Source organism: Chenopodium quinoa, unplaced genomic scaffold (genome assembly GCF_001683475.1).
Source record: "Chenopodium quinoa cultivar QQ74 unplaced genomic scaffold, ASM168347v1, whole genome shotgun sequence".
In the NCBI taxonomy this organism is placed as follows: Eukaryota; Viridiplantae; Streptophyta; class Magnoliopsida; order Caryophyllales; family Amaranthaceae; genus Chenopodium; species Chenopodium quinoa.
Genome location: NW_018744996.1, coordinates 3,445,378 through 3,517,466, shown reverse-complemented (window position 1 = coordinate 3,517,466; position 72,089 = coordinate 3,445,378). Strand labels below are relative to the sequence as shown.

The 72,089-nt window shown below is 37.6% G+C and overlaps 2 protein-coding genes and 1 long non-coding RNA gene across 4 annotated transcripts; 2 read left to right on the top strand and 1 right to left on the bottom strand.

Moving 5' to 3' along the window:
* Window positions 1-4,621: 4,621 nt before the first annotated feature.
* Window positions 4,622-10,198, top strand: LOC110707376. 2 transcript variants are annotated; one of them, XR_002508475.1, is made up of 6 exons: window positions 4,622-5,860; window positions 6,054-6,108; window positions 7,784-7,905; window positions 8,642-9,001; window positions 9,162-9,827; window positions 9,953-10,198. It is a non-coding gene; the product is annotated as an uncharacterized LOC110707376 (long non-coding RNA). The 2 variants fall into 2 exon arrangements; XR_002508476.1 differs by lacking the exon at window positions 7,784-7,905.
* A 30,298-nt stretch (window positions 10,199-40,496) lies between these two features.
* Window positions 40,497-43,857, bottom strand: LOC110707402. The gene is made up of 5 exons (XM_021885435.1): window positions 43,452-43,857; window positions 42,306-43,139; window positions 41,953-42,188; window positions 41,777-41,874; window positions 40,497-41,679 (listed from the first exon to the last, which is right to left on the bottom strand). The coding sequence occupies exons 1-5, from the start codon at window positions 43,855-43,857 to the stop codon at window positions 40,497-40,499; spliced, it is 2,757 nt and encodes a 918-aa protein (XP_021741127.1).
* Window positions 43,858-49,833: 5,976 nt separating this feature from the next.
* On the top strand, window positions 49,834-50,532 carry LOC110707401. The gene has a single exon (XM_021885434.1). The coding sequence runs from the start codon at window positions 49,834-49,836 to the stop codon at window positions 50,530-50,532; it is 699 nt and encodes a 232-aa protein (XP_021741126.1).
* Window positions 50,533-72,089: the final 21,557 nt, after the last annotated feature.

Here is a 72,089-nt window from a genome sequence, read left to right as displayed (position 1 = left end):
ATCCTATTTTTGCTAGGTTTAAAAGGTTTCGATTTAAAATAGGTCGTGTTACTATCGAGTTCGGACGTAATCAGTTTGGGGTGTTTTCGGTTTTGGGTTGTAGTGGTTCGGCTTGATAATGGGTCGGGTCATTAACAGTTTGTACATATTCGGATCAGTTCAGTTTCGGGTTGGAAAAAATTGGGTCGGGTCGGGTCGGTTTTCCGTTTTCAAAAAGCGGATTTTTAACGATTTAGTTCCTTTTCGGATTGATTCGAAACATTCGGGTTTAACAGTTCGGGTTAGAAACTAACAACTCTACTTGAAATTAACACCTCGAATTTGGTATAACAAACTATTATAGGATACTCAGTAACGTACCTTTAGCCAATTTGGATAAACTTTTAGCCTTGAAAATTTCTTTCTATTTCTTACGGACTTGGTCGATGAACAACTAAGGTTGCCTCGATTCTTCCCGCCGCATAGTATATACTAAGCTCTTCGAACCTTTTTGCGCCTAATCAAGATAATTCCAATCCACTGACTCTTTAGAGTAAGGTAATTGGAATTTGCTTACTTGTTCCAAGTAAGGAAGGGAAGCTTATCTTGGGCCTTCTATGATCCATTCAACCAGCCTAAAAGATGAGAGATAGGCCTGACGCAAGGAGATTTCGCACTAAAAAGCGGATTAGGTCTGATAATCGGTTTTCGGAGCCAACTTCATTCGTCAGCAACGAATGTTCCAGCTTCTATTCGTCAATACTTCGTAAAATGGCCATAAATTTCTCGTTTCTTATCTAAATTGGGCATATGACCCGTAGTCGAGAAACTCTTGAAACAAGTTATCCCCTCTAACTTGAATCACCTCAAGATCACTAATACATTGAGAGGTATATGCATTCAAAATTAACAATTTAAAGACTGTATCTTTGGGATTTTCAATATTCTGTGTTATGTATTCAAATTGAGAGTTTACAGAAATTTATATACAAGGACTTGCCATATTACTACCCTAAAATTAAGCCTGTAAAGAAGGACTAATTTGATATGATAAGCTAACTATAGCAAGTGAATAAATCATATACAAAAATAATACAAATATTTTAACACTCCCCCTCAAGTTGGGTCGTAGGATCTCTAACGCCCAACTTGGACAATGCTCCTTCAAAGGTTTGAGATGTGACAGCCTTTGTTAAGATATCTGCTAACTGATCTTCTAATTTGACAAACGGAAGACTTATCACCTTTGCCTCTAAGTGATCCTTAATGAAGTGTCTGTCAATCTCAATGTGCTTAGTACGATCATGCTCTACTGGATTTTCAGAAATACGGATTGCTGCTTTATTATCACAATACAGTTTGCAGCTTTTCTTAGGAGCCATTCCATGTTCCGAAAAAAGTTTTCGAAGCCACAGAACCTCGGTAATTCCTTTTGCAATTCCCCTAAACTCAGCTTATGCACTTGACATAGCCACTACTTTTTGCCGTTTGCTTTTCCACGTGACTAAATTTCCTCCAACCAATGTAAAATAGCCAGACGTGGATTTCCTGTTATCTCGGTCACCTCCCCAGTCTGCATCTGTAAAGGTATAAAGATCCAGATGGTCATGTTTTTCATAGACAACTCTACGCTCAGGTGTTCCTTTTAAATACCTCATAATACGGTATACCGCCTCAAGATGTTGTTTTTACGGTTTATGCATGAATCTTCTGACTACACCTGCTGCATAAGCTAGATCTGGACGAGTATGAGATAAGTAGATCAATTTTCCAACTAATCTCTGATATAATGTCTGATCAACTAACTCTGCTCCTTTAATTATCTGAAGTCCATGATTCATCATCAGTGGAGTTTCAATAGGTTTGCAGTCTATCATCCATGTTTCTGTCAAAATATCAAGAATATACTTCCTTTGGGAAATAAAGATACCCCTTTTTGATCTGAGTACCTCTATTCCCAGGAAATATTTGAGATTTCCAAGATCTTTCATTTCAAACTCCTGGAATAGCCTTTTCTTCAGCTGGGCTATTTCTTCTTTATCATCACCTGTAATAATCATATCATCAACATAGATAATCAGGCATGTGATCAGTTTCCCTCTTTTCTTGATGAACAGGGTATGATCTGAGTTGCTCTGTTTATATCCAAATCTCCTCATTGTTGTAGTAAATCGCCCAAACCATGCTCTAGGAGATTGTTTCAGACCATATAGAGCCTTTCGCAACCTGCAACCTTCTCCAGATGAAAAATTCTGAGAAAAACCTGGTGGTGCTTGCATATAGACCTCCTCAGCTAGATCTCCATGTAAGAAGGCATTTTTGACATTGAACTGGTGCAGTGGCCACTCTTTGTTTGCAGCAATCGAGAATAACACTCTAATGGTGCTAAAATTCGCCACTGGTGAGAAAGTTTCGTTATAATCAATTCCATATGTCTGAGTGTACCCTTTTGCAACCAATCTTGCTTTGTACCTTTCAATACTGCCATCTGCTTTGTACTTGATTGTGAAAACCCATCTACATCCCACTGGTTTCTTCTTTTTTTGGTAAGACACACTTTTCCCAGGTTTTATTTTGGATAAGTGCGTTGATCTCATCTTCCATCGCTTTCTTCCAGTGCTTACTTCTGAGAGCTTCTTCAGTTGTAGTGGGAATAGTTTCAGAGTAGATGGCTACATTACATGCCTTGGCTGTCTGAGATAGATTTCCTTCACTAATTCTGTCAACAGGATATTTGGATCGTTGTGCTTCAAATTCAGGATCATATCTCCTAGGTGGAATACCGCTTGTGCTTCGGGGAGGAAAGCTATACTTCCCAGTCTGCTCTTCATTTGACTGTTCAACAATGTTTTCAGGAGAAATTCCTGATATCATACTTCTTTCAGGAGAATTAGCAGACTCAGGAGAATTATCAGACTAAGGAGAAATATCAAAAGTGTTATGAGAGGAAATACTAGATGGAGTACATACCTCTCTTTCAGGATTCTCAGACAGGGTGACAGAATCACTAGGCATAGTTTCTGAATCGTTGTTATTGTTGAATTGTATTATGTTATCAGTCGTTTCTGTGGTTTTGCCTACTTGTTCTTTTGGATCAGGATCAGTCAACTCGGGATAAACTAACCAACTTTGATCATCACTCAAACTCTCCCCCTGAGATCTAAGGTGGGAGTAACAGTATTCAGTTTCAACAAAGTCACAATCCATGGTTACGTATAGCCGGTTTTTGACTGGATCGAAACATCGATATCCCTTTTGGTTTACTCCATATCCCACAAACACACATTTGACTGCTCGAGGTTCTAACTTATTTCTGCTACGCTTAGGTAAATGAACATAGACAACACATCCAAAGACCATGGGAGGCAGAGAATAGGAAATGGACACACTTGTATGGTTTTTAAGGGTGTCTAGTGGAGTAGCAAAGTTCAGGCTTTTTGTGGGAAGGCGGTTGGTTAGGTAATTTGCTGTAGCAATTGCTTCTGGCCAAAAATGAGCGGGAACGCATGAGTCAAACATCATGGCTCGAGTCATTTCCAAGAGAGTTCGGTTTTTTCGTTCCGCTACTCCATTTTGTTGTGGAGTATCGGGACAGGTAGTTTGGTGTATGAGACCATGGGTTTTTATGAAAGAGGCTAAGTCCTGATCTTTGTATTCTCCCCCATTATCAGATCTAAGGATGCGTATTTGTGTTTGGAATTGTGTTTGGGTCATATTATAAACGGACACAAATACATCATGCACATCAGATTTATTTTTCAGAAAATACACCCAACTCATTCTAGTGCAATCATCAATAAAAGTGACATAATACTAGAAACCATGATTATTAAATTCAGGGGCTGGTCCCCAAACATCAGAATGAATCAACACAAATGGAGTTTCAGTCTTACTACTACTTCTAGGATAAACATGTTTATGACTCTTGGCTAGAATACAAGACTTACAATCAAAAGAAATATTTGAACTAGCAAGGGAAGGGAAAAGTTTCTTTAAGTACCCTAAAGATGGATGACCTAATCGCCGATGCCACATCCAGAGTTGATGTTCAACCGTTCCTCGAACAAGCGCTGCGCTACCCTGTTGAGACATCTAATCAACATAATACAATCCATGTTCTTTAGTACCATGCCCAATGATCTTCCCCGTTTGAGAGTCCTGTATAACACAACCACTAGAATCCATTAGAACAGTACAATTTAACTCCTTGGTTAGTTGACTGATAGATAAGAGTTTATGAGCCAATTGAGGTACAAGAAGACAGTTGGATAATTTAATGTTATCCAAAACAGCAATTGAGCCCGAGCCTTTTGTTTCAATTTTTTCTCCATTAGCAGTCTGAATGTGACTTTTAATGGGGATATTTATTTTGTCAAGATCAGAATCATCAAAAGTCATAGTATCAGTGGCCCCGCAATCGAGTACCCAGTTTGTGTTTTTACACCTACTAAACAGTCCAATAGAAATGTTTTTCGGTTTATTAGATATTGAATCTGGTGTTTCAGTGGATTTATTTGGTCTAGTGGACTGATTTGTGGTATTGGGCTCAAACAACTTTTGTTGATTATTATCAATTGTGGGCTCAACAGTCATAGGCTCAAGACAAAGTGACTCAGTATATAAAGAAAAGGAAGAGTTTAAGGGTTTCATTCCTTCCTTTTTCACACCACTACTTTCCAAACCTGTCATGGAGGCAGCGGTGGCCACCATTGCTTCACCCTCTCCGTTGGTTGTCGTTTCTCCTGCTCCAAACGCCACCTTGCTTGTTCGGTTTTGACCCTCTCCCGTTTTCTTTTTTCGATCTGCCCACCAATCTGGGTATCCAATTAGCTTAAAACACCCTTCCTTGGTGTGTCGCGAACCGCCACAGTGGGTGCACCAGAGATGGGTCTTCTCATCTTCACGCCTAAATTTAGGCTTCTCCGTTCTACTCTTTGCAGCTAGATCTGTTCCGATTCCCGGTGATTCATTTGATGAGGGAATTTCGTTTTTCATTATTCCCCGGCGGGATATTTCTCTCCAGACGGTTGCGTAAGCCTCTTCGACAGTCGGTAGAGGCTCCCTTTGAAGGAGGTCTCTCCGATCTTTGTCCAACGTTTCATTTAATTCAGCAAGAATTGCACTACTACATTTTTAACCAAATGCAACGGCATAATAAAGGCTAATACAACGGTATTTTAACTGCCGTTGCAATAGAGTAGGCTATTGCCACGGATTTAAAACTAATGTTCATAGAGGTAGAGCTATTGCCACGGCTCTAAAGAACCGTTGCAATAACCTAGCTATTTTAACAAAAATGAGAGCTATTGCAACGGTATGTGTTGTATCATTAAAATTTTAGAAGCGCGCATTTCTTCCCTCCAATTTTTTCACCAAATATTTTGAACAAAACGTGTTTATTCACAACTCATTCTCACGGATTCTCACAGTACCCAATCTACCCATTCTCCATTTTCCCCATTTTCTCCATTTACCCCTATTCTCAATTTTCCCCATCTTCTCACATTTACATATTTGCTTCAACTCCAGAATTACTTCGAAATTCTGAGGTGAAAATCACTCAAAAAATCACTCAAAAAATAATGAGAATAAGCAAATAAATCTGAGGAAGTAGACGAAGGCGGCAGTCAGGAGGTGGTGGCTGATAGCGGCAGTCAGGCGGTGGTGGCTGACAGCGGCAGTTAGGCGGTGGTGGCTGATAGCGGTACATAGTATGTCACTTCTTCCAATCTTTCGTTCTTCGCTGCCTCACACCTCAGTCCTCACTAGCCTCCTGTAGTCCAGTAGATCGACCGTCGCCATGATCCGTCGTGCCTCAGTGCCTCACAGGAACTCGTCCGTCGTTGTTGCCACACCGTCGGCCGTCTTCGATGCATCAATGGTATGTCTTAATGTCTTATACTCTTAATTGATTAATTTAGTATATCTTGCTCTTATAATCGAAATCCCCAATTTGAAATTTTGATTGTTAACCCTATTTTTCAGATTTTAATGTTTCAATTGTAATAATAAACAAGCTCAATTGCTTATTATTCGATTTTAATCCCCAATTTGAATCTTCGTTTTTTTTGTAGTCTTCTTCTCCTTTCAACCTTTTATCTCTTTCCTCCTAATCTTCACAAAAATCAGGTACCTAATTCTTCCTTATTATTCTCTATTTTGATTTTTTCATGTAATTTTTTTTTTTAATTTTGATTGCTATATTATACCCTATTATAGGTGTCGTGAAATTCTATAGGCGTGAGAGCAACCATTAGTGGAGTTTATGTTGACTATGTTTTTCAATTTCTGTATCTGTGCTGCATAGAGGGATTTTGTTTGCTTTGTGTTCTCTGTGGCAATCTTGTTCCCTTGCCATGACATATAATTTTATACTTGTAAATTACATCTCTTCGTTACCTCTTGTTCGGTATTGACTACATGGAAAGAAAAGTTTGTTACTTGTGGAGTTCTGCTAATCCATTTCACTTTTCATATTTCAGTTTATGCTTTGGGGCCGGGTTTGATTGAGACAATTTATTGCATTGAGTTTTAGTACTAAATTGTCATACAGTGAATGTGATGCAAGGGCAGGTTTACATTTGCAAATTATTGTGTTTTCACGATTAATTATCTGATAGTGTATTAATTGTGGTTGACAAGTTTCGTTGTTGGTGGACTTGCTAATATCTCAAAATACAGAGACTAGCATCAGGTTCTTGTTACCTTATTAATGAAATTGTAATGAATTCTTCCGTTCTTCTTCATTTCACTTATCTTTTTTAGAACCAAACTGCTGGGAATGCTTTAACATTCATGAAGAGTTTTTCTTTTCTTACTACCACATATCATATTATATCCTTTTGAGCATTTAAACCAATACCTATTCATTTGGATAATATGCACTATTTCACTGTATTTATGTAAGCTGTGTTTTAGATATGTTTTCCCTGACTCTATAGTGGCCACCCAGTCATGGTTTATTCTTGCTCATGTAAGTCCTGATTCTTTCACCATCTTTTAGTTTAATCTTTTGAAGATGCAACATTGATATATACATATTTAACCTTTATCTCTTGACTGCCAGAAACCATTCTTCTCAAAATTTGGAGCCATTGTTACAATTTCTGTTCTTGGAACCTTTAAAGCCTCAATTTTTGTCTTGCCTTCTAGTGTAGGCATCTTTTGATCTCCTTTACCATCTGATAATGACTATATTGCTATTTGGATTTGCTTATGACTTGAACTGCCGTTGATTTCTGCTTTAGGTATCTTGATGGGGTCACATATCTTATATAAAAATTCCCATTTGTTGAATGTTATAATGTTTGGAGCACTGATAATATCAACTGATCATATCATTGTTTTGGCAATATTCTGGGTGACTCACTATTTTGTTTCTGTTTCCTGCTTGACGTGTTTCCATTATTTAATTTGTTTTCTTTACATTGTTAATAGATAATGTCATTCTTGTTGCTTGAAACTTATGCAACCTTTGTTTCCTACTATTTGCAACGAAATTTTTTATGCCTCATAAATAACACCCCTTTGTTGCATATAATAAGAAACAAAGGTAGTATGTGAATATAAATGGACAATTAGTTAACTAAACAAATTAAAAATTCTAATACAATCAAATAAATTTTAGACGTCAAATAGCCAAATTACTCTATCTTGTTAAATAAAAAATAAAATTGCAGCAGTCCATTTTACCAGGATGGGAGGGTTGGGAAGTTACTGAGTTAGAAACCTTAGTTTGCCTGTAAAATATATAGAGAATTTATAATAATTTTTACTAATCATATGGTACATTTTTAATTTCTAGACTTTCAGGACTGGTTTGAGAGTTGAGTGTTGTCATGGCCGTCTATTGGCTCAAGGCATATTATGCACTTTAGGGAGCTCAAATTAAATTTATGGGCCTCTTTACAAGGAGCCAATTTACAAGTGAGTTCATTTTCTTACTGCATACTTTTAATAGCCCTTTATTGTCTAGACTAAAATAAAAAATTGCCCCGGTTAAGGGTTCAAATGTCTGATTGTCAAAAAATTCTGGAGTTGGAAATGATTATTTTAGTAACTTCTCTGGTAAATTCTGAAATAGTTGCACCTGTAGCTTGTGTACTGGATTTGTTTGTAGTTCAGAAAAGTTGCATGTCCATTTATGAGGAAGCTCAATGTCCTGTAAAATGTAATGGCATAATGCTATAATCTTCTTAGAAACCAAATAGATCTTGCGTTTCACCTTTTAATAGAAGTTTGTATTATCATAACCTTTTAAAATACAAAATTGCCTCGGTTAAGGGTTCAAATGTCTGATTGTCAAAAAATTCTAAAGTTGTGAAATTATTATTTTAGTAACTTCTCTGGTAAATTCTGAAATAGTTGCACCTGTAGCTTGTGTACTGGATTTGTTTGTAGTTCAGAAAAGTTGCATGGCCATTTATGAGGAAGCTCAATGTCCTGTAAAATGTAATGGCATAATGCTATAGTTTGTATTATCATAACCTTTTAGAAGCCATAGTTTGTAAAATGTAATCTTAGAAACCAAATAGATCTTGTGTTTCACCTTTTAACAGAAGTTTGTATTATCATAACCTTTTAGAAGCCATAGTCTGTAATATTTAATAAAAGTTTTGATAGTCTTATAATATAACACTTACATTTTGCTTCCTGTTTTTAGTGACTCGTACGTGGTTCTATTCAAGGGTGTGGCCAAGCTGGGGACGAGCTTCAAACTAAGAAATCAGTTGATCAATCTAAGTACAGCAGCTCACAAGTCGTGATCCAAGTGGCAGTAGTAATCAGTGTAATGCTTTTTGTAAACAACAAAAGCTATGGAAGTGCATCTGAGATTACTGGTGTTAATGGCTTAATACCTCTGCTTCTGGCAAGAAGGAATTGAGCCTTGTTAAGGAGAGTGAAGGCTGTAAGCCCTTCGTACATGATCGGTTCAAGTTGAAAAGGAATTCATTCTGCAGAAAGAGAAGCAGCTCTACCTAAGTTCCTACAAAAACGGAAAAACCGAAGCTTTGCGAAAAAGGTGAGTAAACATCAGGGGACATATTTGTGGTATATGAACTTGACCTGAATTATTTGTGTGTATCTATAGATTATCATATGCCTAAATGTTTACATAGCTTGATTTTCAACGTCGAATGGTGGATTATCTCACAAGTATTAGTATTTGATTATAAATGCAGGTACGGTATCAAAGCAGGAAAAAAACTAGCATAGCAGCAGCCTATATGTGGCAATCTTGTTCCCTTGCCATGACATATAATTGTATACTTGTAAATTAGCTCTCTTCGTTACCTCTTGTTCGGTATTGACTACATGGAAAGAAAAGTTTGTTACTTGTGGAGTTCTGCTACCTCTTCCTTTCCTTGCTGCTTCTTGTGCATGGTGTTGGTCAGTCCCTGTTGTAGCTTGCTGCTGCAGTTCTTGCAGGCTTTGACTGTTTGTCTGCTGCCTTTCTAAGCTGTCTTGGTGCTGCTCTGCTTCTCCTATTCTGGAGGCTGCTGTCTATTGGCTGATGCTGCTGATGTGGTACTTGCCTCCCGCCTACTGTTGTTGATCTGATGTCTGCTATTGTTGCTGATTTGTTATCTGCTGCATGCTAATCTGCTGCTGCTGTTGATTGCTGTCTGGGGCTTGTGTGCTGCTGCTGCTATCTTCCTTTTTGCTGCTGCGTATTGCTGACGTCCTTGCTGCACTAATGACTAATGAGGTTGACTGCTTGCTGCACTAACGAGGCTGACTGCTTGCTGCACTAATGAGGCTGCTGCGTATATTAAGAGTTTTGAAGCAGCACTTTGTTGTAGTAATATGATTTGATCAACTGAGACGCAGCTGTTCAAATTGTCAAGGTATGTTGAACAATCATATGCTTTGTTAGTCACAAGTACCAATAAAGTAGTAATCTAATTTTATTCTGACTTGAACTACTTTTCCTATAAAAGCTTATGCCTTACCCTTTCTGTACCAATTGCAGGAGGTGGATAATAATGAAGTTGAAGAGGATGCTTCATGAATTGCTTTATGAGAAATTGGAGAAGCATGAGAAAAAAATGATAATGCGGTCCAAAGAATTGCCGAAAATATTGTTTGGCGGACAAAATGATTTAGTTTTAACTTTTAATTGTTTTTTTTCTTAGTTTAACTAGTGATAATTTAATTTTGTAATTTTCCTTATAGATAACAATGTAAAAACTTTGAATTCATATTAATAAAATTCTATTTTTTTTAAATTCTGATTTTAATTGTATTATTATTATTATTATTATTATTATTATTATTATTGGCATTAGGTATAGTGAACCGTGGCATTAGGGTATATGCATTGTGTGACATTAGGTATAGGGAACCGTGGCATTAGAGTATATGCACCGTGGCATTAGGTATAGGAAACCGTGGCATTAGGTATTATAGCTAATGCCACGACAATAATGTTGTCGTTGCATCAGGTATTGATCTAACGCCACGGATCATTGATGCCGTTGCATTAGGCCTAATACCATGGATTTTGACACCTAATGCAACGGATTTGAGGGTTGCAATAGATAAAAAATGTAGTAGTGTTGGTAAAGTCTATTTTGCTGAATTAATTTATTGTAAATTATTTTATCCTCCGAGCATGTCATTGGATTTGGTTGCCGCCGGTCAATTTCCTTCCAAATAGAGGAGAGCTTGCTATAATATGCCTCGATTTGGTCTCTATCTTGTTGGATTTTGTTGGCTTTGACGGTGAGATCGAGAACCTGTAATCCATCTCTCCCACTGTCGCACATAACCTCGATTCCCCTCCATAGTTCTCTGGCAGTAGGGAAGTCGAGAAACTGGTTCTGCAAATCTTGCTCTATGTTCTCAATTAACCACGAAATTACTATGGAATCACGTTGTGACCATTTGGTGTGATCTAGGTCATCGGGAGATGGCGGGGAGACAATGATGTGGTTGAGCCTACCTCTCCCACCGATCCCTAGATGCATCAATTTGGACCACTTTGTATAATTTTCATGGTTTAATTTTTCGGATTTTTGAAGGGTCTGATTTGTGGTTTCTACAGAGGATTTGTTGGTGTTTAACTGATTAAAAAGTTGCAACACATACATCCTCCATAGTCACCGATTTTGAGACTATTGATTGGTTTTGGTTTTCGGTTGTCATGGTATATGATAACGCCAAAGAACGTTTACCGGTCGCCGGAAAAACGAACCTGGCTCTGATACCAAATTAACAATTTAAAGATTGTATCTTTGGGATTTTCAATATTCTGTGTTAGGTATTCAATTGAGAGTTTACAGAAATTTATATACAAGGACTTGCCATATTACTACCCTAAAATTAAGCCTATAAAGAAGGAAAATTACTCAAAAATTACTAAGAGGAAAATAAGCAAAAAAATCTTGCATGTCCCTTCCTTGAGCTGATTGCTTGAATTTCTGTTCAAGGTATAAAACGAATTTTTGTTTTGAGATTGCGGTCTCATGAGGGCTTTGTTTATGAGGGTGAAACACCACGCATGGTGTTAGGGTTAGGGTTCCTCCACGGAACCACTCTAAAACCCACCTCCCTTGACAAATTAGGGTTTCAGCGAAGACAAGTGGGCGCAAATGAGGAATTAGGGTTTGGTTCTGGGTCTGGGTCATCACTTCCTGTCTTGAACAAGCCCAGATCTGTTGCCAAACCCCCTCCAGTGCGTAGGGTTTCTTATCTGTCTCAATTTCGAAGGATTCGAGGTCCTCCTAACAAAATCACTTGCGATGATGATGATGTAAATGTGGAGTCCCCCCTCTAAGCTCGTTAAACGGGCTTAATTTTGCCGTTGGTAACTGTTTTTATGAAACCCTAACTCAGTTCATTTTATGTTAATTGTTTTTTTTTAGAATCTTGTTTAGGTGGTGGAAGAATTAATCATGCTTATATACCAGTAACCTAGGTTACTGGCGGGATGGATAATTGTTGGTGAAATGTGTGTGGTTGTTGTTGTTGAAACAACATGTGTGTTATGCTGTTTTTAGGCTATAGTGTGGTTAGTTGTTGTTGTTGTTGATCCACCATGTTGTGGCTGTTGATACGTGTGGTTAGTTGTTGTTGTTGTTTATCTATTGTTGTTGTGTATGGCAGGTTGGGTTGGGATTTAATTGGGTTGAGGTGTTTTTTTGGGGCAGTAGATGGTCGGTTAGGGTCGTTTTATTGTGATTGTTAAGCTATTGTTGCTGTGATGTTTTGTGTGTTGTTATGTTATTGACGCTGCCTCTATAGTGGTTGTTGCCCTACTGTTAGTTATTGTTGTCTTTCCCCCTCCCCTGCCTGCTGCCCTGATGTCTTCCCCCTTAGCTTATTGGTTACTGCCCATGGTTTCCTTTGAAATCACCCCTAATGCATTGGCAGAGATAAAGACATGTACTAGCAACTTTTCTATGAGTCAATTATTCGAAAAAGGACCTATTGAATGTGTTTATAAAGCCAATTATCTAGATGGCAAGGTATCAGTAACTTGAATACTAACTCACTGTTGTTCTTAATACCGCTAATAATTATTCTCAATGATTACTCTCAATATAATTAAGATTTGAAAGTGGTACTGCTAAACGCTTGAACATGCTTCTGAGGTAAATTACTTGTGTTTTTTATTCATTAGATTTTTTCTAGATTATTGCAATTGGTCGATAATTAATTTACAATAGATGTTAAGTGGTGACTATAAACCTGTTTCTCTTTTTCTGCCCGGATTTCAAACCATTCCAGAGCTGTATGATTTTCTCTCAAGCCTCAACATAACTGACCTGATGCATACTAAATTAGGTATAAATTGTCATGTATTGGATACAAATGTATTAGCATATTTAATTGTGAGCATTATTTAAACCTGTAAATAATAAGTTTGATTCACTAATTCTTAAAAACAGCCTGTCCATCACCATTAATTTAGCTTAATGTTACATTAGAAGAATAACCTTCTCTCTCTCCTTTGGCTTAATGTCAGGTTTCCACTAATTGCTTTTGAAAGTTGTACATTGATTGATAGCTCATGGGGTGTGTTAGCCAGCGGTATGCTCACGTTATAGACAGCATCAAGGTCACCCTTATTGATGTATATATTTATCATTTACTTGTCATTTCTTCTCTAAGAATTAGTTATTTGCTTGTGATCTCAGTATCACCCTAATTACCTTCCTTCGAAACACGCCAATGAAATCTCAGTATGTTTGCTAAAATCCTATAATTTATTCTTATTACTCAAGGCTTTAGGCTGTACTAGTTCTGTGGCTTTCTTTTTGGTGAATGTTTTATTTCACTGCATGCATATTCTCTTATGATTACCGATCTTCCACTGCTCTCCTTCTTAACACTCCCTTCTTTCAAAAATAAAAAATAAAAAAATGAAATAGAGGGTCGTAATTGCTTGAAAACCAAACCCGATTTCCTCGGCTTTCTGTAATTCCTCTTTTTTTCACCCTTTGATTTGGATAATGAAGAGCCAATGATAGATTGATAGTAGTCTTAGTAGATTCTTAATTTTTCTCTTCAATGTGTATTAAGGCAACGACACTTGGGCGCTATCAATGTCTCATGTTTTGGTGTGTCAACTGGATTTGTGGAAGTTGTTCACTAGGACATTGATGTATCATACTATAGCATTTCTGCTTAACTTACTTTGCCTATTGAAAATGTAGAATAACAAGCTCAGAAATACAACAAGGTTCAGTAGATTTAATCAGTTTAACAAACTTAAACCTTTGTCTTTAACCTTTTATTTACTCTAGACTCTATAAGCTCTAAGTTTTTCAGTGTCAAAGGCCAAGAACCCTGGTGAAGCAGTACAGAACATAGACAGCCAGCTTGATCCCGGTTTTTTCAGAATTATTTTTTCAATCAAACAGGTGTAAAGTTAGACAAGCCAGCTGAGGGTACCATGGCAGAGGGTGAGACCCTAAGACCACAGAAGTTACTGGTGTCTAAAACAAAAATTTCTTTGTTACGGTTCATGTTCTAGTTAAAAAGATGTTGTTTAGCAAACTTTTATGATGAGATTGAGTTGTTGCAGTTTTGTAGTGGTTAATCTGGTCATCTTCTTTTTATTAAAAAGAGTTGTAATGGGGATTTTGCTGAATAACTGTGTTGGATTTCCTGTGTTTCATACTGATGATTATTGGTGTCTCACAATCTTCAAAATTAACATTTTTGCTTTTTTTTTTCCTATGTCTATTTTTATTGATATCTCCTGCAGACATTTGCATCAGGAATGGTGTTAGTATCCAAAATAAGCAAATTCTTCTTTCCCTGCTCCGTTGCTCTCTATGCGTTCTGGGCAGCTGCTGTTGCTATTCTTCTTCGGCTTTAACTTTAACCTGTAGCAACATTTGAATTATTTTCCCCCTATTTTTCCACCATCCCATTATTGAGTCTCAAAGGTTTATTCTTTCTCCCTTAAAACTGACTGTATAAGAAAGAAAATGTTATAGAAATTGTATTGGACTGTCTAATTATATTGGAATTGTGACTTGTTTTCATTCTCGGTAATCCTTTTGAATTTTCACTTGTATAAATCAGTTTACAATTTACTATAAATCATTCAATTCATCAAAGAAATTCATATTGTATGAGACTAATCATAATTAGTTTATATTATTTATACTCTATGTTAGTTTAGTCTGTACTAAGTATAGTATGTCAAGGCTCACCTTTGGTTAGATACACAACTTTTTTTTATCTTAAATAAGGAATCAAATGCTACGGTTGTTTAGTCTTTTATCAGGCTGTTTCTGGTCTTATTTGGCGTCGATGTATAAGTATGTGTCTAATCTGTTGATATCGTTTATATATTGAGTTATTGAAGATTGAAGATGGACTTATTCCTTTTCTATGAGCTTACTACTATGTCATTAGTATTGAGTGCAATATCTTGTAAATACTATGCATGTTTAACTGAGAACTTTCATTCTTTCCTTTTTGTTTAAATTTGACATTCTCTTAGATTCTTTACTCATACTTTGTGATAGTGAAGGATTCTTGTACACGAATAAACTTTCGGAACTTCGAGTTTATTTTCATTAACCTTGATACAACTGCTTACTTGTATGTTATGAACTTTTGAACAATGTCCCTATGTATTACACACCTCTCATGCACAGACTGCAGTGTAGTTCTTAAAGAATAGTGAAAATGCTTAAAGTTGCTTGTTATTACATTTGCGCATGTAATTTTAAGGTCTAAGGCACATGAAAGGTTTTTGATCTAGACTTTATTGTTTGTTGTAGCCACTACATCCTCCGGGTATTTTTTACTTCTTTTTTTCTGCTTGAATTATATATGAGAAAAGAGGAATGATGGATGTTTATCTTCGTTTTTTATTCTGAATTCTTGAAATTGGATTGTGTTTTTATAAGGTTTTTGGGTTTTATTTGATATATGTAGGTTCTAGGGAATTGACTACATTGATTTTTGACTTTGTTTTTTTTTTACTTATATAGCTTGCAATTATTATTCATGACCTAATTAGTTTTCGACGATAAGAATGAATTGACCTATATTTAGGATGATGTAGGTGTAAACAATTGCTTGAGCACATCAACGATTGCTATGACAGGAGTTGGACTCGATTAAAGAAACTTTGAACACTGAGTTGCAAAGAGCTCCAGCAGCATCCAACATCATCAAGTACTAGTAAAATAGGTGGATACTGAAGCTGAAGAAGGTGCTTCCCGAATTGCTTTACTTGAGAAATTGGAGAAGCGGGAGAAAGAAATGATAATCCGGTCCAAACAATTGCTGAAAATATGGTTTGGGGGACAAAATGATTTAGTTTTAACTTTTTAATTTGTTTTTTCTTAGTTTAACTAGTGATAATTTAATTTTGTAATTTTTCTTATAGATAACAATGTACAAACTTTTAATTTATATTAATAAATTCTGATTTTTTTTAAAAATTTTTGATTATAATTGTATTATTATTATTATTATTATTATTATTATTATTATTATTATTATTATTATTATTATTATTATTATTATTATTATTATTATTATTATTATTATTATTATTATTATTAGGGTATAGGGAACCGTGGCATTAGGTATAGGAAACCGTGGCATTAGGTATTATAGCTAATGCCATGGCAATAATGTTGCTGTTGCATCAGGTGTTGATCTAATGCAACGGATCATTGATGCCATGGCATTAGGTGTCATATGCCGTTGCATTAGACCTACTGCAACGCCATCAAATGCCACGGTACATGGCCGTTGCATTAGGCCTAATGCCACGGATTTTGACGCCTAATGCAACGGATTTGAGGGTTGCAATAGGTCAAAAATGTAGCAGTGAAAACAACTTTTTTGTGAAATACCTCCTTATAATTTTTTTTTTTCCGTAAGATCATACCTTTATGCTGAAAAATGAGTTTTGACCCTATTTTCAGACGTTAACTGCCCAGACCCACCCACGAAACCGCCCCCTTCCCCCACCCCACGAAATCGACCTCCACCCTCAAAGCCAACAACCCTCACTTCCCACCACCTCTTCCCTTTCCTTCATTAGGGTTTAGGGTGGTTCGGGTGTGGATTTAGGGTTTGGGGGGTGCGGTTGGGGTTGGAAGAAGGGGTGGGGCTCATTTCAAGGTTGGGGGATAGGGAGGGGGCATTTAGGGGTGGCGGAAAACGGATGGTATGGGTAATTAGGCTGGAGGAAAGGGAGTGCAGCGGGAAAGAGGAGAAGATGGATCTCGGGATAGAGTCGCGGACATGAGAGACCTGGGTGTCAACGGCGACAGTGGAGGGAAAAGGGATGTTTGAGGCTGTTTGGGAGGCTGCCGTGAAAGGGGTGGGGTTAGGGTGGTCAACGCCGGAAGAAAGAATCAAACCCCGTTTTCCGGCATAAGGTATGTGTAGGCGTCTTTCGAAGCGTGCCTACTTTAAGCATGTGGTGAATATGATTGGCACTCATATATAGGAAGTGGGAATTGACATACGATTAGGGACAAAGCAAAGTAGGGAACCGCGAACAATTTTTTAAGGAACTTGTAAACCGTTCACGGATCATTAATGGCAACCACGATTAAGGGACAACGATAGACAACAACGATTGACCCGTGAAGGTTACACCCTATTCATAATCCATGAGATTACTAACTCCATATGGTTTGGAACCACGAAAGGAGGATCGGGGATGATGGTACGAAGTGAGTCATGGAGTCACATTTCCCGTATTGGCCTCTACTCGATTCTTTTTGTGAAAAGTATTCCTTCAATCTCAAATGCATACAAATAAAGATTCAATTTGTTTCAAACTAATATTAGGCTAAATTGGTTGAATATTAATGCAACACATAATTATAAAAAATTGTGATCACTTTAATTAAACAACAAGATTAAAAAGGAACCTAAACCGACCATCCAAATTATCTTATAAGCGTTATGTTCAATTACATATTCCCTTTAACATGCAATATGGTGATCAATAAATATAACATCAACATTGGAAGCAATTTAACCATAAAAACAACGATTAGTATATGAAAAACATAACAAAAACCGTTAGAAATATAACAGGAACAAAAGGAACGTGATTCCTTACTTTGATTGCGTTTTCTTGCAACTTTAAAATAATAAAACGCGTTAGTAACTTCAAGGAAAATAAATAATAAAATAGAAATTAATTCAAATGAAAGTAAAGCTGATTTGGGGCCAAACCCTCAAACAGTTCTACCTTTCACGCCTTGGTTTAAGTTTAGAAGTTCGGATAAAGTACGGACTCCGGGGAGTGCTTAAGGGATGTATTGTGGAAGAATAGGGAAGGCTAGTGTTTAGGCTAGAGCATAAGAGAGAAAGAGATAATGATTTTTTTGGTGCCCCGAAACTGGTGAAATCAGCTTCGTATTTATAGAGAAAATATGAGGGGTGAAGCACGGAACCCTAGAATTGAAGCGCCGCGAAGAAATTAAACCTAAAAATTTCGTGTCACGGCGCAAATTGCCTTGACACGGTACAGCTTGCCGTGACGCGGCATTTTTGCCGTGGCGCGGCAAATCAGTTTTTCTGAATTCGGTCTAAATTCATTTTATTTCTTTCTTAAGCATTAAGCATGTGATAATTAGGCGTCATTTCAGCTATTCCGGACTTATTTCAGGCTTAGGATTTTATTATTTACTAATCGGGCTTAATTAATAAATAAAACGAAATTAATTAAAATGGTTTGGGTTGAAATATGGGTTGGACTGAGTTTGAATAAATGTTTGGACTGATTTTTAGATTGAATACATTTGACTAAATATGGATTTTAAGCACTCCAAAGATTAAATACTCAACCCGACCAACAATGGCGGTGAAAGGTTGTTCATCATCGGGTTTGGTTTTGGGGAGACATTTTTAGGTGTATACCGTATGACTTCGCAAAAAAAAAAAAAATTTAATTAAGATATGGTCTCACAAAAAAATAATATATATTGTAAGGAGGTTTCTCACAAAAAATTGCTTTTATAAGGAGGTTTCTGACAAAATTTCCAATGTTTTATAACTATTGAGGTAGATGCTCGAGCTTAACTATCAAAATACGGAAGTAATACAAAAGTGATTTCAGAACAAAGATTAAAAAAAAAAACTTTTAAAGGCAAAGGTAGTACTTTATAAAAACTTTATTGTGAACGGTAAGAGTTTAACAGATACATGATTTCTAGTCATGCTTGATACCTAATCTTGGCATTTCCATGAGTCATGCCACAGATTTGAATGGAGAAGTTATGAATTTACCTAGTTACCCTGTACCAAAAATCTAACTCTAACTCGCAGCCAAGTATAGTGATCATCCATTCATTTGAGGCAATACCGCAACATGACTAGTAAAATTTAACAAATACATTTCACTCAGTTTTCACATTACTACTACCACATTTTTAAACTAGATTTGCTGGGAGCTCTTCAGATGAACTCCCTCTAAAAATAAACGTATGCCACTAAATGCAGCGAGCACACGGTATTCTTTAGTAAAAGGCGAAAGAATAGTTTGCTCTGTGCTCACTGCATAGCTGCGTGAAGAATACAAAAATGAGGCGGTTTTATTTGTAGCTTCAATAATAATCTATTCCATGTGGGACTAATCTACTTTGTATATTTTTTTTTTTCATTTTTTTTTCTATTTTTAAATATATTTATTCAGTACCTAGGGACATTTGACTACCTAAATAGCAGCTCACGCTACTGCTTTTCAATCAATTACCGAAAATTGCCGATCATTTTATTTGAATCCTAATTGCTCCAAGTCTTTTGATGAATGTTGACCCTCTTAGTATTTTGATGATTAACAGAACAAAACAAATTCTGACTAATAATGTTTGCTAAGTCTTGGTAGAACAAAAAGATTCAGGCATAAACAAAATGTTCCGGAGTAGGAGCAAAGGATTGGAAGTCTTGATGATTAATATGCAAGCTTTCAAGAAGAAGAGCAAACTCCAGTACTTAGATTCTCTGTGAGCACTAGAGTATTAATGAGTAGAGAGGAACTCAGTTAGGAATAAAATGTTTTAACGTAAATACAAAATCAGTTTATTCCTTTAAAGATAAAGTAAAATCAGTTTTTAGTAAGATATATTTTTGTAAGTAAATAATAAATAATTGTTTAATTAAAAGATAAGTTTGTTATTTTTAATTAAATAATTATTTAATGATTTTATCTTTTAAAAACAATAAAATCTTTTTACTGGTTTTAGTCTTGACCAAGTAAAGTTGGTTATCTATTTTTAAGGAATCACGTTGATGGCTTGAGAGGAAAGTCAGGGAGATCTTACTGCCCAATCCCTACCCAACGTTCTCTAACTTTCATAGTTAAGGGTGAACGTCGATCATGGGATGAGTGGGAAACAAGATTAAGACTTTCCCTCTCTCTATAAAAGGCTAGCAACGATTCTGATTCAGCAGTGGAAAAATATTCAGTTTTCAGAGCTTTAAGTTTCCAAAGTATTTACTGTCTTAGAGCTGAGTTCCTTCCTACCTTAATCCTCTCTAGTGCATTAGGAAAGTCTGTAATTACTTTTGTAATTGGGATTGGGGTTTGTGAGAGTTATAATTGAGAGACTTGAGTGAGTCTATCACAAAGTTGTAAGTGATTCAGAGTCGAATCACTGAGAGAGATAAACTACGGTTGGGGGACCGTAGCTGGGGTACTTGAGTTCCTAGAGGAACTTAAGTGTAGGCTGAATATTCACAGTTGTAAATGAGTTTTTGCATAGTGAAATATTTCGAAAAGTCTATCTCGTGTGTTCTCTCTTTTCATACTTTGTTTAATTCCGCATAAAGTTTACTATTTTCTATAGTCTATAATTCACCCCCCTCTTGTAGTAGACATCGTTCCGACAATTGGTATCAGAGCAAGGAACTCCGTATAGCAGGAAACCCTATCGAGTCAAGTTCCTGGAGGAAAGATGTCAAAATATGAGAGATTAGCTGAAGGATACTCAACTCAACGTCCTCCACTCTTTAATGGAAAGTATTATGCTTATTGGAAGACCAGAATGGAGATGTTCATACAGTCCGAGAATTATCAAGTTTGGAGAGCTATTGAAGTAGGAGACTATGAGGTAATAAAAACTGATGCGTGCAAATAACAAGGTAATACCTAAACCAATCTCTGAATTCGATAGAAGTGATTTTGAAAAGAAAGATATAAATGCTACAACCCGAAAACTCCTTGTTTGGGGATTAGGGCCTGATGAGCATACTCGTGTAATAGGATGTAAGACTGCCAAAGAAATCTGGGATTTATTAGAAATCACTCACGAAGGAACAACAGAAGTAAAACGTTCAAAAATTGATATTCTTCTATCTAAATATGAACGCTTTGAAATGGGATCAAAAGAAACTATTCAAGATATGTTTACACGTTTTAAAAATATTACTAACGAATTAGTTTCTCTTGGTAGAGTTATTCTTATGGATGAACATGTACGCAAAATACTAAGGAGCCTTCCTGAAGACGAATGCTGGAGATCCAAGGTGGCGACTTTACAAGAATCAAAGGACTTCACTAAATTTAATCTTGAACAACTTGCAGGTTCCTTAATAACTCATGAACTCCACTTGTCTAACAAAATTCAAGAGAGTTCCAAAAGTCGAGGCCTTGCACTAAAAGCTGCTTAAGTAAGCGAAGAGGATTCTGAATCCGAAGAAGAAGAAGAAGTTGCCATCCGGAGACCAAAGGAAAAAGAACTTCAAGAAGAACCAGTATTCCAAGGACACAGGAGGATGCCATAAATATGGGAATACTGATCATTTTATCAAAGAATGTCCCCTTTGGGAGTCAGAAAAAGGAAAGGGAAAGATGAAGGAACAGAGTAAAACTTATACTCCTAACTTTTCTAAATCTGATTACAGGAAAGCAATGATTGCTGCGTGGGGAGATACGAGTTCCGAAGATGATGAGGAACCCACGGAAGAGGAAACAGAAAACCTATGCTTGATGGCAAAACACAATGATTCTGCAACCCAATCAGACGAGGTAAAAATCGACCCAAGATTTTTAAAGCCGCTTTCTAAGGACAAGTTAATTTCTTTGTTATTAGAAACACTAGATGATTACAAAGAAATATGTCATAAGCTCGGAAAAAATGAAAAAGCCTTGGATATCTATAAAGATCATGTTAAATACTTAAATAGCTCTAGAACTGATGTACAGGGAAGATTTTTTGATTTGCTTGATAAGAACACTATGATGAAAGATATCCTAGAGAGAGTCAAAATGAAAACATTCTGTTAAATGTCGAGTTGACTCAGTACAAGTTATTATGCACTAATATTGATTCTTACAATGCTCTTCAATTACCTTTAGTAACCTTTAATACCGATCTTGAAAATCTGTAAGAAGAATTAAGGGTTACTAAAGATAAGAATGAAAACCATGAAAAGGAACTCGAGAGAGCAAGAAACAATAGGAGTGTCAACCAAATGGGAGTTCCTAAGTGGATACTTAAAGCTAAGACCAAAAGGAAAGAAGGTTTGGGTTTCAACCACAAAAAGAAAAGCAATGCTAAAAAGAAAAAATATGTGGGCCTCCCTAGTGAGACGTTATGTTCCTTCTGTGGTAAATCAAGACACAATCATACTGAATGTAAAAGGAAGGAACATAAGTCTGCTAAAAACTTGAATTATGTTTGGCAAAAGAAAAATGAGTCTGTTGTGTCAACTCAGCAACCCATGAAAGATGGGTTCCTGAAACTAACCCTTAATTTCTTTTACAGGCCAATGTGAGGGGGAACAACACGTGGTACCTCGATAGCGGTTGTTCTAAGCATATGACATGAGACAAATCTAAATTTCTCTCACTGACGGCCTACTATGGAGGAACTGTGACTTTCAGAGATAATAAGAAAGGTGATATTGTTGCAATTGGCAAAGTAGGAAAGTCAAGTTCCCATGCAATAGATAACGTATTCTTAGTCGAGGGACTAAAACACAGTTTGTTAAGCATTTCACAATTCTATGATAAAGGTAACTCATTAAGCTTTAATTCTGAAAAATGTAGCATCATCCAAAATGATACAGGGAAGGTTTTATTGGAAGGAACTTGGAAAGGGAACACATACACTGTGGATCTTAATACAGTTCCAAGGAACAATTTAACCTGCCTTAGTGTCATCGAGGATGATCCTCTGCTTTGGCATAAACTTTTTGGACATGCAAGCTTTTCCCTAATTGATAAGTTAAGGTCAAGGAACTTGGTAAAGGGACTTCCTTCAATCAAGTTCCTATGTGACAAAATATGTGATGCTTGTGTAAAAGGAAAGCAGGTACATTCATCTTTCAAATCCAAGAAGATGGTAAGTTTCACTAAACCCTTAGAATTAATTCATATGGATTTGTGTAGTCCAATGAAAATTCAAAGTAGAAGTGGCAAGAAGTATGTCTTAGTAATTGTTGATGATTATTCTAGATTTACATGGGTTATTTTTCTATCAAGTAAAGATGAGACTTTTCATGAATTTGTTACATTTTCTAAGAGAATTCAAAAGTCTACAGGTCATCAATTAATACATCTGAGGTTTGACCATGGTACCGAATTTGAAAATTATAATTTTGATGAATTGTGTAGGGAACAAGGCATGAGTCACAATTTTTCCGCACCTAGAACTCCACAACAAAATGGAGTCGTTGAAAGAAAAAATAGAACCTTGGAAGATATGGCCAGAACCATGTTAATTGCTAGTGATCTTCCTAGGAACTTTTGGGCGGAAGCTGTGAACACAGCATGCTACATAATTAATCGAGTCATGTTAAGGCCTCTGTTAAATAAGACACCCTATGAGTTACTGAAAGGAAGAAAACCAAACATATCTCACTTGAGAGCTTTTGGTTGTAAATGTTTTGTCCATAACAATGGAAAGAGGAACATAGGGAAGTTCGATGAAAGAAGTGATGAAGCTGTCTTTCTTGGTTATGCTGCAAATAGTAAAGCTTATAGAGTTTATAATAAGAGAACAATGTGTGTTGAGGAAAGTGTACATATTATTTTTTATGAAACTAATCCTTTTCAATGTACTCAAGAACATGATGACTATGATTTTGAGATTGGTCTAGTCCGTTCAACAGACCAAGAAGAAGATACAATTTCACCCAACAAGCAGTCAACAAGAGTAATTGAAAATCAGGAGGAGGAACACACTGTACAAAATGAAGTTCCTATTCCTAATCCTCAAAATGAAGAGAACGCTGAGGAACAAGCCTAGGAAGAAAACGAAACAGAAGCAGTTGCTGACACAGAAAACAACACTGATCGTGTTTTTGCTCAATCCTTCCAGCCCAAACCATGGAAGCATCAAAAGTCACACCCCCTTGACAAAATCATAAGTGACTTGAGCAAAGGAGCTCAGACAAGATCTCAATTGAGGACTTCTGCGCCTTCAACGCTTTTCTGTCAACCCTTGAACCTCGGAACCACAAAGAAGCCTTAGAAGACCCTGATTGGATCATTTCCATGCAAGAGGAACTCAACGAATTTGAACGAAATCAGGTATGGCATCTTGAACCTAAACCACTAGATAAAACGGTCATAGGTCTAAAATGGGTCTTTAGAAATAAACTTGATGAATATGGAACTATTGTTAGGAACAAGGCTAGATTGGTTGTAAAGGGCTATAACCAACAAGAAGGCATAGATTTTGAGGAGACTTTTGCTCCTGTTTCTAGACTAGAAGCTATTTGAATTTTAATTTTATTTGCTGCATTTATGGGTTTCAAGTTGTATCAAATGGACGTAAAGTGTGCTTTCTTAAATGGTTTATTGAAAGAAACAGTTTACGTCGAGCAACCCCCTGGATTTGAAAATCCGAACTTTCTAAACCATGTTTTTAAGCTTGACAAGGCTCTCTATGGGTTAAAGCAGGCTCCAAGAGCATGGTACGAAAGACTATCCAAGTTCCTTCTTGAAAACGATTTTGAAAGAGGAAAAATTGATAAAACCTTGTTTTTAAAATCCAAAGGAACTCACCTATTAGTTGTACAAATTTACGTTGATGACATTATATTTGGTGCAACTAACGAATCTTTGTGTAAGTATTTTGCTGAGTTGATGTGCAGCGAGTTCCAAATGAGATATGATGGGGGAACTCAATTTCTTTCTCGGTCAGCAAATCAAACAAACTGAGACAAGCATATTTATCTATCAACAAAAATACGTCAAGGAACTTCTGAAAAAGTAAAACCTTGAAACAGCAAAGATAAACCACACACCCATGGGCACAAATACTAGACTAGATGAAGATCCCTTAGGAACTTGTGTGGATCAAACTAAGTACAGAGATATGATTGGTTCCTTATTATATTTAACTGCAAGTAGGCCTGACATTTCCTTTAGTGATGGTCTTTGTGCTAGGTTCCAATCCAATCCTAAAGAATCGCATCTCACATCCGTCAAAAGAATTTTGAGATATCTAAAAGGGACGGATGACGTGAGTTTATTCTACCCTCGAAGTGATACATTTGACCTTTATGGATTTGCTGATGCTGACTATGCTGGGGATTTGGTAAATCGCAAGAGCACATCAGGTATGGTCTAATTCTTAGGCTCTTGTCTAGTTTCTTGGAGTTCCAAGAAACAAAATACTATTGCTCTATCCACAGCCGAAGCAGAATATGTAGCTGCTGCTGCATGCTGCTCACAATTGCTGTGGATAAAACAACAGCTGCGTGACTTTGGCACAGTTCTAGAATGTGTTCCAATTTACTGTGATAATACTAGTGCAATTTGTATTTCAAAAGATCCAGTACATCACTCACGTGTAAAACACATTCATGTAAGGCATCACTTTCTAAAGGACAATGTAGAAAAAGGCTCAATAAGATCAGACTTTGTTCAAACTGAATATCAAATTGCTAACATTCTTACTAAGCCCCTGAGTAGAGACAAATTTGAGAAGATGCGATTGGAACTCGGAATGATAAGGCTTAATTGAATTGCTCTCCATCCAACCCCAAGGTATGTCATTTTAAAACGATTGAGCACAGCTATATATAACCTTGGTGTGAGAAACATAATCTTGAATCATGCAATGAGAGAGTGTGCAAATGTATTTTGTGTGTGATCATATGTGTATGTCAATGAGTGAGAAAAATTGAGCCATATTACTTTCAAGTTCCTTTGCAAATATTACAAGCCTCTGTATCTCCAGAAAGTTACCTCACGTAATTTCCTGGAAATTTTTTTTATTTTATTTTATAATTTTTTATTATTTTTATTTTTATATTTTTGCTCATTATCATTATTCTTTTATTCGAAAATACAAAAAAGATTTATCCTTATCTTTAATTCTAGATGTTATCTTAATTTGCATTGTTTAATTGAATTGCAAATTAACCACCCACAATTAAAATCCCACTTCTCCATGCCCAAACCATCACATCACTTCACTTCTACCACTCCACCCACACTCTTTTGCAATTCAATTCACCTCAATTACTCCACTCTCACCCGTCACTTCACCAAAAACCTCCCACCTTCAACTCCCCAATTACCATCCAACATCCATAAACACCCCCACCATCACAAACCCTCAACCGTAAAACTCCACCTTACCACATTCATCTTCTCCAAAAACCTTCACCATGAAAACCAATTTGAACTCAAATCCCCCAAACGCCGAACAGAACGGAACCCATCCCCGGAACCCACTCCGTAACATCCGTTCATCCACCATCGCAAACCTCAAAACGCAAAGCTCCACTGCCGAAGGAAAAGTCCGACAAACACAAAGTACAACGCACCTCTCCTTCAACGAAGAAGGTCCGATCAAATCGCCGGGACAAATTTCTGTTGGGCTATGTAATAGATCATGCTTGGTGTACGGCTAGTAAGTATACTGAGATTTTGAATTTGTTAGAATACAAAAATTGGTTGTTTTTATTGGAATCATGTGCCAAATTTCCTATACATCCAAAATTAATGGATGAGTTTTGTGCTTCGTTTAATTGCATTGATGGGGAGTGTACTGCTAGAGTAGGTGATACGGAACTAAGCTTTGATTCTCTCTATTTAGCCAAACTTTTCAAAGTTCCTAATGTAGGAAATCGAACCTACATAAAAAACAAACCTAGAATTCTGTCAATGGCCACAATGAAACGGAAATTATCTCCTTCATTGGCGGAAATCCAAAAGTCACCACCACAAATCATAACTTGCTTACCCCTCTCCACAAACTGCTATTTAACATCGTATGGCGAGGAGTTCTTCCTCGTTCACAAAAACGCAGCACAGTAACTCTTCTAGATGCCTCCCTTATCTTCTGTCTAGCAAACAAAATAAGCATAAACTTTCCCTCTTTAATGATTGCTCACCTTGACCACTGTATTCCAAACCTCCACATTCCATATGGTCCTCTACTTTATGTTGTTTTTCAAGTTTTGGGGTTCCGTTATCTAATGCTGAAAATTATACTCTGAAACCCGAAAATATACTTCATGAAAAATCCTTGTTAAAATTGAACTTGAAAGTAGTGAATGGGAAAACATGCATTGCTACTGATGTTCAATCGGATTCTGAGAATGAGGAAGAAGAAGAAGAAGGAACAGGGGAACATGAAGAGAACCCGTACTGAGTGAGGGGGAAAATGTTGAGGAAAAGAGTGAGAAAGAGGAGAAACAAGGTGAAGAAAAGGAGGAAAAGAGTGAGAAAGAGGAAGAACAGGGTGAGGAAAATGTTGAGGAAAAGAGTGAGAAAGAGGAGAAACAGGGTGAAGAAAAGGAGGAAAAGAGTGAGAAAGAGGAAGAACAGGGTGAGGAAAATGTTGAGGAAAAGAGTGAGAAAGAGGAGAAACAGGGTGAAGAAAAGGAGGAACAGAGTGAGAAAGGGGAAGAACAGAGTTCTCCTTTGAGTGATGAGGAGAAGAGGAGTCCACCTCGTTGGACAGCACCTATCACTACGGTTAGGAGGAATAGCAGCAGGATAGCAATCAAACAGAAAACTAAGCATACCTCCCCAATTCACATCGACTTGGATGCTAAGACTCCACAAGTTCCTGTTTCCGAAGGACCTCCTTCTCCTGTTCCTAAAGGAACTTCATCACCTTCAAAACCACAACCTGCATCTTTCCCTTCCACCTTCGGTTTTGCAACCTTCGCCCCACGACCTAGTCCCTGTGATGTTCAAACCTTTTACCAAGAATTCAGGGACACCACCACAGCTATGATGGGAAGTTTGGAGCAACTCACAGCCCAGGTTACTAATATGTTCGTTTTATATAGTGATTTACCCCCGTCCCTTGGTCATAGTTAAGAGTATTTTTGGCTCTTTAGAGCCACTTTTATTACTAATATGCGTTTTCTAGTGTTTTCGTAGTTTTGGTACTATTTTATAGGAAATTGCAGATTTTGAGCATTTTCCCGGACTATTGATAAGCCACTACGAGCATTGGAGAATTATAACAGTATTTCATAGCCCAAGACCGGTTGGAGTCATCAAATCGGTGATTAAGGGTTCGGAATAGAAGAGACTAAGGCAATGGACCAAGTATTCAAGACCCAAGGCGGAAAACTCGAAATTGGGCCAAGAGAAATAGCCCAAAAGTGAAGGTCTAGCTTTGCCCGGGAGCTCGCCCGACCGGGCAAGCCCTCGCCCTTAGGCGCGCCTGGCCGGGCTAGGCATATAGAGGAAAAGAAGTGTTCGCCCTGACAGGCGCCCGACCGGGCCCGAATGAAGCTAAAAGAGTAAAAAAGGCGGGCCCGGCCGGGCGAAGCTCCTCCCGACCGGGCGCGTGTTTCTGAAGAGTTTTAGGATTTAATTTGTTTATCTTTTTAGCCTAAGTATTAAATACGATTTATTTTAGGAAGTTTAGGACGATTTTTTTTACTCTCTTTACTTAATTTTCGGATTTAGTTAAAGCTTTTGTTAATACTCTTACTTTCTCTCTCTACACTCTTGAGATTTATACAATTCACCATTTCTGTTCATTTTGGTAACGATTTCTTCCCTTTTATTTTCAGTAATTTTATTGCTTAGATTAATTATGTCTTGCTTAATTGTTTTAATTATTTTAGATTTAATTATGTGTGAGTAGTTTTATTTCTAGGGTTATGGGGATCCAAAAATAATATGAAGGGGTAATTTATTATTGTTAATTGTTAATGCTTTGGTTGATTTCTTATTGATTGATTTAATGCTATGCAATTAGATTAGGCCTGGTTTAATTGTATGAGTTATGCAATATTGATTCGAGATTCGAGAGATGAGAATTGATGTTTAGGCTTAGTTTCAATAGACAAATTAATTTATAAATGGTTAAGTCAAGATTCGAGAGATGCGATTTAATACTGGTAGATTAATTCTGTGATTGTAATACGTAGCGAAAGCCCTTTATAATCTGATTAATTGATGCATTGGTAATTGATTGTTTTGTTTTACCCTGGAATATTATTTATTGGTGAACCTATACCCTAGGCCTTTTATTATTGATTTCCTCCCTTAGTTTAATTATTTTCCATTAGTTTAATTCTCATTAAAAACAATTTGGTTACTTGATAATTTAGATTATATTAATTGATTAGGAATAAAAAGACTTGTTTCCCTGTGGATTCGACCCTACTTCCTTATCTATTTTAGTTAGTGGTTTTAGGAATTACTTTTGATTAGGTGATACGACTTTAGCCTGCCAAAATTTGGCGTCGTTGCCGGGGAAACGGTTTTATTTTTTTATTTCTGATTATTTTTGTAGTCTAGATTATTTTCTTTAGTCTTAGAGAACTGAGTTCTTTGAGACAGTTTCTCATATTTGTCTGTTAGTTCTGTGTTTATGCCCAGGAGTTCTAGATTAGGTTACATTCCATTTGATCCTGAAATTGAACGTTCTTTTCATAGACAGAAGAACCTTTTTAGACAAGTACGAGCTACTTCCGAGGGTATTACACCTTTGGAACCCCCATCTGATTCTAGTGATACAGAAGTTTCTCCAGAACTAGAATCAGAGATGATGGCTCAACCACCTCGCAAGCTCAGCGATTATTCGCAGCCGTCCCTGGCAGATTTTCCACACCTTGCCCCTACGCCCGATCTCGAGGGAGTACAATTCGAGATCAAACCCCGGTTTATTACCATGATCGAAAGGAAGAAATTTAGCAGAGCTAAGGGTGAAGATCCAAATCTTCACATCTTGGATTTTTGCCAATATGTTCACGCAGCTAAGGAAGCAATACTATTAGGCAAGCTTGGGTCACGCAGGACCAAATTAGGGAGATTCTTTTTCCCTTTTCTTTATGTGGTAAAGCTAAATTGTGGTACAATGGTTTGAATAGAACTGCACTTGGTATTACTAACTGGGATACTCTTGCTTTGAATTTCTATAATAAATATTACCCTGCAGAGAGGACAACTTAAGGATTCAATCCAAAATTTTGGCCAAGAAGCTGATGAAAGTCTATATGAAGCTTGGGAAAGGTTTAAAGATTTGCAGAGAGAGTGTCCCCATCATGGTTTGGCGCAGTGGCAGATAATCCAAGCCTTCTACAACGGGCTTGGAAATACATCTAGATCAATACTTGACTCAGCAGCCAATGGAAGATTTATGAATCTCCAAGAAGACTTAGCAGGAACAGTTATCGAAGAGATGGCAATTCATAATTCCCAATACGGGAATTCTAGAGGTTTTGCAAACAAGGGGAAACATAATGTCGATTCAGTATCCTTTTTGCAAGCTCAATTAACCTCTATTTGCCAAAAATTAGATAATATTAGTACTGCTATTCCTACTTCTGTAGCTAATGTTTCTGCTGTCAATAATACTAACAATGCTTTTTTGTGAAAATTGTGGAATTGTAGGGCATTGGGCACAAGATTGTAGGAGTTCCATGGAGCAAGTTAATGTCTTCCAAACATATAGGCAAAATAACCCATACTCCAACACTTATAATCCTAGCCTCCGGAATCATCCAAATCTTTCTTACCGGAGTAAAAATGTTCAAAACCCTCCACCTCCACAACAACCACAACAAGCACCACAACAACCACAGCAAAAATATTATCAACCACCCAACCAAAGGACCCAACCATAAACTCCACCCCCATCTACTGACCCTGCCTTGTCAGAAATTAAAACTACGTTGGCTAGTATGCAAAAGCATATGCAGAGCAGGGATGCACAAATTGATTCGATCTTAGCTCATAATAAAATTATAGATAATCAAATTGCGCAACTTTCCTCTGCTCTACAAACTCGCCAGCAGGGAGCCCTACCATCGCAACCACAGCAACCTACAGATCATGCAAATGCAATTACTCTAAGGAGTGGTTCACACTATGATGGGCCTCCTATGCCCAAGGATGATGAACCTGTTTTAACAAAAATTGCTAATCCTGATTCTATTATATCAAATGATTTTGTTACTGACCCTGCAGGGCTCTAGAGTAAAATTAACATTTCTGATAATACATTGCAGGGTACAACTCCCAAGAAAATTACAACCCAAGACAAGAGTGGAGATGTACAGAAAACAGTTATCAAACTACCATTCCCCAATAGACAATTGAAGACTAAGTTGGATAAGCAGTTTGGTAAGTTTCTGGAGGTGGTGAAAAACTTGCAGGTAACAATTCCTTTCACAGAGTTAATTACACAAGTTCTTGCATATGCTAAATTCATGAAAGATATTTTAACTAGGAAGAGAGCCTTTAATGAGGTAGAGACTGTAGCTTTTACACAGGAATGTAGTGCTTTATTACAAAATAAATCTCCACCTAAATTAAAGGATCCTGGTAGTTTTTCTATTCCCTGTCATATTGGAATTGTCTTCATTGATAAAGCATTATGTGATTTGGGTGCTAGTGTCAGTGTTATGCCATCGTCAGTGTGTTCAAAGCTTAATATGGGTGATCTAAAAGTTAATAACATTACCTTGCAAATGGCAGACCGTTCTATTAAATACCCTTTAGGTATTCTAGAGGATGTCCTTGTTAGAGTTGGTAAATTTTTTATCCCTGTTGATTTTGTTGTTTTAGACATGGCTGAGGATACACAAATTCCAATAATATTAGGTAGACCTTTCCTCCACACTGTAGGAGCCATTATTGATATAAAAAATGGAAAACTAACTCTATCTGTCGGAGATGATAATATCACTTTTAATTTAGGGAAGGTTTTGAAAGGTCCTATGTTAGAGGAAAATTTTTGTAGTATTGATGTGATTGATGTTATTTGTGAAGATAGATTACCACAGGTCCTTGCGAGGGATCCCTTGGAGGAAGTACTTTGTGGTAATTTTAGTACAGGTGAAGCTGATATTTGGAGCAGTGAGGTGGATTCTATAGAGAAGGCTCTCGCACTTGAAGATCTTGACTCTAAGGAGAGCAAGAAGGTAGTAAAATTAGTTCAGGAATCAAATCCTGCAAAGGTTAAGAAACCTGAACTAAAACCTCTCCCTTCTCATTTAAAATATGTATTTCTTGATGAGCACGAATTACACCCTGTGATCATTAGTACTGCACTTGATGACCCACAAACTTCCCAACTTCTTAAGGTTCTTCGAACCCACAAAAAGGCAATTGGGTACAGTATTGATGATCTCAAGGGTATTAGCCCCGATTTTTGTATGCACAAGATACATTTAGAGGACAATCACAAACCATGTATTCAGCCCCAGAGAAGATTGAATCCTAACATGCAGGAAGTAGTTAAGAAAGAGGTTATGAAATTACTTGATGCAGGTATTATCTATCCTATTTCTGACTCAAAATGGGTGAGTCCTGTATAGATAGTTCCTAAAAAGGGTGGGATGACTGTGATTAAAAACAATAACAATGAATTGATCCCCTCTAGAACTATAACAGGGTGGCGTATGTGCATTGATTATCGTAGATTAAATATTGCCACCAAGAAAGATCATTTCCCTCTCCCTTTTATTGACCAAATGTTAGAAAGGTTAGCAAATCATAAATTCTTTTGCTATCTAGATGGGTACTCGGGATTTTCCCAAATTCCGATTCGCCCTGAAGATCAGGAAAAAACCACATTTACATGCCCTTATGGTACTTTTGCATATCGTAGGATGCCCTTTGGTCTATGTAATGCCCCCGTTACTTTTCAACATTGCATGATGAGTATCTTTTCTGAGTTCATAGAGTCTATCATGGAGGTATTTATGGATGATTTTAGTGTGTATGGGCCTTCATTTGATGCATGTCTAGCTAATCTCACTAAAATTTTATAAAGATTTGAAGAATGCAATTTGGTCCAAAATTGGGAAAAATGTCACTTTATGGTGACAGAAGGAGTAGTCCTTGGTCATATTGTATTTGATAAGGGTGTACAATTAGATAAAGCTAAGGTTTCTGTGATTGAGCAATTACCTCCACCAATTAATGTTAAGGGGGTTAGAAGTTTCTTAGGTCATGCGGGGTTTTATCGTCGTTTTATCAAAGATTTTTCTAAAATTGCTAAACCACTGACTCAGCTTTTACTCAAGGGTGCCCCATTTGATTTTACTTATGAGTGTCTTGAGGCTTTTAACAAGATTAAGCAGGCTTTGATATTGGCACCTATTATATGTGCACCCGATTGGAATCTTCCTTTCGAGATCATGTGTGATGCCAGTGATTTTGCAGTAGGAGCCGTGCTAGGACAAAGAAAGAACAAAGTTTTGCATGCTATTTATTATGCAAGTAAAACTTTGGATGAAGCCCAAGTTAATTATGCCACCACGGAGAAGGAGTTTATTGCTGTGATTTATGCTTTAGAAAAATTTAGATCATATCTAGTTGGTGATAAAATTATTGTTTTTACTGATCATGCGGCTCTGAAATATCTTATAGCTAAGGCGGAAACAAAGCCTAGGCTCCTCCGTTGGGTTCTCTTACTCCAAGATTTCGATGTAGAAATTAAAGATAAAAAGGGAGCAGAGAATGTAGTTGCAGATCACTTGTCAAGAATCAGGTATGATGAGGGAAAGGATTCTCTTCCTATTGATGATTCTTTCCCTGATGATCACTTGTTTTCAGTTATAGAGCAATACCCATGGTATGTAGATTATGCTAATTATTTGGTGGGTGGTACTCTACCTCCTGATTTGTCCTACCAACAGAAAAAGAGGTTCCTTTATGATGTTAAACATTATTTTTGGGATGATCCTTTTTTGTTTCGTGAGTGTGCAGATGGATTATTTCGCAGGTGTGTTCCCGAATGGGAAGTTCACGGTGTACTTACAAGATGCCACAACTCACCATATGGGGGACACCATGGTCCCACTAAGACAGTAGCAAAGATCAATTAGTCGGGGTTCTATTGGCCTACCATGTTCAAGGATGCTCACTCTTTTGTCCAAGCTTGTGACTCTTGCCAGAGGACTGGCAACATCTCGCGGCGGCATGAGATGCCTCAAACTGGTATTTTAGAAGTTGAAATTTTTTATGTTTGGGGTGTTGATTATATGGGACCTTTTCCCCCCTCAAAAGGGAATCGATATATCCTTGTCGCCGTTGATTATGTATCTAAGTGGGTTGAAGCCATTGCTACACCTACCAATGATGCCAAGGTGGTCCATAAGCTTTTTAAGAAAACTATTTTTCCTAGATTTGGAGTCCCTAAAGCCGTAATTAGTGATGGAGGATCTCATTTTCATGAGCGAAAGTTAGATACCCTTCTCTAAAAGTATGGTGTCTACCATAGGTCGGGTTTAGCTTACCATCCCCAAACTAGTGGCCAAGTTGAGGTCTCTAACCGAGAGATTACGGCTATTTTAGAGAAGGTGGTAGCAAAGTCTAGGAAGGATTGGAGCGATAAGTTAGATGACACTCTTTGGGCATATAGAATTGAATTTAAGACCCCCATTGGTACTTCCCCCTATAAACTCGTGTATGGAAAAGCATGTCACCTCCTAGTGGAATTAGAGTATAAGGCTTATTGGGCAATTAAAGAGCTCAATTTGGATGCTAGGTTAGCGGGAGAGAAGAGGCTACTACAACTTAACCAACTAGATGAGTTTAGGTTGATGGCCTATGATAGTGCACATATCTACAAGGAGAAGACCAAGAAATGGCATGACAAGATGATCCTTTCGAGAGAATTCAAAGAGGGTGATAAGGTTCTGTTGTTTAATTCTAGGCTTAAACTGTTCCCAGGAAAGTGAAAGTCAAGGTGGTCGGGTCCTTTCACTGTTAAAAGGGCAAACAAATTCGATTCTGTAAAGTTATATGATGAACATAGTGGTGATTTTAAGGTAAATGGCCAAAGACTGAAATTGTACCATGAAGGGGCTACGATTGGTGCAGTTGAATTACTTCACCTAATTGATTCTATCTCATCTTGAATGACATGTGGTAAGAAGGTCGTGCGGGACCTAGATAAACCAGCGCTTTCACTAGTAGAATAAACTAATTGGGAAGCGGTTCAAACCCCTAAATTGGAAGCGGTTTTGAATCGCGTCTCTTTGGGGGGCTCGCCTATGTAAATTTTTTTTAGAAGCGGTTCAAACCGCTACCAATTGTATGGGAAAAGGCAGCGGTTCTGGCGCCAAACCGCTTCCAAATCCCATTTAATTGGAAGTGGTTTCTCATATAATTGGAAGCGGTTATGGCGCCAAACCGCTTCAAATGTCTAATTTTTTTTTAATTATTATTAATTTTAATAAAATAATAAAATTAGTGATCTTTCATATTATTAATCAATAAAAAAAATACAATAAATCGATATAAAATTATAATTATTAACTAATAATAAAATTAATATTATTAATAAATAATAAAATTAATATTATTAATTAATAATAATATTATTATTATTACAAACTAAATAATACAATTATATATATAACAACAATTAATTATATACATAAAACTTAACAATATTTAATTACACCAAAGTTAAAATATATAATGTTAGTTACAAGATTACAAATACAACATACTAATACGTACTTGAATTCATTAAAATATATAATTGTTGATATATAATAACTAATTAATAAAGTCAATGCAAGCTAACAAACCAATATAACCATTACACCGATTCTACCTAGATGCCATCAAACGTGACGAAAAAAGCCCACATGTCGCGAACTTCATTGATTTCCTTGCTTGACAATGGACCTACTCTTTCAACCTTGCAAAACTAAAGATGAAAAAAAAAATCAAACATTGTCATCAGTATGTAGCACCCCCAAAACCGAAAAGCACCAAAATCATAGAAATTAACCAACAAGATGCAAAAACAACTGAAATGCAGTAGAAGCACGAGCATGTAGTGGGAGGAGTTGCCTGGCTGGGCAGGTGCCTGGTTGGGCAGTTCCCTGCCTGGCTGGGCTGCCTGCCTGGCTGGGCAGGTGCCTGTCTGGCTGGGCTGCCTGCCTGGCGGGGCTGCCTGCTTGGCTGGGCAGGTGCCTGGCTGGGCAGGTGCCTGCCTGGCTGGGCAGGTGCCTGGCTGGGCAGGTGCCTGCCTGGCTGGGCAGGTGCCTACCTTGCTTTGCTTGGGCAGCCTGCGTGTTACGCTTGTTTTATGTTCGGTGCAATAATGGAAGCAAGGTATAGATTGAATACAGTAAAAGCATATCTCATCTACTTGTTGTGCTTCCGAGCAATTGTTGACTATGTCAAGTATAAACTTCATCACGTATAGGGCACAATCAAGTCCATTGTTTTGTTGCGCACACTGACATGCCACAAAGGTATTGTTATCATGCGTAGCCATTACCGAAGCCAAGTATATTAAACAAATCACTAACTCAAGGCATTACCTTTGCATATTTCCACTTAGGACCCGCAACAGAACGACAGTTTAACTTCTTCATAACACTTTACGAAAATAAGTTCTAAGTTTGAAACATAAATTCTCAATGATTTAGGTTAGGGAAATCAACAAAAGGAAGCAATATGTACCTATTCAGTAGGTTCTTCACTAGAAACCTCTGTGGTGGAGTCTCTCGAATAGAATCAAAGTGGTAGATTATGTTACTGGATACACAAATCACCAAAAGGGTCCAATGATAACTGCATATATTTACATAAACGTGAACATATTATACGCCTCAGCTAATTGTAATTTCAGAATTTGGAAAAAAGCAAAAAACTTAATTATGACATTTTGTGACGTACTCCTCAAAACATGGGGCTAATATGAACTTATCTCCACCACGAGTTGATTCCTTCATACTCCTTTCTAGGTAATCTTCCACTTCACGAGGGTTGCTTAAGCATTTGGTAATGGAGGTTTGCTCGGGGCATAACCACCCAATTGCAGCCTCGGAGTTGCATCCACTAACAAGGTGCTCCTGTAGTGCCCTTCACGTCAGTAATGTAAGGATTAATTATTAATTACATTGTTTATATTCGAAAATGCAAAGCCAATATGATTATGATTATTGGCATTGAATTACCTCATGAAAGCTTGAATGGTGGAAATGTTAAGCATGGCACCCGATTGAAATTCCTTCACATCCTCTTTTGTAATTGGTGCAATCCCATCGTCATCATAGTGGAACATTGCCTTAGGTAAAGTCACTTCAATAGATCTACCCCTAGGCAACTCGCTCACACGGTTGTGAAGAAAAGTACATGCTTTGGATAGCGAGTTCAGCATGTCAGCTTCTACTAGTGGAGTACAACTCGCGGCCGAACCTCTCGAACTCTTCGTCAACCCTTGTCCTGGTCCTTGTTGGACATTCTTATATTTTGGCTTCTCCACCTTCTTCATTATGGATGACTGTATTTCATTTGTAACATAAAAGCAAATGGTTAAATTACAAGCTATATGGGACATGTTTTTTAAACAAGCTAAGTAGTGAACACTTACCCCTCCTATCAGTCTCACTCGATCACGTGGCCATTGAACAAAGCTACCTTTCGCATCAAGTAGGGTGATGAAGTCATATTCCTCTCTAGGCACCGGTAGGGGCAAGTCCTCAAACCCAGGTACTATGGAATTGATGCCGACGGAGATGTAGTGGGTATTAGTAGTAGACTTGAAATAGACCTTGTCAAACGGTTGTGCGCTACCATACCCCACCAACTCACCATCCATGTTTTTCTCGGGGTGAAGGAGCTCACATGGCGTCTCTTCCTACACATTTTATTAGGACAAGTTATAACCTAATTAACCAGCGTCATGCTAATACAAGGACATATAAGTGAGACTTGAAATTTACCTGAACATTTGGAAAAGGATCAGATTTTTGGTTTGCAATCCCTCTTGAGTCTGCATGCTTCGGACTAGGATTCTACAAAAGTTCAAAACAATCATGTTAAGGCCTCGTTTGATGATATGGAGTTCATGATCTCAATTGTAATTCAATTACCTCGCTGCCAACAACTGGATTGTCCATGGCATCTTTGGGTTGACTACATGAGTCAACTGGGGTTACCAGGGGCATAGACAAGGTTGGCAAGTTCATATGCTTCAAAATAGCATTGAATTGACTTTGCAACTATTCTTGCACCTCTTTGAGGATCTCCGCCTTTATTGATTCTTTTTCCTTGGCATCCATTCGGTAGGGCGAATTAACACTTGATCTAGATCTTCCTCATCTAGTGTAATCTGAACCCATAACCTTTTCCCACCCAAGTTGTTTGCCGCCCGCTCCAATTACTCGCCCAGGGTGGTATGGTTTTCCCAAAGCCAAGGTAAAAGGATCGTTCTCAATGCTTGGAGTGAGCTTGCCTTCAACCACTTCTGACGTATGCTCGAGCTGCAATAACACAAAAAATTTGGTTCATTCTAAGTTAGATGTAGTCGTTATCGAAATATTAAATAATGATAACGGTGAAATATTATCATAAATGTCATAGATTAGGGTGCTTACAAGTGCATCTGCTACTGTTTTGGTATCCGGGTGCATGACGTACTTCCCGGTGTTCTTGTCGATCCCATGCATAGCACACCACCAGTCATTGGCACGACTCACCAAAGATGTCACCGTGGAGGGAATCGGTGTATCAGGTGAAGATATTTTGGATGTGGGGTACAAACCCTCTTTTATCCACTTTTGCCGACTTTTCGCAAATGTCTTACAACCCATATGATGGTTATACATTTTCTTCTCAGCATTGCGCGTAGCTTGTTGACTTCTTTCCTACACATTAGCAATTGTTCGCATCATTATATGAAGTGAGAAAATTTTTCAAAACAACTGTAAATTATATAAGATTACATACAAGTGCAGTAGTAGTTGTTGATTTCGCCACGAACTTCTCCCAGTCCTTCACCGTTATTTGTGGATATACATCCCACGGTTTCTCCTCAACTTCATCCTCTCCTGCATTACCCTTCAAAGTTTTCTTGGGTTTATGCCTTTGTTTCTTATGGATCCATCTTGTTCTTAACGAACTTTTGAAGTTTTTGAATCTCTCTTGTACAAAACCTTCAAACGATCTCCTCTTGTCTGGGTCATCGGGAATATTGAACACACTCTATAAGAATCGCAAACTTCCATGTCAGTCAAGTGAAAAAAAATTGAGGAAAAAATGGAGAAAGGAATTAGCCAAAAAAAAAAAAACACATTGCAAAATAGCCCGGGCAGGCTGCACAGCCAAGCAAGAGCCTAGTCAGGCAGGCAGCAGCCCAGGCAGGTGCACAGCCCAGCCAGGCAGCTGCACAGCCCCAGGCAGGCACCTGCCCAGCCAGTGCCTAGCCAGCAAGGGACCTGCCCAGCCAGGCAGGGACCTGCTCAGCCGGGCAGGGACCTGCTCAGCCGGGCAGGGACCTGCTCAGCCGAGCAGGCAGCCCAGCCAGGCAGGGACCTGCTCTGCCGAGCAGGCAGCCCAGCCAGGCAGGGACCTGCTCAGCCGAGCAGGCAGCCCAGCCAGGCAGGCACCTGCCCAGCCAGGCAGGGTCCTGCCCAGCCAGGCAGGTAGCCCAGCCAGGCAGGTAGCCCAGCCAGGCAGGGTCCTGCCCAGCCAGGCAGGCACCTGCCCAGCCAGGCAGGTAGCCCAGCCAGGCCTGTCATGCTGCACCCACAATGAGGCAGGCTCGAAGTTTGGTTTTTAGGTACGAATTTTTGTTTTTTCCGGTGCGAATGCATTGATTTTGACTCGAAGTTTTATGAACAAAACTGAAATAATAAACACTTACCATTGTATCATCCCAAAACATTTGAAGCAACCCTTTTGGAATCTCTACCCAGTCAAGTGTGATCGGTATTTTACGAGTTAGGATGCCAATGTGTGTGGAATATTTGCTGCGCCATTGCCCAGTAGGTTGACCCAACTCGTCAAACTCTAGAACCATGTGTTCCGCGGGCTTCTTAAATGCTTTTGTTGGACCCCTAACCTTTCTCTTTCCCGATGCCTTTCCACCACTGCTGGTTTTCAGTTAACGTTGCATGTCCATTTGGCCGTTTAAATCTTGTACAAACTCGGAGACAATACCATCCACAATAAGGGGGCACATTCAGCTGACATCTCATAAGCATCAAACCTGCGCTGCAACTCATCATGAGCTTGGTCTTCTGGTTCGCCCAAATCTTGCTCCTTATTCACATCATACAACTCGTCACCAGATTGAGAACTACCATGGTCTTCATCATCCATATCCTCTACGTGATGAATGTATTCATCACGACCCATTTTATGTACACACCTACCACCACAAGCAACGCAAATTATTAGTATACAAAACATGTTTACAAGCTGAAAATGCGATTAATGAAATGATTTCATGCTAATACAAGAACGAAGTGAACAAAATATGTACAAAATGGCAAAAATGAGCTTCTACCATTCCCAACTTCGCTATTTTCATACCTATTACACAACTAATCCTTCTAACAACTCACATTAGGTATACAAATAAGTGTTTAAAAGCTGAAAATGCGATAAATGAAATGATTCCATGCTAATACAACAATGAAGTGAACAAAATATGTACAAAATGGCAAAAAAGGGCTTCTACCTTTCCCAACTTCGTTAATTTCATTCCTAGTTCACATCTAATCCTTCTAACAACTCACATTAGGTATACAAAACATGTTTACTAGTTGAAAATGCGATAAAGGTAATGATTTCATGCTAATACAAGAACGTAGGTAGAAAAATATGTACAAAATGGCAAAAAAGAAGATTGTCATTACAATGCAAAAACAAATGTACCTCATTCGAGTATTCCCTCATTGTGGTCTGCTCGAATATAATTTGCATCCTTGTCTACATCATTTGATACGTCAACTCTAGGGGCAGTGAAAGGGGGTGAATCATCAAACGCATCATATTCGTCCTCGTCTTCGACATCTCCAAACCCTAAGATTCTTCTCTTGCTAGCAAGGACGATGGACCATTTAGGATCGGCTGGGTCAGTTACATAGAACACTTGCTTAGCTTGAGATGCAAGGATGAATGGTTCCAAACTATCCCGCAAGTGGCCAAGGTCTACAAGAGTGAAGTCATCGTGTCTGATGTTGCGCCTAATATTATCGACCCATTTACATTTAAATAGACCTACCTTGAACTCACGATAATCTAGTTCCCATATTTCCTGAATTCGTCCGTAGTAGGATAATTGTGCGTCAACCGGTGATGTATCCTTCGCACTGGCAAACTCTGTTGATGAAGCCACAAGAGTGACACCACTATTTTGAGTCGATGAGGATTTCTGATCACGATGCTCAGTCCAGAATGTATACCCATTAATGTCATATCCCTCAAAAGAATAAACATCTTCCTTTGGACCATAAGCTAGCCACTTTACAGTATCAGAGACACTCTCATCCAATTGACGCATAACTCGATCATGGAACCATGTCACAAACATCTTATTATGAAACTGCATTAGTGCCCTTTCCCCTTTTGATGGAAATTCTGCACGCAAACTATCCATGTGCTCTTCTAAATATGGGTGAACCTCCGCAACATGATGAAGCACAAATAAGTGAGCTTGCAAGAACTGATCATGAGTAGGTGAGATCCGTTTCGACCCGAGTGTGCCATGACCATCAAGTCTCCCTTCATGTCGGGAAGTGGGAAGCCCAATTGGTTCAGCAACGGCAACATACTCCGCTACGAAATTACCAATCTCCTCCGCCACAATCCCTTGAATCATACTACCTTCTGGATGGGCTGGATTCCTGACTTTATGTTGTAATGTGCCCATGTGTCTTTCAAAAGGATAGCACCACCTCATAAAGACTGGACCACACATCTTGATCTCACGAACCAAATGAAGGACCAAATGCACCAATATGTCAAAAAATGATGGTGGAAAATACATCTCAAATTTGCACAATGTTACAACTACATTCACCTGGAGAGCATCAAGTGTAAAAGGATCGAGCACTTTGCTGCATATAGTGTTGAAAAACGAACAAAGGCTCGTAATAGCTTCTCTCACGTGCTTTGGTAAAATACCACGAATGGCCAATCGGTAGGAATACTTACATCATCATGTGACAATCATGAGATTTCATACTAGTCAACTTCAATTCCCCAGTCAAGGAAACGAATCTTTTCATGTTTGACGAGAAACCAGAGGGAACCTTAATGTCATACAAACAAGCACAGAACTTTCGTTTTTCTTCCTTTGACAATGTGTAGCAAGCTGGAGGTAAATACACCTTTTCATCTTTCTTCTTTGATACACCGATGCCCTTTCCTTTACGCTCCCCCTTACGTTTATTGCCACCATCTTCCCTTACCTTTTCCATTACCTTTGCCTTCCCTTCCTTTGGCTGGACCCACAATTCCGGACGAACACCCCACGCTTCCAAATCTAATCGGGCGCTCTTCCCATCCTTTGTCTTGCCATGAATACCCATTATTGTCCCAAGAACTGCATCACAAACATTCTTCTCTATATGCATCACATCGAGACAATGTCTAACATCATGTTCTTTCTAGTACTCAAGCTTCCAAAAGATCGATTCCTTTTTAAATAAGGCATGTGGGTCTAAAGGTTTCGAAGTTTTACCAAAAACAGTTGGTATACCCTTCACTCGACCATACACCTCATGTCCACTCAATGGCCTAGGCGCAACCCCTTCTTCAACTTTCCCATTGAAGGCCTTTTTCTGCCTACGATATGGGTGATCGCGCCGAAGCAATCGTCGGGTCCTCACGTACACATCTTTGCCGTAGTGTTCAAGGTACACGTTTGGTGTGTCATCGATACAAATAGGACATGATTTATGCCCTTTGTTCTTATACCTGGACAGGTTGCCATATACGGGAAAATCATTAATGGTCCACATCAGGGCTGCACGCATTAGGAACATCTCGTTCTTATGGGCATCATAAACAGAAACTCCTTCGTCCCACATCTTTCTCAAATCATCAACAAGGGGCTCAAGGTAAACATCAATGTCGTGTCCAGGTTGCCTTGGCCCCGTTATTAAAAGAGACAACATTACATATTTTCGTTTCATACACAACCACGGAGGCAAGTTGTAGATCACTAAAAGTACCGGCCATGTGCTATGTTGGGTACTCAGAGTGCCAAATGGATTCATACCATCGGTGCGCAACCCAAGCCTCAAACTTCTGACTTCATCACCAAATGCCCTGACCTTCATATCGATGTTCTTCCAACCCAGAGAGTCAGCCGGATGCTTTAGCATACCGTTTTTCTTTCTTCCCTCTGCATGCCATCTCATGTTCTTAGCATCTTTTGGTATTGAAAATAGACGCTTGAACCTTGGAATGATGGGAAGATACCATAACACTTTGGCATGAGGTCCCTTCATACCAGCATTGCAGCTCTTTCGCTTGTAACGCGACTTACCACAACGTGGACATTCCTCCAACTCTTCATATTCATTTCGATAAAGAACACAGTCATTAGGACATGCATGTATCTTCTTATACTCCAAACCAAATGGACACATGAGTTTCTTTGCATAATAGTACGACTTAGGAAGTTCATTCTCATCAGGCAACATGTCACATAACACAGTCAACAAAGAAGTAAAACTAGTGTCGCTCCAGTTATACTTTGACTTAATGTTAAAAAGTGTTAGCACGGTTGATAATTTGGTGTATTTTTTCGACCCGGGATACAAAGGCTTTTTGGCATCCTCTGATAATGACTCAAATACATCACATCGGTCACCAAATTCACCTTCAACATTATGCATCATCTTATCCAAGTGATCACCACCAACGTCCTCGATCTCATCCCCATCCTCATCTCCATCTCCACCACCATCAGTACCATAATCATCTTCCGCACGAATCTCGACTTTGTTATCGTGAGTATCATTCCCAACAACATTCTCCCTATACGATCCCTGTTCACCGTGCCAAACCCACACATGATATTGAGGCCTAAACCCATGACATACCACATGATCCCTTATTGTATCAACACTGTCGACCATTGTCACATTATTACAGTTGACACAAGGACAATAAAGGTCATTCACACCCGTTTTGATCTGATATTGTGAAGCACTATCGCAAAACTCTTGGACCCCATTAAAGAAATCCAACGTATCACGTCTACCATACATCCAACCGCGATCCATCAACGTTTTAAATTGCCTTTACGCAAACCAACACATTATAAATAATGTAAAATTGCAACATATAATCAAAGTACATTGTTTGTATTTATATCGTTCATGCATATAGTGTAAAAATGAATGCTCCCAAAAAGGTCCTTATCACTCCAACCTAACCCATCCTTGAACGTCTAATCTCACTAGTGAATGTATGTCAACTTTCCAATTTTAAGGAAAATCCGGCAGCATTTCGCCCCAGTTCTCCAAGTACACAATGTAGGTAAATATTTACCTACATATGCACCCGGAGAACATGGAGACGAAATGCTAAGCCGAGATATTCCTTAAAATCGAACAAGAGACATACATTCACTACCTAAGTGAGATTAAACGTCCAAGAACAGTCCCAACCGGGGACTATTCAAGTCTTCCTCCTAATGAGAAAGACTTGAACGGGGTATCTAGGCAAATGATGATGCAAGCATTCAAAAATTTCCATTTGTTTGACATTTAACAAAACACAAGTTCATTCATTCATACAATACTATTTAGACTACCTACAAGCAAACTAATCTTACTTTCAATCCATTCATTAATTCATTACTTTTTAGCTACTCAAATTAAAACAACTTATAACATTATACAATTAAGGTAAGAATTAACATTTTGTATACAAATAATTCATATATTAATAAACATAAAATTTGATTAACTAAAATTGAAACCCTAAAATTTGGGAAATTATTAACAACATATAAGTAATGAATTTAAATTAAGCATGAACTCACCCAAAAATATGGAATGTGGGGTAAGAGGGAGAGGTATGGTGGGCTTAGGCGCACTTGGCAGAGGAGCTTAGGCAGCTTATGGTTAGGTTGCAGCTAGCAATGGAGCTTAGGCAGCAGGGGCAGCAGCACGACGGAGGGCGGCTGTAATACCCCGTATTTTTTATGTATTTTATAAATTATTTAATTAATTATAAAATATATTTTTAAAATACTCAAGTATGTTAATTAAATATTTAAAGGGCTAAAGTATTTAAATTATTTAGTTTTATAAAAGTATAAATTACTTTGGGCTAAACGTTTATTAATCTTTTAAGCTCGTTTAAATAATAGTATGTAAACAATCCTTACATACTCCTTGTGGACCAACCCATTTCATTTAAGTAAGCCCAATTCTTTTACTTGAACCCTTGTGGGTCAAATATTTCATAAATAAAGTCCATTTGTTTATTAATCCCAACCCTAATCTTTATTCCCTACTCTATAAGTACCTCTCAATACCCCAAAATTTTCCCACACAAAGAACTTAAAAATCAGATTTTGGGGTAAGTATTATTTTCCTTCTTTTTCCTTATTTTTCTTTCCTTTTTCTTTTCTTCTTTTTCTTTCTTTTCTTTCCTTCCTTTTTCTTATTCTTTTTCCTTGTTTTGCTTCGCTGCTGGGACTTCATGCGTGAATTCCCACGCAAGTCCATGCAACCTCCATGCATGCCCCAAGTTGCAGCCACCTCACCGTGTCACCACCACGCTGCCACGTCATCATGTTGGCGCCCAGCCGGAGCTCCGACGACCCACGTCGGCAACCACCCCCACCGTGAGCCACCCATCTCTCCTCCTCCTTGCTTTAAATTATTGTTTTATGTAGTATATATTATTGGGTTTTGATTCTTGTAATTTAAATATGATTAGTATATTTTATAATTGTGTTTTGATAACTAAAGAGTATAAATTTCTGATTTTGTATGGTTTTAAATTATGGTTTATATAAAGTATTAAAAAGTTAGGGTTTTAACTATTAAAGTGTTGATTTTTAGGGTTCTAATAATCAATTAAATTAGGGCTTTCATTCCTATTGAATTTATAAAGATTAATTAAACATAAAAACTGATTTTCGGTAATCAAATTCCGATCTCCGTTCTTAATTATTTTTAATCACGTTTTAATCACGCTGAGATTATAACTTGTCCGATTTTTACAAAAAAATAGTGTTTTTCATGTGTAAGCAACGTTATAATCATAACTCACTACCATTAAGTGAGTACCACCCTCTCGTGGCCAAAATCAGCCTCTAAATAGGGGTTTCGGACAGTTTTTGATTTTTGACGAAGGTTTAATGTTTTAAAAATAATTTTCAGATTTATTTTGGGGGTTTAAATTTTAAAAAGTGTGCTGGAATTTTTATATAAACAACATGAATGAGTTTTTACTTTGTGGTTTTAATTACCCACTTAAAGAAAGAGTTTTAAAGGTTTTAAACCAAAATTTCGGCTTATTAGAGAAGGTTTAAAGTGTTTAAAAGTTGCTAGAAATTTGTGTAATCAAGGAAGTAATTGAGTTTATGTATTTGGTATTGTAGGAGACTTTAAGTTGAGTAATTTCTAGCATTGTGGCTAGTTGGAAAGATGATTTAATTAAGGTACGTACAAGAATACGAAGAACCTTGATTTTAGGAGCATGTTTAGGGACTTGGAAAAACCTAGAATCATGCTAGGGAACTTGTGGATTGGTTGACATTGTTTGGTAATGAGTTGATTGATGATAAATGTGATGATTGGTTTAATTTATGTATGAGAAATTTACATTGATTTTCCTTATGAGCATTATATACGCAATAATTTGCAAAGTGAGCTTAGAGGCAAAAATACAAGGATATATGGAATGAATTATTTTATTACTTGTTCATTAATATTGAAATGGAATGAGTAAAGGAAGAATTAAAGTCTTATAAGACGAGGTCGAGGATTTGAGGTGCTTTATGCACTTAAGGTGTTTATACACCGAGGTAGTTAAATGATTCAATAATAAATATTGTTTGTCACTAATAAATCAAGAATTGAATTGGAAATTTGAATTGCTTGAGTGATTAATGTTTGATTGATTGTATTATTTTGCATTAGAGTCATCACCAAGTTTAAACTTGTAAATCACGTAAAGTGCAAGATGGATGAGCAATAAAACTCTGGATTTGTGCACATCTAGAGTAATGACAAACAGGGGTTGGGGTTCACGGGGTATTAGCCGTGTACTTTTCAGTGGCCGTCTGATCTACGAGTCTCTTGTTTTAAATTCTTTTAAAACTATAATGAGTTAGATGAGATCTCATACTAGCTATGGCCACGGAGTCGCGCCCGTCTGCCATTGGATGTTTATTAATGTCTTCTGAAGGGAGGCATAGGGTTTTCTTATTTAATGTTCCGGAATGGAGCACAGGGGGACAACCCGGTCTATTGCTTAATCCAATCAATTAATGAAGTGATCAATGCTACTTAAATAAAAACTTTGTAATAAGTAACAATTGAATCATGTGTTCGAGTTAATGATAAGTTTGTGAGTATATGGAATGCTTGATAGTATCATGCTAAGACTCTTTACTGTGTTTCGTAGCTTGTATGTACTCAGCGTTACTGATGACGTGCTTTTGTGTGTTTCTCTTGGTCATGGCCTTCGCCTTCAATGACCCTGTAATGATCCAATTCTTACACTTGTAATATTGGGGAGCAGACTAATCACAGGTTTCTGCATAAACTGAACTTGCATCAGGGTGATGGGATTTGAGTGGAGCGTTGGTTATTCATTTAGCTTATTTCATTTCATAAATTGATGTTATTTGACTCTAACTCTACTCGCTTCCTATTTTACTGGGTCTTGAATATGGGCCGTTATGGTTCCAACTTGTAAGAATAAATTGAGTCTTGACTTTTTGGTTTTGAAACTTATATTCTTTTTAAAACTAAGTTAGTTTTCCGCTGCTGATTTCTGAAACTAGCCTTAACGTTTTAACACGTGGCTGTAGCACACTAGTAATTCTCTCACAGGTTATTAAAAGTATTTACAGGTTACTACAAGTTATTACAGGTTAATACAGGTTTTGAAGAGAGAATTATTGGGGTGTTACAGCGGCTGTGGTAGAGGCGCCGACAATAGAACGGCGGCAGCTTATGGTGGTTGTGGTGGTCGTAGCAAGAGCAGCTAGCCCTATTCGAACCCAACACCGTGAAGCAGAACGGTGGTTCAAGCCCTTCAATAGAACGAAGACAAAGGTTGTAGTTGTGGTGGGTAACACATGCACGACAATGGTGGGTGCTTGTGGGCTGTAATGGTGTGTGAAAGTGAAAGAGGAACGTTGAAGGAGGTGAGACAGTGAAAGAAGGAGCGCACAATTGAAGCTAGAAGGAGGGAATGAATACGAGGGAAAGAAGAAGCCTTTAACCCAGTTTTTTTTTAAAAAAAAAAAGGAAGCGGTTTGAACCGCTTCTAATTACTTATTGGAAGCGGTTCAACTCAAACCGCTTCCAATTCTCTCTCTCTCTCTTTTTTTTTTTACGCGGGGTATTTTTGTACAGAATTGGAAGCGGATTCCAATAACCGCTTCCAATTACTGGCTTCCCATTACTTTTTTCTACTAGTGTTTGCGGGAGGCAACCCGTATTTTTCTTGCTTTTTAGAATAATTTTTCCCTTATTTTTGTCTTTTGAGAGGAAGAGAGTAGTGAATTTAATGTGTTTAAGAGTATTTTGTACAGGTTAGAGAAAAAGAGTTAGCCAAATTTTGAAGAAAAAAGAAAAAAAAATACGGACTTGAAACACCATGGCGCGCCCGACCGGGCGAGCACCCGCCCGACTGGGAGCGAGAATAAGTCCGTATGCGAGCATATTTCACCCGACCAGGCGAGATGGCGCCCGACCGGGCACGAGAGAAAGGAATATTTTGGCAATAATTAGCCCGACCGAGCGCACATCCGCCCGACCGAGCGCGAGAATAAAGTTCCATAAAGAGTCAAATTCGCCTGACGGGGCAAATATTCGCCCGACCAGGCGCGAGAGGAAGCAAACTTGAAACCTAAATCTCGCCTGACCGGGGGAGACCCCGCCCACCGGGTGCGAGCCCAGCGAATTCGAATTCGTCAGATCGCCCGACCGGGCGAGAGGTCGCCCAATCGGGCGCGCCTCTATTTCTCCGATATTTTCTTCTTCTTTCTCCTTTCTTTTTCTTCCCTTCTTCTTTCTTACTCTTTCCTCCATACTTTCTCTCTCTAAAACTCCATGTTTCTCGAACTTCTCTCTAAGATCTCTCCTTCATTCCTCATCCAAAATCTATAATTTTAACATCATTTTACTCCCCTCCTCATCCTCTACACATCCAACTTAATATTGTTTGTTTTTGAAGAATCTAAATTCACAATGTTCAAGAGGGCAAGAAGTCAAATAGGCCATAGTTCGGGTTCTAGCGCATCGGTCGACCCGGATCTCCAACTACCCCAACAATGGCCGACGATAAGGATAACCACGGCACAACAACGAGAAAGGCTACTCAACCTCTACGAACGGGAGGTAATTCCTTCTCGATGGTTACACCGAGACACCCTACAATCCCTAGGATTATACGAGCATGTTAGGCGTTTTATGAACGATATTGGCAAGCGTAAATTTGTAGATATGCATTATCCTACATTTAGGGAATTAACTTGTGAATTTTTGTCTTCTTTAAATGTTGTTCAAACAAATAATGGACCAATTATGCATTTTAGATTGAACAATAGGAATATTAGGTTAACATATATTGAATTTTCCCAATTGTTTGATCTTGATCCCCATCCCCCGACCCAATGGCATGAAGAGTACAAAGCTGACGATATTTACTTTGCATTGTCGGGTAAACAGTGCCCTAACTCTCAGCATGCTAGTACTCTTCCCTTTCACCATCCCGTCCCCAAAATCTTCCAAAGATTTTCAGGGACTTATTTCCTAGCTCGCCACGAACCCCATAATGCCCAAACCAACGAGCTAGCTATCCTAGGGCACTATGTGTATGGATACGGGAAATTGAACATCGCCCGTTTTATCATTACCCATCTGAGTAGGCACGCCAATGCCTGTCGCAACAATGCTAAAACCCCTGTTCGTTGTGGCGGCCTAATTACTAGGATAGCAATTAAGAAGACGGGTTTTAACGAGTCTAGGTATGAGGGGTTAACTAACTGTGGGGGGGACACTCTAATGAATTTACCGTATTTTCAATTTTTGAACTGGGTTAGACCTAACCATAGCAATGTTCTAGAGTGGCTTGTTAGGGTAGGAAAGGACTACACCCCCGTTTTCCCTCTTCCTAACCCCGGGCTGACTGCCTTTCCCCCTGGGCAAGAGGCTTACACATACGATATTCTGCTTGTCCATGCCCAGGGCTCGGCACAGCCCCGACCCCGTGCACCATCACCACCACAGCCACACGTTGAGGCACCACCACCACCACACCATGTGCCTCAGCCACCCCCACAACAGCCTAGGCCAGACCCCGAGACCATTTGGGACCTTCAGATCATAGGTCAGGCTATAGGTCGAGTAGAGCAGCCCCAGGGAGACCTTAGGAGGATAGTTGGCTCTCTTGATCAGAGGCTGGGGTACGTTGAGAGGAACCTGGGTAGGGCCCTTTTTCCCATGTATGATGACTATGCTCGTCGGGGTGCTATTCCCGACAATGTTGTTTACCCTGACTGGTACCAGCCACTACCCCAGGGATATGTGGATCCCACCTCCCATGGCATTTACACTAACTATTCTGCATTTGCTGGCTATGGCCGAGACTTTCCCTTTGGGGGGTTAGGGGGGGATGTTAACCCTAACTATTTTGGTGGTAGCTCTTCTGGTGGTGCAGGTGGTAGTGGAGGTGGTGCGATGGATGAGGATGGTGATGATTAGCCATGCTGGGCTAATTCCCAAGTCTATGAGGACATTGTCTGATTTTGGCTTGGGGGAGATTTTTGGATTGAGGTATCTTTCTTCTCTCTCTCTTTTTGTTTTTGTTGTGTATAGTTTAGTTTTATTGCTTTCTAGGTTAGATTAAATGCTTTGAAAAAAATAAAAAAAATCCAAAAATACGTTCCAATGAATGATAAATCATGTTTCCCTATGCCCCATACATGAAAATTGTTTTGATTCTTGGTATATGATGATGAGTATTGTGGATAGATTAGCCATGATTTGATGTTTGATTGCTTGGATGTCTTAACATGCGTCAATTTTGTCCAACTACTTGTGAATATAGTGCTTGACTAGTTGATTTGGTTAGGAATGTTTGTTAGTTCCTGGTATGTCAATGAAGTTTAGTATTGGTTTATAACTTTGAGTAATGTTTGTATGACTCATTATTATGCACATTGAGGAGGACGAAGGCATTTGTTCTTTTAGGTGGCCTTCAAATGATTTTAGATACACTTGTTCCCTTCTTGCTACCCATGTTGTTGCCTTGACTTTTTATTGTTTTTTAGCCACATTACAAGCCCATTTTTGCCCCATTGGTTACTAGTCTCAAGCTTGGCTTGGGGGGAGCTAATAGTGAGTGAGGTGAGGGAGTTGTAGTGTGCACATAATTTGCACAATTTTGGGTGGATTTGAGAAGTTTTTATTTGTTCTTATTTTTGTGGATTGGAAAATAATTGAGAAATTGTTGTTTAGAGAAAAAAATTCCAATGTGAGATAAAAGGAAAAAAAGAGCAAAAAGAAAAAAATATGTTCAAATGTTCTAAGTGAAGGTTGATCAAAAAGAAGGGAAAAAAAAGGAAAAAAGATCAAATTCAAAAGAAAAAAATTCAAAGTTTGTTTGATTCACTCAAGTTCTTTATCATCATAATATTATGAGTGAAGTTGTAAGTGTTGGGGGAATTTTGTTATGATTGAATTGGATGTTTGGTGAATTTTTGGTAGGGTTGAGTTGTGTTGGAGATGATTTGGTCATTATTTATTTTTGACCTTGGTTTTATTTATTAGGATTTTGGCTCCCTTAAGCATGGCTTTATTCTCACATTTTCCCAAATTTATCCTACCTTTTACCCTAACCTTACATTACAAGCTTTGAAGACCTTTCGACCTTTGTGCATAGAGTTGTGTGAATGTGAAATTAGTTGTTTATCAATCCAAAAAATGATTTGATGTATTCCGAGTCGACTACTAGGTTGAGTGCATGTCTTTTAAACACATGAGTACGTGAGTTGGGAGGGCATTGTTCACATTAAAGGGGTTGGATGGAGAGCGATCGAGTACATCTTTTACTCGCCACATAAATGAGAGTTGAATGTGTGAGCACTAGTCTTGAACTCTATATGCTCTTGTGGTTTGCTCTATTTGACAATTGTTAGGAAGGATGAGTAGTTGGATGGATTCGATTGGTTGATTTTGATGCATGCTTGTTGGATTTGCCTTGAATTGGTTATGTTTGGTTTTAATTGATTTTTGGGGTGAAGAATGATTTATTTGTTCGTTGATGAGCTCTTTGCTTTGGGACAAGCAAAGGTTTGGCTTGGGGGAGTTTGATATGTTTGTTTTATATAGTGATATTTTTGGCACTTTTATTACTAATATGCGTTTTCTAGTGTTTTCGTAGTTTTGGTACTATTTTATAGGAAATTGCAGATTTGGAGCATTTTCCCGGACTATTGATAAGCCACTACGAGCATTGGAGAATTATGACCGTATTTCATAGCCCAAGACCGGTTGGGGTCATCAAATTGGTGATTAAGGGCTCGGCATAGAAGAGACCGAGCTGAGGCAATGGACCAAGTATTCAAGACCCAAGGTGGAAAACCCGAAATTGGGCCAAGAGAAATAGCCCAAAAGTGAATGTCCAGCTTTGCCCGGGAGCTCGCCCGACCGGGCAAGCCCTCGCCCTGAGGCGCGCCCGGCCGGGCGAGGCATATAGAGGAAAAGAAGTGTTCGCCCTAACGCGAGCCCGACCGGGCGCGAATGAAGCTAAAAGAGTCAAAAAGGCGGGCCCGGCCGGGCGAAGCTCCGCCCGACCGGGCGCGTGATTCTGAAGAGTTTTAGGATTTAATTTGTTTTATCTTTTTAGCCTAAGTATAAATACGATTTATTTTAGGAAGTTTAGGACGAGTTTTTTTTATTCTCTTTACTTAATTTTCGGATTTAGTTTAAGCTTTTGTTAATACTCTTACTTTCTCTCTCTACACTCTTGAGATTTATACAATTCACCATTTTCGTTTATTTTGGTAATGATTTCTTCCCTTTTATTTTCAGTAATTTTATTGCTTAGATTAATTATGTCTTGCATAATTGTTTTGATTAGTTCAGATTTAATTATGTGTGAGTGGTTTTATTTCTAGGGTTATGGGGATCCATAAATAATATGAAGGGGTAATTTATTATTGTTAATTGTTGATGCTTTGGTTGATTTCCTATTGATTAATTTAATGCTATGCAATTAGATTAGGCCTAGTTTAATTGTATGAGTTATGCAATATTGATTCGAGATTCGAGAGATGAGAATTGATGTTTAGGCTTAGTTTCAATAGGCAGATTAATTTATAAATGGTTAAGTCAAGCTTCGAGAGATGCGATATAATACCGGTAGATTAATTCTGTGATTGTAAACGTAGCGAAAACCCTTTATAATCTGATTAATTGATGCACTGGTAATTGATTGTTGTGTTTTACCCTGGAATATTATTTATTGGTGAACCTATACCCTAGGCCTTTTATTATTGATTTCCTCCCTTAGTTTAATTATTTTCCATTAGTTTAATTCTCATTAAAAACAATTTGGTTACTTGATAATTTAGATTATATTAATTGATTAGGAATAAAAAGACTTGTTTCGCTGTGGATTCGACCTTACTTCCTATCTATTTTAGTTAGTGGTTTTAGGAATTACTTTTGATTAGGTGATACGACTTTAGTCTGTCAGTTACAGCTCTTCATGATCATGTAGTTGCTCTGGAGGATCGGTTGACTACTCACATGGACTCCACAGCTCAAACATTCAAGACTGAAGTGCAGCAGAGTCATCAAACCATCCTAGATACCATCAAGGAGGTCGCATTTGAAGAAGTAATAGAGGAAGATGCTGCTGCAGCCCAACAAAACCCCCAGCCCAAGCCTAACTCACTTAGCCTCTTTTGCAATTTATATTGAACAATGATGCTTTTTTTTTTTATTTTTTTTTATCTTGAACTATATTTTTCTCTCGGTTTGTAATTTGGAACTGGCTCTGTTTGTCTTGCTAATTGGTATTACATGTTGGTTGCATACTTTCTATGTGCGCATGCTTAATCATTCCTGCATTCGGATTTACTACCCCCTCCGTAGCGTAGTACTATGTATAGCTTGTGCTCTGTCTTTTATTTTGATAATGCCAAAGGGGGAAGAGGAGGACAAACTCAGCCAAGGCCAAGTCAAACCGGTTCCATTCAAGTCATCATTCAAGTCAAGGTATAAAACTGATATTTTCCATTTTCATGAATGATGCAAATTTCCTTAATTTCTTTTCTTTAACTTTGTTTCTGTTTAATTTAATTTTTAGTTTATTATTTTGAGTGCCTGGATGAATATTTTGTTTACCGAGTTTGTCTTTTTTGTCATCATCAAAAAGGGGGAATATTGTTAACCCTCTTAGTATTTTGATGATTAACAGAACAAAACAAACTCTGACTAATGATGTTTGCTAAGTCTTGGTAGAACAAAAAGATTCAGGCATAAACAAAATGTTGCGGAGTAGGAGCAAAGGGATTGGAAGTCTTGATGATTAATATGCAAGCTTTCAAGAAGAAGAGCAAACTCCAGTACTTAGATAGTTAGATTCTCTGTAAGCACTAGAGTATTAATGTGTAGAGAGGAACTCAGTTAGGAATAAAATGTTTTAACGAAAATACAAATCAGTTTATTCCTTAATTAAAGATAAAGTAAAATCAGTTTTTGATAAGATATATTTTTGTAAGTAAATAATAATAATTGTTTAATTAAAAGATAAGTTTGTTATTTTTAATTAAATAATTATTTAATGATTTTATCTTTTAAAAACAATAAAATCTTTTTACTGGTTTTACTCTTGACCAAGTAAAGTTGGTTATCTATTTTTAAGGAATCACGTGGATGGCTTGAGAGGAAAGTCAGGGAGATCTTACTGCCCACTCCCTACCCAACGTTCTCTAACTTTCATAGTTAAGGGTGAATGTGGATCATGGGATGAGTGGGAAACAAGATTGAGACTTTCCCTCTCTCTATAAAAGGCTAGCAACGATTCTGATTTAGCAGTGGAAAAATATTCAGTTTTCAGAGCTTTAAGTTTCCAAAGTATTTACTGTCTTAGAGCTGAGTTCCTTCCTACCTTAATCCTCTCTAGTGCATTAGGAAAGTCTGTAATTACTTTTGTAATTGGGATTGGGGTTTGTGAGAGTTGTAATTGAGAGACTTGAGTGAGTCTATCACAAAGTTGTAAGTGATTCAGAGTCGAATCACTGAGAGAGATAAGCTACGGCTGAGGGACCGTAGCTGGGGTACTTGAGTTCCTAGAGGAACTTAAGTGTAGGCTGAATATTCACAGTTGTAAATGAGTTTTTGCATAGTGAAATATTTCGAAAAGTCTATCTCGTGTGTTCTCTCTTTTCATACTTTGTTTAATTCACCCCTCCCCCTCTTGTAATAGACATCGTTCCAACAATGAAAGATCTACCAAGTATTTGAGTGAAAACACATACACAGTCTCCATAATAAGCAGTAGATAAATACGATTTTGAAAATTCTATTTTATTCAATTCACATGCATAGTTCTCGTACGTTACGATGATTATCTAAAAAATATAAACATCGTTGAAATTTTTTGGTTTTTCCTTTTTCAAAAGTTAAACATTACAGACTGATGTAGCTAATAAAGGCTCGTTGGCAAATTTATTGAAACTTGTAGATAACAATCCTTAATGGCAGGATTAAATTCTAAAACTATTCTCCAAAAAATAAAAATATGTTACTATGAATTGTAGGGCTTTTCCCTAGGAAAAGGGAGCCCTTCCAGAAATCCTCAACGGCCACGGTCAAAGCCGAGGCTGAAGAGGGGGTTTGGAAATAGTTTTCAACCAGCAATTGACGCGCCTCGGTTATTACCTCACTAGCTGCGTCATTGCCCCAAGCGCAAAGATTAATATTACCTTCCAGAGTTTTCGCTAATATACTAGTGTCATTGGTTGTTTATGTCTTAAACTATATGATATGGGACAAGAATAAGAACCTGATCATTAGTACCAAAACTATACAAATAGCTCTAACCATTTTGCATAGTTGAGTACCCTTGAGCTACAAAACTATAAGTACCAGCTCTACCCTATCTACCCTTATCCTATAAGTACATAATTATTTATAAAGAGAGTGTACAAATTTTGAAGATTGAGAGTTTGTAGTGTTGTGAATCAAAGTTTAACAAACCAACAATATTCTGTTTATACATACCAAGCTAAGTTTGGCCTAGTTGAAAGGAAAACTCCTTCCAACAGTTCAATCCTCACTAAGGCCTCTAAGGGCAATTTAGGGGAGGGAATTCTTTCACCAAATTATCTTTATTTACATCTAAGTAAGTTCAAAAATAAGGTTCAAGTAATATTTATATCTAAACACGTACATGCATTAAACACGGCCTTAAGAAATAAGACAAGACCAATTTCCCCTGACCCTAACGTATGTATGTCACCAATGTCAATAATCCAATCTATCTTACACTTTTTACGTGATTAGTAAATTAATTTTCATTAAATCAACAATCAAAACGTCACATACAATAGTTCATAGTACAACAACTCGATCACTTTTATCTTCAATGATATATCTTTAAACTAATTAATGTGAAACTAACTATATCTATAGTCAAAGTATTGTATTAGTACACACGCATATTTAAAACAAGGTTTAACAACTAGTTTTTGTTTCTTTTAATATTAATGGGAGATATATTAGTCTTTATGGTTCTCCATATAAAAGAATAATTAATATGCATGGAGAAAAATTACTCAAAACCATACTATTGTTCATAAGCCAAGATATATAATGTATTTCAAGATTTTTATTGGAAAACTATTATCAATAATTTAAAACAATAAGGCAAAAGAAAGTGATACTTATCCAAGCAATTTTCACAGTTTGAATATAGTGATGGCATGCATGCAACACTACACATTTCCGATAATTTGGAAACAAATCTGATCCAACTAACATTTAATAATAAGTTGAGATAATATAATCATAGAACGACGACATACACAGGCTGAAGGTAAGAGCAATACAACTTAGCTTAGATAAAGTTTGCTAGCACCTTATAGATAGATGCAGCAGTCTCCGCCATGCATATACTATACATACATACATACATACATACACACTGTACGTGGGGAAGATGACATACATTGTACCTTCCTTTATTTAATTGGTATTAGAGACTCTTTTTTAGAGTTTTGGGACTAAGGCTTTGTTGTTGTTGTAGACTCTTTCTTAGAGAGTACATAGAGCCAACAACGTAACCCAGGCCATCGTTAATTATAGAATATGGATATGAGTGGGATGCAAACACCAACACAGTGATATATAGGGTTCAACATATGGTACGCAAGGTTCCCCAATGCTTGCGTGGCAAGTAAGAATAAAAAGCAATAAAAATAACACTTTGGATTATTTTAGGAAGATACCTATATAAGTCGGAATTATTCCAAAATAATCAAAAGTTGAGATTATTTAAAGAAAATCGGTCAAAGTTGAGATCATTAATTCAATTTTTTCCTGTAAAAAAAATTACAATGGATATACAATATATACCCGATTTTTTCAATATTTTTTAATTAGTCACTTTAATTGAAAAAAAATATTAACCCTAGAACATTGTTTTTAAAATCGTGATTCAATTCTTGAAATCTTACAAATTTTCAATTCATATATGGCCATACATTTTAATTTTGGATACTAATTGATTATACATATTATCATAACTAGTGAACACTTCACAAATTTAAAAGTTGTCTATCTACGAAGTTATAGTTAAAATATATTGTCAATTAATAGTTGCTTATTGATTATAAATATTTTCTATTATTAAGTAGGTTCTTAACTTGTAAAACTTGTAATAAAAACGCATTTAATAAATTTCTTACCTTGTAATAATTAAGTTCTTAACGTTTTGATTGTGTTGTTCATTAAAACTGACTATTTTACGATTCGATTATAAAAATCCATTTCAATACAAAGTAGAATCACGATTTTGATAATTTTGCCCTTAAAGCACCTAGTGCAAGCACCTACCCGAGGGGATTCTCCCGTATTGAATTGGTTGCTATTCCGATATCACTTGGAGTTTGTTTGCAGAGTTACTGATCCATGGTAGATTGGTGGTGTCATAGACTCATAGTGTGTCTCGGTCTAAAATAAGTCAAATAATAAAGGAAAAATTACTTTAATTAATCTAACCTTACTTTACTCCGTTCTCCCAAAATAACCTCACATTTGGATTATTCCATTACAATTCCACCTTTCACACCTATTTTCCCATAATGAACCCAAATGACCGGTTACCTAAACAACCAGTCATTTTTTTCTTTCTCCTCCCTCCTCCCATCTTCCTCCATTCCCACCACCCAAAGTTCCACACCCTTCTTTCTTCCCCCTCCACCAACCACTGTAGCCCCTTCTCGTTGACAGACTTGTCAGGCCCCTTCCCCTAGCAAACCTGCCGGCTTAAAAAACCGGCCCACCCCTCCCTCCTCCACTTCTAAATCGGCTTACTCCCACCCAAAAAATAAAAAATAAAAAAATTTAAACCCCTTTAATTTGCACTGTTTCGGGGGTGGAGGAGGTGATTTAGTGGGCTAGGGTTTTAGTTATGGGTTGTTTCGGGGTTATGGGTGGCAATTTCGGGGGCTAGGGTTTTGGTTATGGGTTGTTTCAGGTTATGGTTGGGGTGGAGGAGGTGGTTTCTGAGTGGCGGTTTCAGGACTAGGGTTTTGGTTATGGGTGGTTTAGGGGGTGGGGAGGAGGGGAGGGCCAGTTTCGTGGTGGTAGGGCTGAGGAAGGGGCAGCCACTGCCGGTGGTGGGCTGGAGGCGGTCATGGAGGATTAGAGAGGTGAGAGAAAGGTGGGTTTTTTTTTAAAAAAAAATGTAAATTAAAATCTAAACCAAACCAATAAAAACATGACACGTAAGCAAGGTCATCTAACACGTAAGCAAGGTGACCTGCTGGGGTTGATATATATGAGAAGATGGGGTAAAAGGTTGGATTATTCTGGAATAATCAAAAGGTGGGATTATTTTGGGGGAATAGAGTAAAGGTTGGATTATTTAAAGTAATTTTTCCAATAATAAATAAATAAACATAAAAAGTAAATAAATCAATAACATAATACTAACACAGACATCAGGAATGACACGTGTCACTTCCTAATGTTGTTTTTCCCTCCAAAACTCTCCCTTCCCTTTTGGCAAAAAACTTTTATTTTTAGAATATTTGTATAATAAAACTATAATAATATTATTCCAAATCTTATACTCCCTCCATTCCTGAAAATTCGACTCACTTTGCATTTGCACGGTATCCAATGAACATCTTTGACCATTAATAACTTCGGCTATGTATAGATAAAATTTTTAAAAAGTTGATATTTGAAAGATTTATCATAAGGGGAATCTAATAAGATCAAACTTTTTAATTTATTTTGATTGTATAAATCATAAAATGTGGTCAAAGTTATTTTATTTTGACCACATGAATAGTAAGTTAGTCGAACTTTCAGAAACGGAGGTAGTATATTATCTTTACATAAATAAAATGTATTTTTTTTATTTCGTGTTCTTAATTCTTCCATACACATTTACCTAAAATATTATTCCAACTCTTTTTAAATTATAGAAAAAGTGAGTCACTGGTTCAGATATAAGATACAATCATTACCGCCTGGACATCTTTTAACGGAGTATTATTGAATTTTGCCCAAAAAGTAATAATAAAATTAAATCATATCGTTGATATTAAAGAAATTACTTTATAATATCACATTGTGTTTTTTTCAAATACCTCTAATATTTTGTTTCTTAGACTAATGGAGTGTTAGATATGACTATGAAATAAATGTTGTGTTTGACAGCTATATCATATGTCTAATTCTAGAAGAATGTAAAATATCGATCAATTGTTTGTTATTACGTAATTAAATAAATTAATATCTTAGTAAATACAAAAAAAATTTATTCTCTTTTGCTGAAATATTTGAATGATATAATAAATTTATTGACATTATAAATAAGTTGCATAGTAAAAGATACGTCGGACGTAGTGACAAGTGACATCTTCTTGTGTATCCTTTTTTTTTCCAATAAATAGCTATTATCTAAAAATAAATTTTAAGGCAATAAATAAACAATAATTATTGGATAGCTTCAAACACAATTTTATATAATAACAAAGAGCGACGATATCATGTAGAGCATCAATTCATAAATAGAAAATGTGCAATTAATAATATAGGTTAGTGTTGCCTAATTGTGGATTATTATTGCCTTTAATAATTCGAGTAGTATTTATTTCTATTGAAATTATTTTATTGGATATAAAGGTGATATATTATTTGTAATTTATATATTTACATATATGTTGTGCTAATAGTTTACTGTAGATTTTATTCTATTGTTTGATTAATATTTTCATGTTTATTAAAGGGCATTTATAAATATGTTTTTAGTCATATAGTCACTAGATTGTATTGTTTTAGTGGGAATAATATGCATCATTAATGTAATACAATATATACTACTTTTAAATATTTGCAATACAACTAGTTAACAATAATTTTTTTTTTCTCAATTGTAATTTTAATAATTTTTTCCTTATAATTATTTTTCTATATGCATTGCATTTGTTTATTGTCTCATTTTTATATTATATTATATCACAATTAATTATGGAAAAAAGATTATTATTACTTGTGTACCAAAAAAAAACAAAAAAAATTATTACTACCATGCATCGCACGGGCAGTAATCTAGTATCAACCAAACTAAACCCAGCATGAAACCCAATATTTACATCAATTCAATTCCTCCCCCTAAAAAAATTTTCAAGAAATTTATTTGATGTTACTAATAGTTTGAGATTATTTTAACAATGTCAACATATTAATTTCTCACTGTGTCGACAAATTAGTTGTTGAAATTACAGTAATTAATTACTCCTTTGCTACATATATTGACAGGCTAAAGTCTTATCAACTAATCAAAAGTAATTCCTAAAATCACTAACTAAAATAGATAGGGAAGTAGGGTCAAATCCACAAAAAAACATCGTTCTTCTATTCCTAATTAATTAAAATAATCTAAATTATCAAGAAACAAATAAGGTTTGTAAGAATTAATCTAAAGGAATAATCAATAATAAAAGGCCTAAGGTCACATGTTCACCAATAATTAATACTGCGGGATAAAACATAACAATCAACGATTAATATTGCAAACATAACATGATTAACAGGCTCTCGCAATTTATTAATCAACAAAGATCTAGCAGGCTCTCGCAATTTACTAGATATAAGTTCCTATTGAAAATAGCATTTAATATCAAATTAACATCTGCTCGATTCATCAATTCAATATTGTTATACTTTTACAATCAAATCACATCTGCTCGATTCATAATCTAATTGCAAAGAATTAAAATAATTCAATAAGAAATTGTCATGCAATATCAATAATCAATAAAAACAAATTATCCCTTCATTATGGATCCCCCAAGAACCATAGAATTAAACTACTCACACATATTTAAATCTAAACTAATCAAAGCAATTAAAGTAAGCATAATAAAAACAAGAATAATAATTAAAACTAAATAGCAAAAGCGTAAACGAAGGCTGAAAGTAACAAACTAAGACCATATCACACAGGTCAAATTCTCTCTAAACAATTACTCCCTTTAGAGTCGCATCCCTAGCTCAATTCTAGGGTTCTTGTTCTTGTTCTTGAGCTCTTATTTGTTCTTGGTGGGGCTCTAATTTAAGATTACACTTGTCGAGATCTCAGCGTGGATTGATGTCCTATATATTCACTCCTAAGGTAAATTATAGGTACTGTTTACCAGAGCAAGGTGTTTAATTCTGCTTCACTGGGAAGCTAGGTGTTTATTTTTGCTTTGTTCTTCAGTTTGTTGGGTAACATCTGTCCTCATACATGCAAGTTCTTTCTTACTCCTTAATTAATTTATCTCTTTTTACCCCCCTCATCCCTTTTCTTTATATATTAAGTCTCCTATCTCAATTATATATTGTTATTTCTTTAATCAATTCTTTATTCTTTATTCTTTATATATATCAAGATGTTGTCTGCTCTAGATGGTATGCTCCTATTATAGTGAAAAGGGTAGGTCGTTATTTTGGCTTCTTTTGTGAACACCCTAGAGATAAGGAAGCTCTGCTGGAGAATCATGTCTCTGCTTCACAACTTGATAACTCTGAAACTAATAGGAAGCGCAGGCAACTTCAAATGGCTGATACAAGTTCCAAACGTCAGAAAAAAGCTGAATGGGATTCATCTGATGAGGAATCCTTTTCTGAGCAGCAGGATGATCAGGATGATATGAATGTTGATACTCACTTGGGTGGGGCGGCTAGCCTTTCACAGCCCCCAAAGTGGTCAATGAAGTTCGTATCTTTCAATTGTAGGGGTACTAATGACTTAGAATCTCCAAAGTTACATTATGTATTTTGGTTGATTAGGTCTTTTTTGCCCATGTTTTTGTTTCTTTCAGAAACTAAAACCGATGTAAACACTATAGCTAGTAAACTTAGTAGTAGTAATCCCTCTTTTGTGTGTGGAGTTGATGCGAAAGGTACTAAAGGTGCATCTTAGTTCTAGCTTGGACTTCCATGGAAGTTTTTTGTGTCTTTAAGTCCAAGCATTTAGTGCTTTGTACAGTACTTGATGATAATAGTCATAGATGGAGTGTGATGTTTGTGTATGGTGCTTCTATTTTACAAGAAAAATCAGCTGTTTGGTCACAAATGCTTACTCTTTTAGCTAGCAATCCAACTGTCTTATAGTTGGTGATTTTAACCAAATTGAATCACGATTAGATAAGTTAGGCGGGTCTCCTTTGATTTTGGGATGGGAGGACTTTTTGGATTGGATAATTAACTCTAATCTGTTAGGAACTCCGTTCTGGAAAATTCCCTGTTTTGAGAAACAAAATTTGTTTCTCATGGGGGCATTTTCGGGAATAAATCAACAACTTTTTCATTATTGTGGGCTCCACAATTGAATAAAGTTGTTGATTTATTTACAAAAATGTCATGTGAGAAATAAATTTTGTTTCTCACTATGAGCAACTGGGGCTCCCTCCTCCGTTCTCGGGTCCCCGGTTTACGTGGACTAATTTTAGAGATCCTCCTGAACTTATTCTTGAACGTTTGGATAGATCTTATATGTCTCAAGGCTGGTTTAACCTTTTCCCAGCTACAAAGGTTTTAAACCAGCCAATTTTAGTGTCTGATCATGCAGCAATCATAGTGGATACTAATTCAGTATCTTTTCAGAAGAATAGACCATATCAGTCGGAAAATTGGTGTCTTAATTTTCCAGAGATAGGGGAGATTATATGTCAAGTATGGAAAATAGACTTTCCTGGTTCTCCAAGCTTCGTACTTTCCAGCAGAATGAGTGTGGCTAGAAATCGTCTTCGGCACTGGTGCTTAGATAATAAAAAGCTGTGGGCCGGGGGATTAACTGGAATCACGTTACTGAGAATTTAAGTGGTGAGGTGAGATGGTTTCTGGTATGACTTCGGCGATGAATTATGTTTCTAAGATAAGGTCGACATCAAGTGAGGTTGCTCTCATAAACCAATATTGGAGGCAGCGGATGAAAGAGCAATGGTTAATACAGGGTGACTGTCCTACCAGACTACTCTTTTGAAAAGTGAAACAAAGGCAAGCAAATAAGAACTTCTGCAAATTAGGGATGATAGTGGTCAGGTTTTTACAGGCCAAGAGAACATTCAAGCCACTATAGATCTCTCTCTAAAGTCAGTGTACGAGTCGGATTTGGTAGCTTGTAATGATGAAGAGGTCGACTTAGTGCTACGGGAGCTAGCTCTTCCTCAAATTTCCCAGAACCAAACAACTCAACTAATGCGGCCTATTTCATATCAAGAGGTAGAGAGGGCCGTGTTTGATTTGAAAGGGTCAACATCGCCAGGTCCGGATGGCATTACTACGGAATTTTTTCATAGGCACTGGAGGACGGTAGGCCTGTCTGTGTTCCAAGCGATGGAACGGTTTTTTGAAACAGGCTATCTTCTTCGAGATTGGAATCATTCTATTTTGGTTATGATTCCCAAAATTGCAAATCCGGAAGAGGTAAAGCATCTACGCCCTATTAGTTTGTGTAATACCATCTATAAAATTGCCTCAAAGTGTTTAAAAAGGTTCTCCCTGGTCTTATAGCGAATTCGCAACATGCCTTTGTTCAGGGACGTTATAGGAGTGATAATGTTATTTTATGTCCGGAACTTATAGATGTTATTAATAAGGAAAGGGTGGGAGGAGTTAATCTGGACTCGATCAAATTAAATATGAATACGGCTTACGATAGGATTCATTGGGGGTTTATCCTTAAGGTACTTCGAGCCTATGGGTTTCCACCTCATTGGATTCAGCTAATTGAACAGTGTGTATCCACTGTCTCGTTCCAATCCCTGGTTAATGGTAAGGTGTCAACAGGGTTTTCTCCTCAGTGTGGTATTCGTCAAGGTGATCCGTTAACTCCGTTCCTCTTTTTATTCTGTATGGATATCCTAAGTAGGATGCTACAAATAGGGGAAGATATTGGTAGTTTTCAGGGAGTTTGAGTTGTCAGAAGGGCACTAACTGTGTCTCATCTTTTCTTTGCAGATGATGCAATGATTTTCTTCAAATCGGATCGGGCTTCTTGTATGTCTATCAATCACATTGTATCTAGGTTTTGTTTGGTATCGGGCCAACAGTTGAACCTTAACAAATCCTTTATAAAGTTCAGTCCAAATACATCAGAGGAAAATCAGTACGAATTCAAGAACGTGTTTGGAATGACACAGGTTAAGGTTTTTGGTCATCATTTAGTCGTACCAATCGACATGTCAAGGAAGAAAGGTACGCATTTTACGTACTTGATTGACAAGGTTATGGAGAAAATAATTTCATGGAACTCAGTTTTCCTATCACAGGTTCAGAAACTAGTTCTGATAAATTCGGTGTTAGTATCTATGGTCTCACATATCTTTTCAGCAGTGGATATTCCTGTTTCTATTTTATCGAAGATTGATGCTCTGATTATCAAGTTCTTTTGGGCAAAGCAAGGGGAAAGGGGTATGCATTGGGTACGGAAAGGAATTTTACATAAACCTAAGGGAATGGGAGGTCTGGGTATCCGTAGTCTGCAGGTCCTCAATACGTCCTTTAGAAATAATGAAACAGGTTTGGAGAATGCATCGTAATCCGAATTCATTGGTGTCAAGGATATACACAGCAAAACACCCTTTTTCATTGATTACAGGCACACAAGCTTTACTTAGAGGTAAAGTTCTCTCACCGGGGATGAGGGGCCTTCGAAAGGCAGAAGGCAGGTTACTGGATGGGTGTGCTTGGAAAATTGGGGATGGTCACAAGGTTACAGCGGGTACAGGGAAGTGGGTGCAAGGCTATAATCCAACCTTTGCTTCATCAGATACGCTTGTGCAGGCTGACTTGGAAAGTCAAGGACTTTATATCCGCCTCTACTAATTGTTGGAATCTTCCCCTGATCCAGCAATCCTTCGATTTCAAGGATGCTAGGTCGATCATCTCGATGGAAATTCCTGATCACCCAAAACCTGATTTTATGTACTGGATAGGTCATCCGTCAGGTAACTTTTCAATTAAATTTGCATATTGTTTTCTTCAGAATTCGATTGCAGATGACCTTGAGCAAGGAGATAGACATAGTAAGGATGTTTTCTACAACATTCTTTGGCGCCGTAATACTTTGCCAAAGTGGAAACTCTTCCTTTGGAAACTTTCGTATGAGGGTTTAGCAGTGCGATCTCAGCTACAGAATAGGGGGTTAGATATTGGGACATCGTGTGAGGGATGTGGGGTTGAGTCTGAATCAGTGAACCATATTTTTCGTTTCTGTGAAATTGCTAGACGGGTTTGGAGTTATGGTTAGTTGAGTATTCACTCAGAAATTAATGGGGAGCTACCCTTCTGGGAGTGGCTATCTAGTTATATCTAGTTAAGTGGTTTTCACTTGATAAGCCTGGGTTTGGATCGGAGTTCGGTTCCGCGCCATATTATTATCTCGGATGCTGCTTGGAAGAATGATGAAAATCGCGGGGGTTTGGGTCGGTCACTGCTCAAAACAACGCTGAATGATAATGTTGGAAAGGGGGGATATGATTTTGGGTCGGCAAGTTCGGCAGTCCATGCGGAGGCTCTGGCTTGTCTGAAAAGCCTCAAGTGGGCGTTGATGGTTCATTTAACTTCTGTTGAAGTTTACACCGACTCCTTTAACATGGTTAGTATGTTAACAGGGTGATAGTACACAAGATATTCGGCTTGTCTGGACGCTTCAGGAAATACGAAACAGGGGCAAGTTGTTTACAACTTGTACTATTCGGAAGGTGGACAGGAATATGGTGGCCAGTGCTCACAATAAAGCTCAGTTAGCCATTGGGTGGGCTTTGTCCTTTGAAGATATAATTGTAATTTAGTTTGTTTTCTCTTTTCTTGTTTGTTTACGTGATGTCAAAAAAACTAAGACCACTGTCAGATGCTAAAATAATGAAAACTAATTAACGAAAACCGTAAAACTAATATAAGAGCTAAAAAGTTAACTCTAAAATAAAATCATGATAAAAGTTGCGTGAAAACTAAACCTATGTAAACAACTAAAAATAAAAAGCTCCCCCAACCTACGTACTACTCCTTCCTTAAATAGTCAAGCTCATGGGCTTTTAAACAAAACCCACTACTAATAGAACTCTAAAAGATATCAAAGCCGACAATATGCAGTAGAAATAAGCGTGCCCAATCGGGCCTCGGCCTGGTCAATTAGGCCCGATCAGTTTTGCGCAGTTGGCAGCAGTTGCTTCTTGGTCCATGCTATTATTTCTTTGTAGTCTACTCACTTAATCGAGCCCTTAATCACCAAACTAAATTCCTTTAACTTGGTCTTGGGCTTTAAATATACGATCATAAAATACGATCCAAATTCAATGTCTTCGTAGTGGTTAAGAGGCTCGGGAATTATCATAATTCTGCAAATTCCTACAAAATAATACCAACTCTACAAAAACACTAGAAAACGTATATTAGTAATAAAAATAGCTCCGCATAGCACAAATGGGCACAAATATGACTGTGGGACGGGAAATAAAATAATATATAATATAGACTCATCATATATATATATCACTATATGATATTCTAATCGTTTTCAATTCTTTACATTTTGAATTTTATGATCAATTTTTTTAAAATTTCGACCATAAAAATTCACTATTATATCTGTCAAAAAAAAATATCACTATTATAAATATCAGAAAGTTTTAGAAAATAATACCACAAAAAACACAAAATTTTGATTTTAACACCACAAATTTTCAAAAGTTTTATTATAACACCACTTAAAAAATTAAAATTTTGGTTTCACCACATAAATGGATAATCTGTTAGAGGAACTGTTACAGAGGCCCACTTCAGCGACTATTTTTTTCAAGGTCTTTTATATAATTGCGAATTCCTTCGAACTCATTCAACTGTTGATCTGGTAACACAAATTTAGGGTTCAAATTTTGCGACTTCAACAATCAAAGTGCAGAAATTGTTAGAATTAAGCAACATTGTTCGAGTTCAATCATTGTTCGTGGGAGGAAGATTTGAAATACGGTAATTGCATCAAATCCCCAAAAAAAAACCCTAATTTTCCTTTCTTCATTTATTTGGAATTGGTAACTGTTGTTGAATTAAGCGCATAATTCAGTTGGTATGTGTAAGTAATCATATAATTGTTACTTATTTCATGAAGTATTTGTATTAATTATCCCAAAATTGTGAAAAACTGAAGTTATGGTTCATCGTAAAATTGAATTGGGGGTTTTGATATTTTGGACTGATTTTTTAATTTCCTTGGTACAATTGTTTGGTTTATGATAGTAAAATGGTTTGGCTTATTGTGGATGACATATTGATGCAGGAGATGTCTTTCATAAGTTCCTCTCCTTCAAGAGAGAAGAAGTGCAAGTGTGGTGTTCCTTTTGCGAAGCTTACCAGTTGGACAAGGGAGAATCCTAGTCAGAAGTTCAGAATGTACAAGTTTTATCATCCTGTAACTGAAAGCAAGGGTTGTAAAGCATTTGAATGGGTGGGTGAACCTGATGGGACAGCCTGGCAAACAGAGGTGATCAATAATTTGTTGTTGGACAAAAAGCTATTGAAGGGAGAAATTAGTGACTACAAAAGGGAAGTTGATGATCTTGGTGGACAGATGAGGTGTTTGCTTAATGAAGTGGACACTCTGAAGATGAAATGCTAGGCTTTAAACTATGACAGGAAGAAGATGAACATAGAGATGCATGGAAGAAATGGAAGATCAGAGCACTCTGTTCTTTATGTTGCTTTTGGGATTAGTTTAGTGATGATAGTGATGCTAGTTATTGGAGGGTTTGTAATGCTTAAAGTGTAGTTAACATTAATGTAAGCTAGATATCCTAAGGCATGAACAATAACAGTAATGCTTTTATAATGGTTTATAAGTGAGCAGTGAACCACTTTTGCAATCTAATCTACAAATATTTTGCAAGGAATGATTTTAATAAGTACCTAAATACACTACTAGAAATAGGCTTAATTCCGACGGAAAAAATCCGTCGGAAAACTCTGAAATTCCGTTGGAAATACCCATTTTCGATTGAATTCCGTCAAAACGCACCGTCGCATTACATTTTGTAGGAATTTTGCGATATTCCGAGGGAAAATCCGTCTAAAAGGTCCATTCCGACGGAATTTCCGACGGATTTTGTTCTGTCGGAGTCAAGTTTGACTTAATTGGGAAGTCCGTCGCAAGTTTCCGACAGAAAATTCTGTCGCAACAAGCGAAGCTTCCGAAGGAATTTTCTGTCGGAATATACCTCTTTCGACGGACAATTTCGTCGGAATATACTACCTTCCGACGGAAATTTCCGTCGGAAAATTTAATAGAAAAAAATAAAATAAAAAATAAAAACCCCACCCACCACCCCCACCACCAGCCTACCCCCCGCCCCCCTACCCACCCATACCCCTACCAGCCCACCCCCCTACCCTCAACCCACCAGGCCCACCACCCTAAACCACCACCTTAACCCAGATCCACCACCGCCATTATCCCCACAACCCAGATCCACCCACAATACCCCTACAACCCAGATCCCCACCCACGAAACCCCCCTAACCCACAACTACCCACAACCCACCACCGAATACCCAGATCTACCCACCCACCTAAACCACATTCCAAAAAAAAAACAAATATAAAATCAGAAAAAAATCAAAATCCAAAATCAAAATCAAAAATAAAATCAACCCACCACCGAATACAAAATCAAAATCCAAAAAAAAAAAACAAAAGCACGAAAAAAATCACGAATTATACAAATCTAAATTTAACATCAGAAAAAAAAAACGAAAAAAGCCAAAAAAAATCGAAGTAATTCTTTGATGTTTCAAGCAAAACCCGAAAAAAAAAAAGAGAAAGAGAATAGACAACTTACCTTGAATTCCATCAAAACCCCTAATTTGGCTTGAATTTGGGTGTTAAACGTCAAATTCGACCATGAAAACTCTAGATCTAGGTTTTCATGGTCGACATGAAAAACCTTATTTTGTTCTTTGAAAAACCTTTAGAAGACGGTGGTGGTGTGTTGGTTGCGCAGCGGTGGTGGTTCGTGGCTTTGTTGCGCAGCGGCGGTGGTGCGTGGCTTTGTTGAGCAGCGGCGGTCAGAGAAACGAAGGGGAAGGAGAAGGAGGAGAGAGAAACGAAGGGGAAGGAGAAGGAGGAAAGAGAAACGAAAGGAGAAGGAGGGAGGTCAGAGAAGGAGGAGAGAGAAACGAAAAGAGGAGGAAGGAGGAGAGAGAAACGAAGGGGAAGGAGAAAGAGGAAAGAGAAACGAAAGGAGAAGGAGGGAGGTCAGAGAAGGAGAAGAGAGAGAAAGAGGAGAGGAGAGGAGAAAGAGAAACAAAGGAATTGAGGGTTGTTTTTTTTATTTTTATATAAGAACATTCCGACGGAAAAATAATCCGTCGGAATATTTGGAATTTCCGAGGGAATATTCCGTAGGAAAATTTCGACGGATTTGAATTCCGTAGGAAAGTTAACTTTCCGACGGAATATTCCGTCGAAAGGCTATAGTTCCGAGGGAATTAATTTCCGTCGCAAGAATTCTGACGGATTTTCCGTCGTAACGTACCTTTTCTGACGGAATTTTCTGACAGACCCTAATTCCGTCGGAAAGTTCGAATTTTCCGACGGAATTTAGTTCCGTCGGAACGATTCCCTCGGAAAACGGCCTATTTCTAGTAGTGATATCTCACATTGCATTGACATAATTGAGCAAATTAGTTGCATAACTTAACAAAATAGGCTTTCAAAGCCTAACACCAAAGTATATGTTCAAAATACTACCTCAAACAGTTAGTCTATTACATGCTAATGTTCAAAATATCCACCTAAAAGTCTATTTCATAACACAACATCAGTTCATTGAGTTAAATTTGCATGTTTTAAAGTCTGCAGCTTAGCCCTCCTAGTCTGCACTCCAGTCTGTTGCACTTTTTCTTTGTTTTTGGGTTTAGGTTGACTGGAGGAGGGTGTGCCGTGTTGCTTGGATTTTGGCTGGCTTGTTGACTTTGTGAACCTTTCCTCTTACTCAGTGGTTCACAGCCTGGTTGCTCTTAGGGGAAACTCCTGTTCCCAATGTTGTTAGGACCTGCCCCTACTGCACTCTATTTTTTAAACAAATAAAAAAAAAAGGGATCAACATCCAATTGCATCACAAAATATAATAACCTAGTAACATGTGCCAAAGCTTACCTTCTTAGCAGCTCTAATCTCACTCTTCTTCCTCTGCTCAACTACCCATAGTTAGAGGTGTCCACCGTGCGAGTCGTGCGAGCTGGGTTAGGGTTAGGTGGGTCGCGGGTTGGGGTTTCATGACACACGGCACGACACACGTAGGGTAGGGTGGGCCGGGTCGTGGGTTGGGTCGGAGAAGTTGGACACACCAGGGTTAGGTTCGTGGGTTAGACGAGTCGTGGGTGGGTCGAGCTGGGTTTGTGGGTTAGACGGATCGTGGGTGGGTCGAGCTGGGTTTGTGGGTTAGACGGGTCATGGGTGGGTCGAGCTAGGTTCGTGGGTTAGACGGGTCAAGGTGGGTTAGTGAGTTAGGGTGGGTCGAAGGGTGGGTTAGTGGGTTAGGGTCGGGTGGGTTTGTGGGTTAGGTGGGTTAGGGTCGGGTGGGTTAGTGGGTTAGGGTCGGGTGGGTTTGTGGGTTAGGTGGGTTAGGGTCGGGTGGGTTTGTGGGTTAGGGTCGGGTGGGTTCGTGGGTTAGGGTCGGGTGGGTTGTGTGGTGTTTTAATTTTTACAAAATTAACAATTTGATGGCTTGCTCTTAATTAAGATGCCTACGTATCCTTATATTATAAAATAAGGAATCAAAGCCAGCGTAGTTCTTATATTGTACTTCTTTTGAAATTTGGGGGGGGGGGCTTGGACCTATCTTTAGAAAACTAAAATTTAATTTTGCAATTAAATTGTAATTTTCGAAAAATAAGTTGCCTACGTATCCCGAAAGAATCAAAGCCCACGTAGTTCTTAGCGTACCTGATTTAGACTTTTCTAGCCACCCATGTTTGTTGCATCATCATCCCCGGAAGCTGCATCATCCGTTGACGACTCCAATATCATCACAGGATCATTTTCATCGTCTTCGTCTTCCTTTAAACCTTGAGTTCTTCTTTCAGCTTGATCCCAATCTTTCTTACAAACACAAATTTGAATGCTTTCCGGAGTTAAGCGAGATCTTTTTTCATCTAACACTCTTCTACCTGCACTAAAAGCAGACTCGGAAGCAACAGATGAAGCGGGAACTGCAAGTATATCTTTTGCAATTCTCGCCAATATAGGAAAACTTTTTTTATGTTCTTGCCACCATTTTATAATTTGAAAGTTGTTGTTGGTCTCATGTTGATATGACAAATAATCATTAATAGCAAGTGTTGAAGAAGATGATGATGAGAATGATGTAGATGCTTTGTGTTTTTTTTTCATAACTTTATCAAGAAAACCAAATCTAGAATCGGAAGTGCTAGTAGTAGTTGGTGTTGCCAAATCAAAACCATAAATAGATGCATAATGATCATAAAGGTCTCCCAAAACAGATTTGCATTTGTTAATATATTCACTA

Bases quoted from the DNA above. Each gene is read 5' to 3' on its own strand.
- LOC110707402 (XM_021885435.1), bottom strand. From the start codon at position 43,857: ATGGATCGCGGTTGGATGTATGGTAGACGTGATACGTTGGATTTCTTT. The intron at 43,140-43,451 runs GTGAATTTGGTG...ATGAATATGAAG, and splicing joins GATGATGCATAATGTTGAAG to AGTTGGAGGAATGTCCACGT. The intron at 41,680-41,776 runs GTAAGTATTCCT...CACTATATGCAG, and splicing joins CATGATTGTCACATGATGAT to CAAAGTGCTCGATCCTTTTA.
- LOC110707401 (XM_021885434.1), top strand. From the start codon at position 49,834: ATGAATTTACCGTATTTTCAATTTTTGAACTGGGTTAGACCTAACCAT.